The 72,089-nt window shown below is 40.9% G+C and overlaps 1 protein-coding gene and 1 long non-coding RNA gene across 3 annotated transcripts; both read right to left on the minus strand.

Annotated features, from left to right (window-relative positions):
• Positions 1-26,132: 26,132 nt before the first annotated feature.
• Positions 26,133-36,611, minus strand: LOC118498487. The gene is made up of 3 exons (XR_004900972.1): positions 35,793-36,611; positions 30,556-30,631; positions 26,133-28,662 (listed from the first exon to the last, which is right to left on the minus strand). It is a non-coding gene; the product is annotated as an uncharacterized LOC118498487 (long non-coding RNA).
• A 16,414-nt stretch (positions 36,612-53,025) lies between these two features.
• PBDC1 (polysaccharide biosynthesis domain containing 1) lies at positions 53,026-57,822 on the minus strand. Of its 2 annotated transcripts, XM_028522810.2 has the most exons (6): positions 57,716-57,821; positions 57,562-57,627; positions 56,261-56,320; positions 55,610-55,750; positions 54,108-54,219; positions 53,026-53,505 (listed from the first exon to the last, which is right to left on the minus strand). In XM_028522810.2, exons 1-6 carry the CDS (start codon positions 57,743-57,745, stop codon positions 53,309-53,311), a joined length of 606 nt encoding a protein of 201 aa, XP_028378611.1. In that variant the 5' UTR covers positions 57,746-57,821; the 3' UTR covers positions 53,026-53,308. The 2 variants fall into 2 exon arrangements, with proteins under 2 accessions (XP_028378611.1, XP_035872385.1); XM_036016492.1 differs by lacking the exon at positions 55,610-55,750 and having other exon boundaries at positions 57,716-57,822.
• Positions 57,823-72,089: the final 14,267 nt, after the last annotated feature.

Consider the following 72,089-nt stretch of genomic DNA (forward strand, 5'->3'; position numbering starts at 1 on the left):
CCAGCTCTATGCTCGTATATTAACAAGGTTACATATTAGCATAACATATCAAATTTACTGTGTGAAGAATAAAAAGGAAAGTAGAAAAAGTTTACAAAACACTTCTGTGTATTATTTGTGCATAAACACATATATAAGAAAATTATAAAACATGCATGGAATTGATAAATATCAAATTCTGGATAATGGTTACCATGAGGAAGAAGGACAAGAAGGGATTGAATAGCAGTATATGGTGAGGGGATTTGAACTGTATTCTGTCATTTTTTATATAAAAAAAAAAGATCTGAAGCAAGATTTGTTAAAGATTTGTTAAAAAAAAAAAGATCTGAAGCAAGAAAAGCAGTGCAGTGTAAGTGGATAAGAGAAAAACTGCCTACTAGGTATATGGTCCTAGATAAATTACATAACCTCTCGGAGACTGTTTTTACCTGAAAATTAGGTCTAATAATAACAGCCTATCTCATAGCATTGTTTTATGGATTAAATGGGTTGATCCATGCAAAGCATATAGAACAGTGCAGGTACAAAGGAAACACAAGGAATATTAGCTATTAATATTTTCCTCCATACATTTCTCTCTTTGATAAATTTCATTGAAAGAAATTAAAAGTACATATAATATAGAGGAGGGAGAGAGTAGGTAAGGCTAAGAGTTTAAGTGTTTAATTCACAAACCATACTCTAATCCCACTCATTACTGTCATCGACGGGATTCCTCCTGAAGCACTCACTAATACTCACTGGGCATTTTGTAATAAGGATTATATTTGTAATCCAATTGTATCCATCATCCTAGGGCAATTCATTGTTTGTGTAGACTTACGGTGTCACCCAGTACTGGCCCTTCAGTTCCTTCATCTTTGAAGCTTCATGGCCCCTCACTGCTACACATCCATCGCCCTCTGCATCCAGGGCCTCAGGAACACTCTGGAACAGATTCATCTTCTGAAAAGAATGCAAATAAATCACTGGTGTTCTTCCCAGGTGTCACATGCCCAACCTGAGTCTGACCACCTCTCTTATTCAGCTTCACTGCGACCATTACTGTCACCCTGGGTTTTACCACTTTCTCACAGTCAGTTATCACCCTACTGACCTCTCCTGTTTCTATACCATGCCTGGGTCCCATGACGAATCACCCAGACCCATGTCTCACCTGTACCTTTTACTCCTAGCCACTGTCACGCTCACCTTGTAAAACCTCTACCATGTACTGACACGATGTCATGCCTCTGCCACTCATAAACATACTTAGCTGCACACAAGTGGAGATGACCAAGCAATGATACAGATTGATCTCCAGTCTTAACAAGGCCCTCAGAACTGCTTGTGAGTACCCCTTCCTCCTCTTTCACCACGTTCTAAATATTTACAAGTCTTAAACTCCATACTCAGTGTTAAGCTGTTGATTTTGTTTCCTAGTTCATTATCAAGAAACGTGAGCTCATCCAATGTGTTATCTCTTAATTTCCTGCACATGATCCCATTATCTGCGTACATTTCCATTCCTACATCATTCTTCCAGTCTCAGAGGATAAAATATCCTGGTTCTTTCTCAAGGCCAGTGCCTCCTCTGTGCCTTCAATCTCATGCCCTTCAGCAGGACCACAGCTAGAATAAGAGAAGAGAGGTCCCCAGGACACAAGATATAAAGGGCATTCATTTTCATATGCAGACCCTGCACTTGAGCAACCTTAAAACTTAGTGCCTCCTTGAACTCTGTGTCCTACACCTTTCACTTGCCTCAATGTAGTCCAGTCCCTTCGTCCAGTACCTTAATTTATCATTCATCTCCACTTTCTTTATCTTCAGCCTCCCCCTTCTACATAGTCTTTCCACTCACCCTATACAATGTTCAAGTCATGCTGTTTCATGTTATAAATTTTACAAAAGGTTGCTCTGTTCCATGAGAACCATAAATGGTCTACAATCTTTGGTAACTAGGCAGGTTAATATGACTACTACTGGTGTTATTCAATAATAGGAAGTGAATTTGGTTCTCACACCTAAGCAACATTCTCCAATAACAACACTGTCATCAATAAAGATGATATTTTGACCTCTGTAGGTCCTACTGCTTTTGTCTTTTCCCCCCTGAATTTACTCAAAACTTAGTGAAAAGAATTACAATTTGTTGGGTGCTGTTCAAAGGCCCTGAATGGCTATATTCCCTCCCAAACATGCTATTCCTTCTGCTTGGCATCAGTCTATAGCCCAACCCAAACCAGTCCATTCCTACTCATCCTTCAATATCAGTTACTTTCTGAGGGAAGCCTTCCCCCAACCTAACCAGAATCTAGAGTAAATATGCCTATTATGAGCTCTCCTACTACTAGGCACTTCTACTTCGCATCAATTACCTTGATTGTAATTTTATATTTAAGTGACTATCTAGTTGTCTGTCTTTCCTAATGGAGTGTAAGTGCTAAGAGGGCAGGAATGATCCCCAGTCTGGCTCACCATATAACTCAAGTGCCTAAAACAATGCTTGGCACATACATAGTAGATCATTCAATGCACATTTGCTGAATGAATGAGTAAATAAATGACAAAGTTCAGATCTTACCTCATCTAATAAGCCTTCCCTAACAGGTCTAGGTTGAGAGTCCTGGGCCTCCATTTTCTTATTCAGTGATTCCCTTTCATTCCTCTGAACATAATGCACTAGAATTGTTTATGACTTTATGATTATATCCTGACCTTTTTGAAGGCAAGTATTTCATTATATTCACCTTTGAATCTTTAGCACATGGCACAGTCCCTTCCCAGGATAAGGGAGCAATAAATTTTTATTGAATAAATTAAATTATGTAGGCTTTGCTCCATAACAAAAAAAGACAGTCTTTAAAAATCAGATAGCAATAAGAATTGGTTAAAACAGGTCAGTAGGTCTGGGTGCATTGCTATAGCAAGTTTCCTTGGAAAAGACTGACATGTGTACAGTTAATGACAATGCAGATGAGATTATATGATGACTAAATCAAGTCTTTTACCTTCTTTAAATAACCAGTTTGTAGTGTGTTTTTCACCGTTGGAAGCTAATGCAACTTTAACACATCTATCAAGTGCCTAAGTAAACCTCAGATACCCAGAAAACTAAGCCACTGTCAAAAATAGTGCAAATGAAATGTAATTTATAAGAAGAAAATCAGAACTAAGTTAAAAAATTAGAATATATCAACGTGGCCACCATTCCTCATAAGATTTGCAACTGCCTTCATCAGAAGCATGGGCAAATATTTCTTTTCCAAAATTTGAAAATTTACAACCATATCCAAAGAAAAGCTAAACACTGGTATCAGAATGTTGAAAATTTATAGATGTATAACACTTTACAGAACTGTTGAATATACATCCTATCATTATGCTACAAAACACCTAGAGAGAATTCATTATTATTCCCATTTTATAACTAATAAAACTGAGGTATACAATGCTGAAATGATTTACAATAACACAGTTATTAAGTTTGAGATTCAAAACTTTTATATGATATCATGCTGTCTCCCCAGAAAGGGAGAGTAACTCAATACATCTTTATCTCTGTCCTGAAATTTGTAAGGCCACCCTGTAAACGCTAATAGCTAACACATCTTCATACTATAACCATATTACTATGATTCAATAGTTTGTATTAAATGGTTAGAAATGGCCTTCATGTGCTTGGTGACACTCTGGAAAAGTCTGTACAATGACTTACAGTGGGGATTTTGCTGAAGGATTTTTCTGGCCAAATACTTTTTTTGCAATCTTGGATGTCCATATTCTTGTCATTATCAGCTGCCCAAGAAACCCTATTTGTAATAACACTTTCCTTTTTCAACTCCAAATGTCAATTTTGTTTATTTTAAAAACCTGAAAAACTCTGATCTCTGATCCTTTTCTTTGAAAGGCTCCAGAATCAATAGATTATCCTTGACAAACAATCCTTCAAAATACCTGCTGGGATACTGTTTTATAGCATATCATTTTGCCTTTTAGATAAAATGACACGATGCTAACCACTCCTTTCTTCATAAGAATGGCTATTTGTTAGTGCTAAGAAAGGCTTTAAAATGGCTTACTTCAAAACATAAATATGCTCTATCCAGTCTAGTCATTTATGAGTTAAGGTAGATGGTAGAACAAGTAAGGAAAGAGAAAGTCTGTTCCCATTAGTAAATGAAATATGTAGCTGCCATGCCATCAGCTTATTTGAAAGGAAAAACATGCCTGCTCTAAATATTTTTCTGTCAGTTTGTTATGCTACTTTTTTATAGTTATATGCTTTTGTAAGTATATTATATATGTTTATACATATTCTAAAACTATATATAGCACATCAAAACTCTGATTTAATGAGTATTACTGCATAAAACAAAGTAAAGTAAGTGCAGATGTTAGTCATGACTTCATTCCAAGAATAATGTTAAGCAAACGATAATACAGGTGCTGCAACAGGTATGAGTAAAACCATGAAGATGGTAAACAAATGTTTGGCATTAGGGGAAAACCTGATTAAGAAATATTGCCCTGGGTGGTGTTGCTCAGTGGATTGAGTGCGGGCCTACAAAGCAAGGGGTCTCAGATTTTATTCCCAGTCAGGGCACATGCCTGGGTTGCAGGCCAGGTCCCCAGTGGGGGGCGCATGAGAGGCAAGCACACATTGATGTTTCTCTTCCTCTTTTCCTCCCTCCCTTTCCCCTCTATCTAAAAATAAATAAATAAAATATTTTTTTAAAAAACAGAAATATTGTCTTGTTGTGGTTGGTGTGGCTCAGTGGATTCAGTGCCAGCCCACAAACCTAAAGGTAGCTGATTCAACTCCCTGTCAGGGCACATGCCTGGGTTGCAGGCCAGGTCCCCAGCTGGGGGCGAGCAAGAGGCAACCATTGCACATAGATGTTTCTCTATGTCCCTCTCACACATAGATGTTTCTCTCCCTCTCTTTCTCCCTCCCTTAAAAAAAGGTAAATAAATAAAATCTTTTAAAAAAAAGAAATGATGGCTTGTAGTTTTCTGTTTTGTAGGCTAAGTAAGTTCTAAAAGGGTGAGGAGGTGATGAGTAGCATAAGCTTTGTGTCTCTTGTCAGTTCTGTCTAATCAAAACTGTAGAGGAACATGGCATAGGGCAGGAACTGCTGGACTAGAGGAAAAGAAAGGAAGGCCTGGAGCACAGGGTTTGGAATGCATGGTGAATGCACATGGGAGAAAAGAGTGGACCCTTCGAAGTGGTAGAAGCTCTAGATGACAGGGTTCTCCAGCCCCAGCAGGAAAGGATGAAGCTGAGTACAGTGTATTTTCTATCACTCAGATTGTCAACTTACCCAGGGTCCTTGAAACAATTGTGTACCTGAAATCTGCCTTGCATTAGGATGAATTCCTTCCAAGAAAACTTCATAGTCCCTCATGAAAAATGGATCCCTGGAGGTTCTGCCTGAGAGGCCCTCCAAATGCACTCAGATGTGTCTGAATCCTGGGCTAAACACAATGTACACTGACAAACAAAACAAAGTACCATATATGTGTACAAATAACACAACTTGACATAGCAAAAATGATGCATACTGTTCTAAGAAATGGAATTAATGAAGTGCCAAGGGCTTAAAGTGATATAGATGAAATAAAAACCACAGCGTACTGCCTCTTATTTATGTGTCAACTCTTTTAGGAATGTATCTTTGGAAGGCCTGTGGGGCTAAAACATTAGGGGTAAAAAATGATAAAATGACAATATAACAGTAAAAACAGACAGAGGTTATAAAAACTTGCATATACATTTGCAGGGGTATTTTAATGAGCAATAATTTTCCCTGAAATGGTGACAGAAACAAAAACAAAAATATTAAATCCCACTTGCCATACAGGTATCCTATAATGTTTGGATAAATTTCTTCAGTATTTTCAGTATTATACAGTGCAATACATTTTGACAGGTGATGGGAGTAATATCAGTAACTTAGCTTCTACCTGCAAATGTATTTGCATACAAAGCCATCTTTCCCTTTTGCTTTGTAAGTGCAATGCTTGTTCTGTGGTCCAAACCCTATCTGCTGTGACCTTCCCACAGACTCCTTTTTATTAATTACCCTTTGAGTATCAGTTGAACATATCTATTTTTACTGCTTTCTTCCTTTCAAAATGTAAACATGTTCAATTAAAAATAAACAGCATCAGCCCTGGCTGGTATGGCTCAGTGGATTGAGCATCCCTCTGCAAACCAAAGGGTTGCTGGTTCAATTCCCAGTTAGAGCACATGCCTGGGCTATGGGCTAGGTCCCCAGTAGGGGGCATGCGAGAGGCAACCACACATTGATGTCTCTTTCCCTCTCTTTCTTCCTCCCTTCCCCTCTCTAAAAATAAATAAATAAAATCTTTAAAAAACAGCACCAGTTGATTCTGTGTTGCCTTACATCTACTACTCTCTTAGTCCTCCCCTTCACAGAGAAAGTTATTTCGAGAGTTTGTCTACATATGTATTCTCCAATGTGAAAAACTTTCTAGGTTTCTAGAATTAACAAGTGGCCTTGTATCAGCAGGTGAGGCCCATTCATGCCTGCTGTCCTGTGTTCTAATTAATAGTGCCCTCTTTCACTCTCAAAAATAAAATGGTTTGGATGATAAAATTATATAGTTACCATATACCTGCAGTAACCTGTTCAAAATAATTTGGAAAAAAGAAATTATTGAATTTCCATAACAGAAAATACATACATACAGTACCTAGAATTAAGTAAAATTAACCATTTTTAAGAATAATTTTCAAAATTTTACCAAGAGACATAAAGGTAGCAAAAGCAATATAGTGACCAGGAAGTATGGTCTAAAGATAGCAAAAGGAAAAACATTTAGGTTGAATATAACTACAATTACAGTCCAAATGAGATTTTCAGGAAACTTTACAAAATGACACACATGTTTATATAGAAGTGAATATCAAATAAATGTTCAAAGAAAGAATAATCCCAAGGGAAACACTAGATACCAGAAAAAGGAAACATGATATAAAGCTAAAACAATAAAAGCCATGTGATAAGCAGTATATAACATGCAAAAAATTCATCCAAGATGGGATGCAAAATATTAGAAAGCATATTTCCACTTGATCTCAAGATATAAATGAATATTACTGTTAATGTGACTTGACAGTAGTACAAGTACATAATAAAAATAAATATACATACCTTGATGGTCCATGAACAAATATTTTGTATTGGTAGGCATGTGTGATGAAAAAAATTTGGAGAACTCTACTAGATAATTCAAAAAAAGATCTCATCATATGTAAAATGTAATATATGATGAAAACATCATAAAGCAATGGGGAAGGGATAAATGATGTTGGTATTATTTTTTAGCTATTGGGGAAATAATTTATGTAGTCATCTTATTTCATGCAGCAAAATAAATTCCAGCTGGGATGCAGAAATAAATGTGAAATTAATTATTCAATAAAATCCTAGGATAACATAGAGGAGAATATTTTTTCAAGTAAGGGCAGGGGGACTGCCTCAGTTTCAAAGCATAAGGAAATCAGAAAGTACTGTTGATATAAATGACTGGAATAAATCACAAAATTTCTGAATTTCAACATGTAACTAGGAAAATTAAAGGCAAACAATAGCCCTGGCTGGTGTGGCTCGGTGGATTGAATGCTAGCCTGTGAACCAAAGGGTCACCAGTTCGATTCCTGGTCAGGGTACATGTCTGGGTTGCAGGCTGAGTCCCCAGTAGGGGGTGTGCAAGAGGCAACCACACATTGATGTTTCTCTTCCTCCCTTCCCCTCTCTCTAAAAACAAATAAAATCTTTTTTTAAAGGCAAATTGAGAAATGCAATGAATATGGGAACTTGTTTTAAAAGCTCAATAAAATGTTTAAGAAGTTGTTAAAACCCTTTATGCAAAATTGAGCAACTGAGATAACACAAATAATTCACAAATGATGAAAAACAAATTGCTAATAACTTTGGGGGAAAAGCTTCATCATTAGTGGCTGTCAACGAAATAAAAACATAAGAAATAAAGTCATGTTTTCATCATCAAGCAATATATAGTTCTACTTCCTACCTACTAAAATATTCAGTTTTACTATGAAATAGATAATGACATCCCTTTCATTCAGTATGTGTATGAATCTGGCCTAAGAAAATAATGCTGAGAGTGGGAAAACCTTGACACAGGTAGATATTTTATTGTATCATATTATTGTATCAAAATTTACACAGCAAAAAATAGAACACAGCATTGATTGATTTCAACTATAAGACATCCTAGAAAAGGCAAAACTATGGAGACAAAAAAGATCACTGGTTGCTAGGGATTGTAGGAGAGGGATGAAGATGTGGTGCACGAAGGATGTTTAGGGCAGTGAATCTATTCTGTGTGATACTATAATGGTGGGTACATGTCATTATTCATTTGGCCCAACTCACAGAATGTACAACACCAAAACTGAACCTTAATGTCAACTATGGACTTTGGGTGATGACATGTCAGTGTAGAGTCATCACTTGTAACAAATGCACCACTCTGGTGGGAGATGAATAATGGGGGAGGCTCTGCCTGTGTGGGAACAGGGAGGATATGGGAAATCTCTCTACTTTTCTCTCAATTTTTCTGTGAACCTGAAAGTGCTCTTAAAAAATAAAGTCTTTTAAAAATAATTAAATGTACCCACAACTTTAAAAATAGGGGAATGGTATCTCATTTATTAGGCAGTGGTTAAAAAGAAGATTCAAAATTATTTTGTAGTCAGATGGAGAAATACTAATTTTATAGTGTTAAAGTAAAAGCAGTCAAGAGTATAAAATTATGTATTCTCTGTGATCTCAACTACACAATTTTCTATACAGGCACAACTCTGGTCTAAGGAAATATTAGGTTTTAAGTGTGTCATGCTGTACCAAAGAAACTCATATTTCTATCCTTACTACACACATAAGTAATTTGGATAATGTTTTTCTTGGCGTATTTGGCATCAAGAACATTGAATCTAAATCTCCTTTAGCAGAGTAAATCAGAAAATAGAGTGTGGTATGCAGATCATTATGGACAATATCCTCTGTTAAATTGATTTTGTTGGTAGCTTAAAACTGTACCTTTGATATTTGCCTCAAATTTTTATCTACTTGTTCCAGTTGGGCAGCAGATATTAGTTTGGGACAGGGCATAACATAATGCCTTTCACATAGTAAATGCTGAACATATATCTATTAATAAGGAGGTTGATTAAGACACTAGACCTGTAAGTAGTAAAAATTATAAACCAATCCAAATTTTGGGGATGCCACTTGGGAAAATGTCATACTTTGAAACAACTTTTAAATTATTCAGAATATTTTTGAAAATGAGAACATTGTTCTATAAAAGCAAAGAAAAAGGCAAATGGTAGTCAAATTTATGGGCCATTATAGGGGAAAGAATTAAGTGATGGAGAAATGACCCTCATGAAACCTGCCTAATTATTTATGTACTGCGGTGGACAGGGAACTGTAGCCAGAGAAGCAATAAATATGCAAAAAGCATTAGCTTATGTCTCTAAGTTTAATGTGGCAATAGTCATGTGCCCAAATGCCATTAACATTTGGCACAAAAGCCAGGTAAGCGAAAAGTCATCTGGAAGAGACAAAAATGACCAGATGCCTTGATGGAGAAAAATTTCCCTGTTTACTAGTATTTTAGCTAGAACATAACCATATGATCTCACCTTTAACAGGAATCTAATCAACAAAACAAGCAAACAAGCAAAATATAACCAAAGCCACTGAAATAGAGAACAGGCTGACAGTGACCAGAGGGGAGAGGGGGGGGAATTTCAGGGGAAAGGGGGAAGGGTTTACAGAAAGAAGTATAAAGGACACATGGACAAAAACTAGGTGGGTTGGAAATGGGAGGGAGGTGGGGAGGGCTGGGGGGTGGGCTGGGCTGGGAGTAAAAGACAGAAAACTGTACTTGAACAACAATTAAAATTTAAAAAACTTTAAAAAGGAATAAAATAAATAAATATGTAGGAGAGTGAGCGCTACAAACAAAATTATATCAGCAGTGTTTATGGAGCTGTGTTATAGGAGATAAGGACCTGGGATTCAGCGCTAGGATCACAGAGCACCACACTAGTAATAAACAGAGTTCTACAGAGAGCAGTGAGTGTGGCCTCTAAGTTATCAATCCCAAACTTCATTTCTAATTTCTTTTAAAATCTATTTTATTTACCTTCCTTTTTGCTTAACATCAAACCAATAACAATGAAGAATAGGAAAAGGGGACATCAGAGATGCTCCTTTTAAACTTGTAACAAAATACCATGTTTACAAATAAGGAAATTGAATCTCAGTAATTCACCCAAAGACTGCCAGTTAGCAAATAGCTAATAAGGATTCAAAAACATATGTTTTTAAAAAGATTTTGTTTATTTATTATTCATTTATTTTTAGGCAGAAGGGACTGGAGGGAGAAAGAGAGGGACAGAAACATCAGTGTGTGGTTGCCTCTCACGTACCCCCTACCAGGGACTTGGCCTGCAACCCAGGCACGTGCCCTGATTGGGAATGGAACCAGTGACCCTTTGGTTCACAGGCCCACACTCAGTCCACTGAGCCACACCAGCCAGGGCATCACAGATGTTTTAAATTCCATCCTCAGTTATTGTTTTTAAGTTTGCCTGTTTCTTAAATGATTTATTGGAACACAGCTATACTCATTTACTTATTATCTGTGGCTGTAACAGAATATGAGGTCTGTCCAGAAAAGAGTCCTGCCATTGTTAATACAGTGAGAATGGTTTACGCAGCATCGATGTAACCCGGCAGCCAAGGAGAGTGGACTAGAATGCACATGTGTGAACAATGACGACTTCACTGTACTAGTCAGTGGAAGACAGTAGATACCGCTGAGTGAGCATGTGTACTGTGTGGCCATTACATTCAAAGTGACTGAGTGTGCAGAGCAATGAATCTGCATCCAATTTTGCTTTAAGGTTGAACATTCCTCCACAGAAACTATTCAGATGATTCAGAAGGCTGCAGCTATGGGCAATACACCCACTCATGCATCACATCTCCTGTAGAGTTTTTTTGCAAAACATCAAATCACCCAGGTGACTCAGCATTGCTACATCCCAGATTTGGTGCCCTGCAACTTCTGGCTTTTCCCAAAATTAAAATCACCTTTGAAAGGGAAGAGATTTCAGACCATCAATGAGATCCAAGAAAATACACTGGGGCAGCTGATGGCAATTGGGAGAACTGTGTGAGGTCCCAAGGTGCCTACTTAGAAGGGGACTGAGGTGTCATTGTCCTATGTGCAATGTTTCTTGTATCTTGCATCTTCTTTAATAAATGTCTCTATATTTCATATTTACATGGCTGGATAACTTCTGGACAAACCTTGTATATATAGCCCACAAGGCCTAAAATATTTGCTATCTGGCCTTTTTACAGAAAAACTGTGCAGATTTGAACTAGATGAATATACAATTCTAATAATTATATGACAACCAGAAAAAATGTGAAATTATTCTCAGGCAAAAGGAAACACAGAAGCCACAAATACAGTAAGCCAGGTCTCTACTTCTTCTGATGGCTTCTAGTACACAAACCCAGGTGTGGTTTTCCAGGACCATTTAAAGGGGCAGGTGTCTCCCCACAAAATAGAACTTCCTTCTATTGGCTAGAATTTTTCATGAATTGCTAGTTTTCCATGGTTACTCTGTGGGAAATGTGATGATAGAAAGGACTTGCCAAAAGCTTCAGTATTGAAAATATCACAAATGCATGGCTGGGATCCCAGAATAAGGCAGTTCATGTTTTAAGATATCAAACCCAAATGTTAAAGTGACAAGACAGAATTCTATGGTTCACATTGGTATTTGCTTACTTTGCCTAAGTGTATTGGGTCTAAAGACGGCAGAGGCAAAGCAGAGTATTTGACATGTTTTGTGAAGAACCCACTGCATTATTTCTTAGCATTTTTTCCTTTTGGGGAACTAGAACAGTAAAAAAGGAATACAAGGACTTCAGGCCACATTCCTAAAGATATCCATCACAGGATCGGTATTGTGATTCTGTAACTGCTTGACACACCCAAGCTTTGAAAAACTCTCACCTTTTCTTTGTAATTAAATGCTTTCTATTTTGAAAACAGATATTTAACTGGACCACTGAAAATATTGCTTTTTCTCTACAGATCTAAAAGAATTCAAAATGTATAAAGACTGTTTTTAAACTACACTTTTTAAAAAGTACATTTAAATTATTTGTGGCTTTAATATCTACACCATAAAAATAATACCCCAATATTATGGAGAAAAGAATGGACACATTTTCCTTTGACTAACCAAAGAAATTAAGCAGAAGGGTTGGAGTCACTTGTCCTAGGATTCAGTTCTATAGTGACTTTTGGTAAATATTACGATGGTCCTACACAAGTCATTTTGTAGTCCTCACTTCTTCCATCCTAAGAATTGGAAGTATCATTTTGTTCCGCCTACACTTCTCACTGGGCCTGTGATAAATACGCTGTTTCCTAGACAAAATCAAAAGATTAGAACCTAGTCTAATTAATGTCTATTGTAAAATGCTTTGGGATGTGTTTTTCTCATGAAGAATCATTGCTGAATTTTTCCATGACCTACCCACTGCAAATGATAAAGCTTGTCTCTATGGCTTAGGTATACTCTTGTACACTCTTCTTTCACAGCCTTTAAGTTTCATAGGACATTATGATATAATTATAAACTTTTTAATATATATTTTATTGATTATGCTATTACAGTTGTCCCATTTCCCCCCTTCACTCCCCTCCACCCTGTACACCCTCTCCCACCCATATCACCCCCTTTAGTCATGTCCATGTGTCATACTTATAAGTTCTTTAGCTTCTACATTTCCCATACTTTTCTTACCCTCCCCCTATCTATTTTCAACCTACATTCTATGCTACTTATTCTCTGTACCTTTTCCCTCTCTCTCCTCCTCCCACCCCCCTGTTGCTAACCCTCCATGTGATCTCCATTTCTGTGGTTCTGTTCCTGTTCTGGTTGTTTGCTTAGTTTCTTTTGGTTTTGCTTTAGGTGTGGTTGTTCATAATTGTGAGTTTGCTGTCATTTTACTATACATGTTTTTTTCTTTATCTTCTTTTCTTAGATAAGTCCCTTTAACATTTCATAAAATAAGGGCTTGGTGATGATGAACTCCTTTGACTTGACCTTATCTGAGAAGCACTTTATCTGCCCTTCCATTCTAAATGAGAGCTTTGCTGGATAGAGCAATCTGGGATGTAGGTCCTTGTTTTTCATGACTTGGATTATTTCTTTCCAGCCCCTTCTTGCCTGTAAGGTCTCTTTGGAGAAATCAGCTGACAGCCTGATGGGAACTCCTTTGTAGGTGACTGTCCCCTTATCTCTTGCTGCTTCTAGGATTCTCTCCTTCATTTTTACCTTGGCTAATGTAATTATGGTGTGCCTTGGTGTGTTTCTTCTTGGGTCCAACTTCTTTGGGGCTCTCAGAGCTTCCTGGACTTCCTGGAAGTCTATTTCCTTTGCCAGCGTGGGGAAGTTCTCCTTTACTATTTGTTCAAATACATGCTCAATCTGTTGCTTTTCCTCTTCCCCTTCTGGTACCCCTATAATTCAGATGTTGGAACGTTTCAATATGTCCTGGAGGTTCCTAAGCTTCTCCTCGTTTTTTTGAATTCTTATTTCTTCATTCTTTGCTGCTTGGTTGTTTTTTTTTCTTCCTTCTGGTCCACTCTATTGTTTTGAGTCCCAGTTTCCTTCCCTTCACTGTTGGCTCTCCATGCATCTTCCTTCATCTCTTTTATGGTAACCTGCATTTTTTCATGTAATTTGAGTCCAAAATCAACCAATTCCATGAGCTTCCTCATCACCAGTGTTTTGAACTGTGCATCTGATAGATTGACTATTTCTCGGTCACTCAAAAGGATGAGTCCTGGGGGACTGATCTGTTCTTCTGTTGGAGACATAACTCTCTCTCTTTCCTTTTTTTTTTTTTTTCCAGTCTGGTCGCTCCTGTTACAATCAGGGGCGGAGCCTTAGGTGTTCACCAGGGCTGGGCACTCCAGTCGCTAGATTATGACGTTGTATGTGGGGGCAGGGGCGGGAGCAGGAGGGAACAATGGCGGTAGCTCCGTTCTGCTTCGATCTCAGTCCCTTCCCTGGGATCCTGGGTTGCACACTCTGCCCTGGTCCACAATGCCACCTCATTGGGTCCGCCAGCCACCGCTTGCGTACTCAGAGTCCACCGCTGTGTCCTGGAAGGCTTATGTGCTCCTGGTTGCCTTATGCACCCACTGCTCTCTGCTTTCCACGCTGCGACCTGTGCTGCAACCCACGCCTGGCTGCTCCTCTCTGCCCCTCCTACCAGTCTGGATGAACGGGTCTACTTCAACTTCTTGGCTGTCCAACTTCCATTCAGATAAATTCTCTCTCAGTTCTGGGTGTTATTCTGGCTCTAAACTGTTGTTGTTCTAATCTTGGTTGTACGTAGAAGTACGGTGCGTCCACCTATGCCTCCATCTTGCCAGAAGTCCAACTTTTCATATAAAAGACAACATATTCCCTGACCTTCCTAACCCCAATTTATCAGCGGGGTATGGATTCTTACTGAATTTTTTAAAAATTCACATACTGATGAACTCTTTAGACCTTATAAATTATTATGATTTTACATTTGAAAATATTAAAGGTGGTAATTTTGCTTGTTTATATATTAAATATTTTTCACAAATTTGGAATCTATGCTCCCTAATAAATATGATTTAACTAATATTTCCTTGATTTGGGCTTTATAAAAAAAAAAAAAAAACAAGACAATTTCTGCAAACAGACCTATTGCCTTGGGCTTTTAGAGACTTAAACAAATTTTTCAACTTTTGTTACTATAACTTTGCCTTAAAATTACTACTGGCCAATTTTATGATGATCTTTATTTATATTACTGGTTATTTAGCAGTGAAAGAATTAGAAGCTGCAGAAATAGAGGGTTAGGAAGAGAAAACAATCAGGACAAGAAAAGGAATCAGACAAGAAATTGTAAGAAACAAAATTAGAAACCTTAATGGTGTGGGGAAATGGGGATAACTGTACTTGAACAACAATAAAAATAAATAAATAAATAAATAAATAATTTCTCAAAAAAATAGCAAGCTTAAAGCAAGATCACAGAATCAAGACAACAATGACAATGGGTAACAACTGCCTATTAAAAGAAAAATGGGAACGGAGTGAGGTAACCCAAAAATCTACCTAAAACAAAATTAAGCCAAAGGATTACATTAGAGAACCATGAAGAAATACTAGATGCAATACTATAAGCAAAAGAGAACACTCTCAGTTGCTGTTTCAGAGTCTTTCAAGGGGAAAATCCTTGATGAGTAACTAATCATTTGTTAACCTTGCAAGAAAAAATAAAAATAAACCACATCTGGCAGATGCTTTCATTACACATCTATAATAGGCCAATTACATTGATAACAAAAATAATTAATAATTAATACAGTACGAATATAAAATATGAATGATATATTAAGTTAAAACACATTGTAATTTACATGTATTATGATGCTATTAAAATCCATATTTATATATTTCTAAGAAGTTGGGTTGCAGGTAATTTAAATTTCCTTTTGTGTTTTTGCATGTTTTTAAAATTGTTACTAAAACCACATAATTGCTTTGAAAACAGTAACATAATTAGTATACAGCAAAAAAAAAAAATTCTTTGACTTTTTTTACTTGCCCTGTAAGCCTACTCATACATCCCTGCTTTTGCTCTCACTGTTCACTGGCTCCCCAAATACTCTCCTCCTTTTTCTCTATCTATTCAAGTTGTACCTTCAAGACATCTATGAGAACTTTCTCTCTTCTAGTTGTGGAGAAAAGGGAACCCTAGTGCCCTGTTAGTGGGAATGCAGACTGGTGCAGCCACTGTGGAACGCAGTACGGAATTTCCTCAGAAAACTACAAATGGAACTGCCTTTTGACCCAGCAATTCCACTCCTGGGACTATATCCTAAGAACCCTGAAACACTAATTCAAAAGAACCTATGCACCCCAATGTTCATTGCAGCACAATTTACAATAGCCAAAAGCTGGAAGCAACCTAAGTGCCCATCAATAAATGAATGGATCAAAAAACTGTGGTACATTTACACAATGGAATTCTATGCAGCAGAAAGAAAGAAGAAGCTCCTACCTTTTGTGACAGCATGGATGGAACTGGAAAGCATTATGCTAAGTGAAATATGCCAGGCAGTGAAAGACAAATACCACATAATATCACCTTTAACAGGAACCTAATCAACAAAACAAACAAGTGAGCAAAATAGAACTAGAGACATTGAAATACAGAACAAACTGACAGTAACCAGAGGGGAGGTGGGAGGGGATAACAGGGGAAAAGGGGAAGGGTCATCAAGGAAGATGTATAAAGGACACATGGACAAAACCAAAAGGGGGGAAGGATGGAGGGTGGGTGGCACAGGGAAAAGTGGTGGTGGGAAAATGGAGATATCTGTATTTAAACAACAATAAAAAAAGATTAAAAAAGAACAATAATATACTCAAAAATTGAAATTAATATTAAAAACCAAACCTTTCTCTCTCGTATAGCAGATCTATATTCTGGCTCACAGATATTCATCCCCAGCAGTGGAGCACAGGTGGTAAAGGCTTAAAATTGGTGGCATCCCACAGACCAAGGTTTGAACATTGGCTTTTACCAATTGTGTGATCTCAGAAAAAGCAACTAACAACTTCATGTTGCTTTTCCTGAATCTATTAAAAAAATAATAATAGTAACTATTTCACACAATTGCTACATGAGGATTAAAAATCAACACATATAGCCCTGGCTGGTGTGGCTCAGTGGATTGAGTGCTGGCCTGCAAACCAAAGGGTCACCAGTTCAATTCCCAGTCAGGGCACATGCCTGGGTTGCAGGCCAGGTCCGCAGTAGGGGGCGTGCAAGAGGCAAGCACACATTGATGTTTCTCTCTTTCTCCCTCCCTTCCCCTCTCTAAAAATAAATAAAATCTTTAAAAAAAAGTGGACATGTAAATTTACCACAGAATTTGACACATAATAAGTGCTCAATATTACTGCATTTTGCTCGAGCAAATTTTGTATTCTTTTATCACTTTTATGTCCAGCAAAATACACCATAAAGCACTTTATCCTTGTTGATAAACTTATCTAATGAGAACAAGAGTCAATATACAGAAATCTCTGAAATATTTGACCTCACACCTCATGTAAAAGACTATGAATTCTACATGAACTGGCAACCTATCATGTTTCCCTGCATTTTGGAGCATGTCAAAGTAACATCTATGGAGTTATCAACCAAATTACTTGGTCATTTGGAAGTTTCTCCAATAGTTTCCTTTATCAGCAATACTTTATTTGCAAGTCATTACCTACATTCGCATACAGTTTAAAAGACTTGGAAATCAAGAAAGAGTCTTGAAAGTTTCTTGAGGCTCACGTATTTGCTTATCACTGAAACTGAATGGATGGAGGTTCCAAATTCCTTTTGTAGTTTTATATTTCATGCCAATTTAGGAAGAATACAAATAATACCAGTTATGTTTAAGAAGTACCTATCAGCCATGGCTGGTTTGGCTCAGTGGACTGAGTGCAGGCCTGTGAACCAAAGGGTCAACCAGTTTGATTCCCAGTCAGGGCACACGCCTGGGGTGTGGGCCAGGTCCCTGGGGGGACATGTGCAAGAGGCAACCACATGTTGATGTTTCTCTCCTCTCCCTCCCTTCCCCTCTCTCTAAAAATAAATAAATAAATATGTTTAAAAAAATGCCAATCAGGCTGTACAACTTTTAAACAATTAGCCTAGGCACCTTGATATTTTCTAAGAAAATATGTACTTTTAATAACCTGAGTTTTAAACAACCTGTGGTAACATTAGGCCCTATGAAGAAATTGATTTTTCCCTGAAATATGTTCAATTTAAATGAATATTTACTGTATATCTAATGTTTCTTGCATGACTCATACTATGTAAGAGTGATTTTTTAAAAAATCAAACCATAAAAATAAGTCATTATCAAGTTGCCAATGGTAATACTTTTAAAGTTTAAAGGCAATGGAAGAAATTACAAATGAAAATACGGACGTTTTATTATGTAAAAAACTAAAATGTGAGCATAATAAAAACAATACTAAAATGCTAATCATCACCTTTTCCTCTTTATGTATATTCTATATATGTGTGTATACATGTCACATGCATATGTGTGTAATATATACAGTTATATATACACACATATATGGATGAATGAAAGTACAGAAATTGTGAGACACATTTCCATCCTTTGACCTAGAAAAAACATAAACAATAATATTCAGTTTAGAGAGCTGGATAACTATATTGTAGTGGGGATGTTAAATAGCATAAACTTTCTAAAAAATAGCTTATGAAGATGTATCATATACCATAAAAACAAAGATATATGCTATACATTGATTTAAGTCATTAAAATTATGTTTACAAAGGACATTTTATGAAAAGAGGAAATGTTTATATATATTCCTATACATTCCGCAATTGTTTACTAATCACCTACTATGAGTAACAATGGTAAATACAGTAAATCCTCACTTAACATTGTCAAAAGGTTCTTGAAAACTCCAACTTGGGGCAAAATGACATATGATAAAACCAGTTTTACCAAAGTTTAGTTGGTATAAACAAGAGTTAAGTTCCTACAGCATATTTCTGATCACAAAACATCACTAAACTTCTAAATAAAGACACAAAACACTTCTAATATTAAGCACTGAAATGAATGTGAGCTACATATCCATTTAAAAGAAATCAATAAAAACAAGTCAGATCATTATTTTCCATCCCAGTTATTCCAATTCAGGGTCATGGGTGTGGCTGGAGCCTCTCCCTGGAGCTCAGGGTGCAAGGAGTGACTCACCCTGAAGAGGATACCTTTCCATAGGAGGGACACACACACACACACACACACACACACACACACACATACACACACTCAGATCGGGACAATTCAGAGACACCAGGTTCACCTCACATGCACATCCTTGGCACGCGGTATGTTAAAGATTTTATTTATTTATTTTTAGAGAGAGGGGAAAGGAAGAAGAAAGAGAGGGAGCAAAACATCAGTGTATGAGAGATACATGAATGGTTGGTTGCCTCTCACGCACTCCCCACTGGGGAGGCCGACTGGAATTGAACCAGCGACCTTTTGGTTCACAGGCCAGCACTCAATCCACTGAGCCATACCAGCCAGGGATAACATGATTGACTTTAAAACATTTTGTTAGTAGTTTGTGATTTCTATATATTAAGAGATAGTGTCCTACCCCAAGCACCTTACCTTCTAACAGTTTAATAGTTTTCCTAGTGGTATTTAAATGTTTAAATTACCTGGAATTGGTCTTTGTTTCTGATTGGTTTTCCAAATGAATATTTAGAAATTAGGTTCCCAAATTTCACAACAAAATGTGTGGGTTTTGACTGGAATTTTATTGTCTTTACAAATCAACTTAGGGATGATTTATGACTTCATAACAGCCTTCTAATCCATGAATGTGGTATTTGTCTCCATTTATTTAGATTTCTTTAATGCCTTCCAGTGAAATTATACAATTTTCTCCTCAAAGGTCTTACATATTTTTGGGTGAGATTTATTCCTGTGTAATTTACAATTATTGATGTTTTTATAACTGGTATCATTTTTATTGCATTTTCTAACTCCATATAGCTGGAGGATAGAAATACATTTTATGTATTGATCAAGCATACCAACACTTTACAAAATCATTTTATTGATTCTAATAATTTATCTGTATAAATTTTAGATTTTCACATAAATGGTTATCATATGCCAATGATGAATAACATTGTTCTAATCCTTATATCTTTTTCTTCTTGCCTTACTGCACTGACTCAGATATTAAGCACAGTGTTGAACAAAAGTAGTGGTGGTGGGAAATGTTTTGTCATTCCAGATTTTAAATGGTAAGTTTTCATTCCTTCACCATTAAATGCAATACCTTTTATGAATCTCTTATAGGTACCTTTTATCCGGCTAATAAAGATTTCTTTTATTCTTGCTTTGTTAAATTTTCTTTTTTCTTTTTTAGTAAAGAGTAGATGCTGCCCTGGCTGGTGTGGCTCAGTGGATTGAGCACTGGCCTGCGAACCAGAGGATTGCTGGTTCAGTTTCCAGTCAGGGCACATGCCTGGGTTGTGAGCCAGGTCCCCAGTGGGGGTGTGTGTGAGAAGCAACCACACATTGATGTTTCTCTCCCTCTCTTTCTCCCTCCCTTCCCCTCTCTAAAAATAAATAAATAAAAAATCTTTTAAAAAACCACAGTAGATGTTGCCCTGGCTGGTGTGGCTCAGTGGATTAAGCACAGGCCTGCAAATCACAGGGTTGCTGGTTCGATTCCCAGTCAGGGCACATGCCTGGGTTGTAGGTCAGGTCCCCGGTGAGGGGGGGGGGGCAGGACACACAAGACACAACCACACATTGATGCTTCTCTCCCTCTCTTTCTCCCTCACTTCCCCTCTCTCTGAAAATAAATAAAGAAATAATATTTTAAGAAGAGGAGTAGATGTTGAATTTTATAAATTTTTTTCCTGCACATGTGGAGATGGTCATATTATTTTTACCTTTAGTAAGTAAGCATAGTAAATCTATTGATTTGTGAGTATAAGACCAATGTCAAGGATCAAGGCAGGCTGCTCCCAAATATCCCACAATGGCATACTGATGACTTTGAATTAAAGTGACTTGACAGTTGGTACAAGAAGGGGATGTCGACCCTCCCTTGCCTTCTTGAACATAGGAAGTAAAATCTCTCCTGGGAAAGGTGCCTTCCTTGACCCAGAGGAGCTAAGAGAAACACCCTTATCACTAGAGTTAAGGAATCCAGGGCTGAAAGGCTTAGATAAGCAAACTTTATTAACTCCTTTACTAATTTACTACGCAAGCCCAAACTCTGTTTAGATTCCTCACTAATTGAGTACCAAAACCTAAGTATCTTTGTCTTATCAATTCTTCACAAATGTATGGTTTCTTTGTATAAAAAAGATAAAAAAACTGGCTGGAGAGGGGAGGGAATTTCAGGGTAGAATGGGAAGGGTTTGCAGGAACAATTATAAAGGACACATGGACAAAAACTGGGGGGGTGGAAATGGGAGGGAGGTGGGAAGGGCTGGGGGGGTGGGCTGGGATGGGAGTAAAAGGCAGAAATCTGTACTTGAACAGTCAAAATTTTAAAATGTAAAAAAAATTAAATTTAATTTAAAAAACAAAAAGATGGTTGGTTTATCATTTGTATGAGCATCATTTATGATCTCCCATGCACACATAATGTTGTTTTTTCTCCTGTTTATATGGTCTTAAATCAATTTTATTATTAGTCCAGCCAAAAAAACCCAAGATGAATAGAGGGAGGAAATTCTCCCCCTCCTTAACACCATCTTTACATTCCAAAGGTACTTAACATTGTCTTTTCGAAATATTGCTGAATCTGTTTTGCTCCTATTTCACTAATGATCATAGCACCTATGTTCATGAAAATATTGTCCTGTAAGTTTCCTTATTATACTGTCCTTGCTTGCTTTTGGTTTTAAACTTTTGCTAGTTCCATTACATGAGATGACGATTTTGTTCCATAACAACAGATTTTGTGTAAGATTGGAATTCAGTCCTTGTATCTGTGAAAGAAGTATTGATAAAACTAATGCTGGTCCACATGGGCAAGAGGTTCTCTCTGACATTTTCCTAGGAGAGCCACTGAAGTTTAAATGTAGTGATTATGTTTCATTCCCAGGAGTTCTACGGATCCTTTTTTCAGTATGTTTGATCCATCTTTAATAATATCTCATTTTTTCTCATATTTTAGATTGATATTTTTATTTTTTAAGCATATCCATTTCATGGCCTTCTTTGTGAATATTTTATTGTCAGAAATTCTTGGAAACATAATTCTCCTTTTTCTCATGTCAGTTGACTGACTTTCATGTTGGATTGTTTCTTTGTGGCTTTGTACATTTGAATTGCAGTTTCCTCCTCAGCTTTACGCTTGTCAGTTGTGATATTTGCGAGTTGATAGCATGTCCCTCCAAAGAGATCTTACCTTTTCTTCTACACATGTAAGATGGTAACACTTTTTATATTAATTTCTCACCTTGAGAGTTTCTGTGCTTTGCAGATAGACTCAGTTTAACCTGAAAAACCACAGAGGGTAAGCCTATAGTTACACATAGTTAGAAAAACTCCCTCCCCCAACAAAGCCCAGTAGACCGACAAACTCCTTTTCATCTCTGTGTGTTTTTGCTGTTCCTCTCTCTCATCTATACAGAGGCTAAAATTCCATGTCAAGGACTCATGGTGGATCACATGAGACTATTAAAAGGCAAGCCTCTTGTTTAAGGAAACTAGCCATGACCCCGTCTTGCTTTTGGCATCTAGGGATGTCCCTACTTTTTTTCCGAGTTCAACTGTAACTTTAAAAGGATGTTTTCTGTTTAGTGTGTGTGTGTGTTTCAGAAGAATTAACAGATCCCCTAATGCATATCTTTAGGAGGAAACCAGACCTTCCTCAAAATTATCCCTCAAGAATGACAAATTCAGTAAGATATATTCATGTCATATATTAGGAAAAAACATAAAAAAGAATAATATACTACAGAGCAGAAAGAAAGAAGAAGCTCCTACCTTTTGTGACAGCATGGATGGAACTGGAGAGCATTATGCTGCATGAAATAAGCCAGGCAGCGAAAGCTAAATACCATGTGATCTCATGTAACCTTTAAGTGGAACCTAATCAACAAAACAAACAAGTGAGCAAAATAGAACCAGAGACATTGAAATTAAGAACAAACTGACAGTGACCAGAGAAGAGGGTGGGGAGGGATAATGGGGGAAAGAAGGGGCAGGGTTGGCAAGGAACATGTATAAAGGACACATGGACAAAGCCAAAGGGGGGTAGGATTGAGGGTGGAAGGTGGGGGTGGGTTGGGGTGCGGGGCAATGGTGTGGGGATAATGGGGCCAACTGTACTTGAACAACAGTAAAAAACAGAATAAAGGACACTCCTAATGTTTTTTACCTTATACTCTCCTTCACAGAAAATGAAAAAGGCTCTATTATCTTTGTTAAAAATTTAAGATGATAAGACTGAGTGATATCTAAAATTTCCAAAGGGTAACTGTGACATATAGCTATAGATACAGAAACAAAGAAAGTACTGATTCTACCTTATTTTTAGTTCTTTCAGGATAAGTTCATACCTTCCAAAAAGTCCTCTGTTTTGTATATATGCATCATTCATGCATATATATGTGTGTATATATATGTGTGTGTGTGTGTATATATGATAAACTATATTTAGCCATGTGTAATATGCACTTTTTTGGCCAAGTTTTTGAGGGAAATATAAGGATGCCTGAAATGCTTGTATCTGTTCTTGTGTTTTGTAACTATTTGTTATATAAAATTTCTTGTACCATAATATGCTCAAAAACAAATGCTAAAATTTCTTTATAATACAAAAAACAAGTATCTAAATATAAATAAACAAATAATTGAATTTAAAAAATAAAATGAACAATCATTTTTCCTGAAACTTTGGACCAAAAATGTGGGTGCACATTACACCTGGCAAAATACACTATATATAAAAACATATATATCATATATAAAACATACATACATATATATATATATATATATATATATATATATGTCACCTGTGGGATGGTTCTGGGGAATCACAATATGAGACAGCGAAGAGGATAACCTAAGGTAGATATGTTTTTAAATCTAGGATCTAACCTATAACAAAAAGTACACCAAATATTTCTAACAAATCCTGCGTTGCTTTTAAAAGATCAGTGCATACTACTTGTCTTATAATAATGTTCCTGAATTATTTATTTTAGTTGTTCACTCAATAGAGTTTCACTGCTTATTTTCTCATTCTAAAAGTAATCCATTTTTGTGGCAAAGCCACACATAGTTATTTTTCAGATACCTAGTAAACATGCTAGGTACCACAAATTCACGCTTGGAATCCATTCTGGGGGAATATTTCCTCAGATATGGTGGTAGGGGGTGGGGAGCAGCTGTGTTTTATTTTCCACTGGCATATACTTGAAATTTAAAATATTTCACAAACAATGGCCCCTTGAACATTTTTTTACTGCTTTTTGGCAAAAGTTAGTTCCCCATAACTGTCACTGAGTCCATTCATACTGCATCTTTTTAAAATTGTGTTCAATATCCCTATTGTGAAAGAGTTGGGATATGCAAAGGAAGACAGAAGAGGAAATGAAGGGCATGCTGGGAGTAAGAGGAAGATTTATGAACTGTATACATGGTCAGGGAGTGTGCTTTGTGCTTTCACATATGTTTTATCTTTTGATTTCTAGAGCAATCTTGTGAACCAAAATTTACTTTCATTTTGCAGACGATGAAAACAAGGCCAAAATAATGTGTGTCATGCCTCAGTTCACATGTTTAATAGGTATCATGTCCCTCCATGTGACTCAGAAAACAGTATTTTATTGCATGACACCATAGCTGCCCCCCATTATACCAAAGACTGGACTCAGGGCACACACACAGTACTTTGTGTCAAGTATATGTGGTTCAGCAAGCAACTCATTAAGTGAGAGGGGGTGGAGGATGACTGGTAATACTTACAGCACAGTCTGCACATTTGAAGCCAGAGCCCAGGCCTAGCCCTCATATAAAGCAACAAGATCCATTAAATTAGGTATCCCAGGACATCCCTTATCCACAGAACAATGTATAGTAGTTAAAAATAAGGAAATGTCTTAACAGTTTCCTAGGATTGTTGTATCAGATTATCAAAATTGGATGACTTACATAAAGTTATTGTTTCACAATTCTACAAGCTAGAAATGTCCAATTAAAATGCAGGCAGGGGCTGGCTGGTGCAGCTCAGTGGAATTGAGCACAGGTTTATGAACCTAAGTGTTCCTGGTTCGATTCCCAGTCACGGCAGATGCCTGGGTTGTGGACCAGGTCTCCAGTAGGGGAGCACAAGAGGCAACCACACATTGATGCTTCTCTCCCTCTCTCCTTCCATTCCCCTCTCTAAAAATAAATAAAATATTTTAAAAATAAAATAAAATGCAGGCAGGGTCATGCACACTCTGAATGTTCTAGGGCAGAATCCTTCCTGGACTCTTCCTAGTTTTTGGTGGTTCCCAGCAATCCTTGGAATTTCTTGGCTTGGAGCTCTATCACTCCAGTCTCTGCCTCCACCTGTACATGGCCTTCTTCCCTGTGTCTCTGTGTCCAAATCTCCCTCTCTTATAAAGATGCCAGACTTTGAATGTAGGGCCTACCCTAAATCCAGGATTATTTCACTTGAAGATCCTTAAATCAAGATCCACTGTTTTCAAATCAGGTCACATTCTGAGGTTCTGGGTGGACATGAATTTTTGTGAGGGGATGCCATTCAACCCGCTATACCTATCAATATTAGTACGATAATATTAACCATGATAGGTTCAACAGGCTTTTTTCACTATTAATGCTACCTCTAATAAATCAGTTCTCAATTGCATGTATGTGTATTTTTATTTCACAGCACACAAAAATGTTTATGCACATTATCTCACCTAATTCTCATAACAACCCTATGGCTACGTAGGGTAAGTATTATTACTATGCATCATATAGATGAAGATCCTGAAATGTAGAGAAGTAAAGAGACTTGCTAAAATTTGAACATGTGGTAAATTCAGGGAAAGAGACTTTAATCCAAGCCAAACAGGAGAAAAAAAGGTTAATATGAGCAGAAATGTAATGGATAAGAGAGGGCTGTGAGAGTTCAGTGTTGAAAGTGATGTTAAAACAGTCAGCAAGGCATGGCCAGAGGTATCATAAGCCCAAGGCCTGTATATGTGAAGGCAGAGGGGAATTTAAAGATCACCTGAGACCATCCTACCCTTCTCTGGACTAACCATTTGAGTAAGTGGACAGACACTAACAAATGTATTTTTCTTTCACTCCAACTCTTCTAGTACTACTCATTTGACATTTAGCATGTGAAGAGAAGGGAAAAATATTCAATCCCATTCCAAAATTTTTTTCCAGATTTATTTTTTTTCTATATCTTATCTCCCCTCTTAGATTTTAAATTGATTGAGGTCATGGGCATAATCTTAAAATCTATATCTTCCACAATATTAACCTACTTATTTATTCATTAAGCATATACTTACTGGGCTTTGCCATTAATTAACAGTGTACATGCTTATTGATTAATTCTATAAATATCTGTAAACTTCATCTGTGTATATCACAGAGTACGGTTTGCATTATTCATTAATTCATTCGATTTATGTATATTGCTGGGAAGGAATGGTATTTAATAACTTTAATTTCTCTTTGCAAGTTTTCTCCTCACTTAATGATCATTAAAATGGTTTCCTATAGGAACTCTCTCTGAAAATGAAAAATGATTCTATAGCTAATGGACAGAAGCTACAATATGGAACTAAAATGATAATATGCAAACGAAAACATCTCACAGCCTACAGGAGATTTTGACTGCTTATTTATGAAACCCTGAAACACGGGGACTATAATGAAATTGCTGCTAGACCCTTAGCTGTAACATCAATCACGGAGGGTGATGGTACGAGACTAAGTGATAAATTGTTAAGGTCAAGCTACACTCAATATGCAAACGCTCAATACAGAAGTGTGTGACTTATGCACACCAACCGCAATAGATTAAAATATTATGGATTCAATGTCTTTTTATTCCCAGTGAAGACCATCTTTAAAATAAATGGTATAAATAACTTTATATTAAGGTCACACCAGATTTTATTTCGCCTCGAAGGTAGTATAAGCAAATTACTTTGTTTTTAAGGAAAAAAAAAAACCTGATTTTCTTTGTCTCAGTCATTATGCAAACCTTAATCAAGCATGTAGGAAAGTCTGATAACCCAGAATTATACACACCTAATAAATTATGCTTTTTGTATACTTTTTATATTTCTCCTGTGAATTATTTCTCCACCGAATGCACCCATTTAGATTGTCATCAATTCTTTTCACAGTAGCATTCTAAGTTGTCTTCTCTATGTTTAATCACTCTTGATTCATATTGCACTCCTTCCTCTCATTGTACGCATCACTGCACATAAAAGCCGGCCAGTTTAATGGTAGAGGTTGGCTGACGTGTTTTGTCAGGTAATACATTAGTCAGGTTCAGAGTTTTCCAGAGATGCAGAACCAATAGGATACACACACACACACACACACACACACAGATACACTTGTATACATATATACTGGGTTTAATGACAATTCTTTTAACCAACATGTCACTAGTCTGTTTGGGAGTGAGGTGGAGCCTCTAAGCATCTTATCTGTGGTGCTCATGGTATGGGATGCAGAATCTTAGTAAGCATGTGTGTACATTGCTTAGTTAAGTATTTAGTTAAACCTAGAAACAATGCTGTAACTATCCCTCATCCAGTTTTTTTAAGATTTTAATTATTTATTTTTAGAGAGAGGGGGAGGGAGGAAGAAAGAGAGGGAGAGAAACATCAATGTGTGGTTACCTCTCATGTGCCCCCACTGGAAAGCTGGCCTGCAACCCAGGCATATGCCCTGACTGGGAATCGAACCAGTGACCTTTTGGTTCGCTGGTCAGCACTCAGTCCACTGAGCCACACCAGCCAGGACCTGTCCCTTATCTTTTTATGCCAATTCACAATTCACAAAACTATTCTATCATTGGTTGGCCCACTTTGTTCTCATGAGAAATAAGTTGGATCATCACAATCAATGAATGCTATCTATAAATTCTGAAACAAAAAAAATTTTTAAATCTCCTTGCTTTTGGGTTTCCACCCCATTTACCATCTTGCCACCCCAACCATTCCTTTTACTCCAGGTTGTTTCAACTACATTCTGAGAAGAGCACTGGGCAAATATGCTTTAGGACTGAGGTGCCACTGGTCAAGGAATGCCCTAGTAGCTACACGAAATCCAAACTCACTAGAAATAATTTGGTTGAAAGTGGCACCATCGAATAAAAATGTATGTAGAGCCACGTATGTGATTTTAAATTTACTACTAGCCACATTTTAAAAAATACAAACAAAAAACAGGTTGAAATAATTTTAGCAACCCATTTTATTTACTTGGATACTTCCAAAATATTATAATTTCCATGGGTAATCAAGATAAAAACCATATCAATAAAATATTTTCCTTTGGTTTTTTTTCACACAAAATGATTAAAATCTGGTGTGTATTTTACACTTATGGCACACCTTCATTTGGACTGGCCACATTTCAAGAGTTGGTAGACACCTGTGGCTAGTAGCTACCAGACTGAACCACACAGTGGCACTATAGTGGCAATTAAGCTTAACTAATGGGTTGCGTTGTTCAGAGTACTCATAAACAGACAGGTAGGTATATGTGCAAGTTCTCAAGCACTAAACTTATCAACACCTTTATTTTGTCAGATGTGGAGCTGCACAGTGAAATGATGTCATTACTTCCATTTCCAAGTTGTCGTCAGTTTATAGCAGTATTTTCATGTGTGTTGGCTGGTTTAATCCTCTTGACAGATCACTGAAGCAGAAGTAATAATAATATCACCTGTCATGAGTTTTATTATGCAGATTAAATGAGTAGAACCACATAAAAGCTCTCAGTGCAGTGCTGGAAATGTCAGTGAGAGCTCAGTAAGTGTTAATAATTGTCACTATCATAATTGTCATTACCAGGCATAAGACTAGGAATTACCCCTTTTTACAGATTGGGAAGCTCGAGACTTAAAAGACTAATTTGTTTAATGTGGCAGGAGCCAAGCTTACCTTCATTTAAAAAATCTGTGTAAAATTTTAATTCAAAGACTCTACTTGCTTATTCTAATATTTGAAACAGTACACAACTATGTACAGAAAAACATTCTTAGTCAGTCAATATACCCAGCCTCAACCATTACCAAAAACCCCATACTTACTGGTCCGCACTGTTTCCTTGCTGATATAACAACCCGCTAATTCATATACGTACACATGTGAGGCTTTTTTCCATTTCTGCCTTGTTTTGTCTTGTGCAAGTATGACGTCATTCTATAAGAACATGTTTCTGCAACTTGTGTTCCTTCCTTAACAAAAGATAGGCCCTGGCCAGTGTGGCTCAGTGGTTGAGCACTGGCCTGTGAACCAAAGGGTCATTGCTTCAATTCCCAGTCAGGGCACATGTCTGGGTTGTGGGCCAGATCCCCAATAGGGGTCATGTGAGAAGCAACCACACATTGATGTTTCTCTCCCTTCTTTCCCCTCTGTCTAAAAATAAATAAATTAAATCTTTAAAAAAAATTTTAAAAGCTAGTATATGTCCCTCTCTGGATCAATGGGATTTTATTGTTCATATTTTTATATGGTTCATGTTTTATACTTTACCTCTTTATCACATGTGGAATTTATTTGGGTAAATTCTGGGAAGATAAAATTTTTAACTTTAATTTTTTTTTTGCTAATATAAAATTGGGTCTTGTAACATTTGAGTTTTCAATTTTGCTATATTGACACTTCAGTCACTTCTTGAACCAAATATTTAATTGTTTTAGTTATGACAGCTATACACTGCCATTTGGCAAAAAATATGTATTGGCACCAATTACATGCCACCGCTAAACAAAAGAACCAAGAATACTTGTCTTCACAGAACCTGCATTCTAGGTGGGAGGAGCAGGCACTGACATAAGTAAATTTATATACCATTGGAACCTGATAAAGACACAGGTCAAGGGGGCAAATACACTTCCAGGTGAAAGGGAATCTGGAGTTCCCGTGTGGGGACCAGTTGCAAAATTAAATAAAGTGATCAGGGAAGTTCTTGAAGGGCAGCAGAATCTGCCACTTCACAATATGTCACTTTGGTATTTTGGTTCCATTCAGCTGGAGGCTTTTGAAAAATAACAAAGTTAGGGAGAGGCTTTCTCTGAACTGCCCTTATCTGTCTCCAAAAGAAACTCAATTGTCATAAATCCCTTCCCAGGGAGTTTGATCAATCACAGAAGATTGATTCTTATCACAGAGGAAGAGACTAGAAGGCAACACTACACCCAGACAAACTTTGTCACCAAAATTCATACTTCCCATCCATTCTTCTACAGATCCATTGATCTCCCTTAAAGGCCATTTGCTATCCCCTAAGAGACCTATATCTCCCACCCCCTTCCCTATTAGGATGGTATTCTAAGTATCTCAGGGAGTTACTCTCCCTGGGTCTCTGCCATGTATACAGGATGCATACATGTTAATATACTTCTGTTTATTTTATCTTGTTAATCTGTGTTTTATTACAGAGGTCTGAACCAAACACTCACAAGGAGAGAGAGAAAACGATGTGTCCGCCCTTATAGTCTCAATGTGAAGGTGATTTTTGAGCAAACGCTTGTAACATATGAAGGATGCGGCAGAGGGATCACGTGAGCTAGGCTATATAGGAGTGAGCCTAAGGAATATCCTACGCAAATACCTTGAGGAGAGTAGCTGGTCAGTTCTGGGAACATCAGAGAGGCCAGTGTGGCTGCAGTCAGAGGTCCGAGGAGAGCCTGTAGGGATGAAGTTGAGCAAAATAAAGGGAGGCTAGTAAATAGATGGCCTTATAAGCCATTGCAGTTGCAGTGACTGGCTTTTAATCTGAGTCCCATAGGGGATGCACGGCGGGTTTTGCACTGCAAAGTAGTGCCATTAGTTGACTTACCAGTTAAATTATATGTAAAACAGTACCTATAGATGTTATGAATGATTAGGATGTCCATTAACTGAGATGGGAAGTCTCCAGTTCAAGGAGACTGAGGCTGGTTAGGGATCAGTTCAATTTAATATAACTGTTACACAAGCCAATAAATATCCTGAGTAGGCAATTGTGTCCTTTGGAGTTCAGGAGGAAAGTGTAAGCTGGAAATATGAAACGTGGTGTTATTAGCATACAGACGGTACTTAAAGCCATGAGACTGGAAATGTGCATTCAAGGTGTGAGTGCGGATAGAAACAAAAGGAGTGGGTCCCACAGCTGAACCCAAAGGCATGCCAACATTAAGACAACAGGGAAGAGAGAATCCATCAAAAGAGACTGAGAAGAAACAGACAGTGACTTAGGCAAAAACTAGGAAAAAACAGAGCCTTAGAGACCAGGGGACTAAACTGTGACCAGAAGAGGAATTGACTCATTGTATCAAAATGCTGCTAGTAAATCTGTGTGACTCTGCCTTAACCAAAGATTTCTCACCTATACCTAAAGCACAAGCAACCAGAGAAAAAATATCTAATTTAGACTTCATTAACGAGAAATATTTTGTGCTTCAAAGGACACTGTTAAAGAAGTGAAAAGACAACCCACAGAATGGGACAAAATGCTGGCAAATCATATACTTATTTGAGAAGAACTCATTATTCAGAATATATCCATAATTTGTGCAGCCTAATAAAAAGGCAATCCAAGTCTTTTAATTGGAAAAAGGATCTGGATAGTTATTCTTCCAGAAAAGATAAACAAATGGCTAATAACTACAGAAAAAGATGCTCAATATCATTAGTCAGTAAAGGGATGGAAACCCAAATCACAATGAGATATCACCTGACATCCTATAAAACGGTTAAAGTTTAAAATAAAAAACAATAACAATTCTTTGCAAGGTTGTTGAGAAAACATTGCTGGTGGGAATATAAATATTAAAGATGTTTTGGAACAAAGTCTGGCAGTTCCTCACAGTATTAGACATAGTTACCATGTGGCACAGCAATTGCACCTAGCTGTGGACCAAAGAGAAGTTAAAACACGAACATACGAAACCTTGTGCACAACTACTGATAGAGCCATTATGTATAAAAGCCAAAAAGTGGAAATAACTGGCATGACCATGAAGAGACGACTGGACACACACATTGCAGCATATCCATACAATAGAGTAGAATTTAGTGATAAAAATGAATGAAGTGCACATACATGCTACATCAATGAACCTTGAAAAGACTATGCAGCTAAAAGAATACAGATACAAAGGGCCATATACTGTATGATTACCTTTACATGAAACACCTATTATAAGCAAATTTATAGAGATACCTGGTAGCATAGTGGTTGCCAGGTGCTGGGGGACGGGACGCCCAGTGGCTGCTAATGGTATGAAGTTTCTTTTGAGGGGATGATATCTCAGTCACAGATAGACTAGGGAGTTGCTCAAGGAATAGGATGATCTGGGACCGATTCATACTTACAACATAAACGGTAGAAACAGACATCAACACCAACGCTTACAGTGTGCCAAGGATTACTTGAAGTTGTTCACACATGTATTTATCAAGTTCTTACAAGAATCCTATACGTAGGAGCCAGAATATTCACTCCTTCCTAGTAATGACAAAGAGAAGGAAAACAAGTTTTGGTTTTTTAATTTTTTTTTAAGATTTATTTATTTATTTTTAGAGAGGGAGGGGAGAGAGAAAGAGAGAAAGAGAGAAACATGAATGTGCAGTTGCTGGGGGCCATGGCCTGCAACCCAGGCATGTGCCCTGACTGGGAATCGAACCTGCGACACTTTGGTTCGCCGCCCACGCTGAATCCACTGAGCTACGCCAGCCAGGCCTTGGAAAACAAGTTTTAATATCTCTCTTGGCATCTCACAGCCTGCAAGCTGCCAAGCTGTGACTTGAATTCAGACCATTCCCTGCCCAGTGTCCCTGCTTTGCCACCTCCCCACTGCACTTCAGGTCCTGTCATTCCTAAACCTGCACCAGTGTATGCCAAATATTTGAACCGAGCACTGAAGGCGTTCAATTCCTCATGTAGAGTTTGGCCCATCTCACATGGCCAAGGGCCCCTGAAGGGGGCAAGGCAGGGGCACAGTCCTTTCATCCTTGGCTGCTTTCCTGGTCTGGGCTGGCCTGGGTTAAGTAACAGAGAAGGAAATGACATTTCTGTCCTCTCCATACTTGCACTCTTAACCAATCTCCACCTCCATTTCTAGGGTTCTAGGGCTCTGGTCCCTGAATTTCTGTAATGTGAACTGTAGGTAGTCGTGGGGCACAGAGAGAAGCAGTGGGAGAGTTCTTTGTCTTTGTGAAAAAGAAAGCCATTTTCTAAGTTCCATTCCTAACCACTTGAGCACCTACAGGATAGAGAAGGTGAAGATACTTCCTAACAGAAGAAAAGAAAACAGGAAGTAGGTTGTTTTCTCCAGGGCCTTATAATTACCCAGGTAAATATAGCAGATCGCCACCACTGAGGGAGGGATGCACATTAAGGGCAGTGGGTTGACACTGTCTGTGGTTATGGAAAAATGCTGGGTACAGTCCTCATGATGTGGTGGGGAGGAAGATAAAAGCTACATGTGAGAGTGGGAGACTCGGCAGGTCCTCTTCCATGACTCCCGCTCTTTAGTACCCTGCCCAGAAAGGTGCTGATAACTTAGATTATGTGTAATTGGTACCTCTCCGAGTAGAGTAATGCTCAGCAAAAGCAATGTTTGTGGTGGCCTTTGGACCAGTGATGAGGGTGGAGCTGCAGGTGCCCGTGAGCTGCCTTCCCTGAACCTAGGAGGGCTGTGGCAGCCACCTGGACCTCAGGCATCCTCAAGATGGTAAGGTTCTAACTAAGGCCAGTGGACAATAGGAGTTAATTCCAGCTGATAGGACACAGTTCTCAGAATAGCTGGAGTTTAACCCCTAGTACAAAATAAGGTGAGAAATCTCATTTTGGGTTCTCCTGGAAAGATAGGCAGCCTTCTTTTATAGAGATCTGGAAAGGATAAGATAAATTGATGTGCAAAAATGTTGTGTGTTTGGGCTTTGGTTTGAATGTGTTCTCATCTGTTATTCTCATTGTCTTTGCTGATTGATTATTAATTGTGGCAAGTAATGTTCTAATTTTTATATATTTCATCTTTGCTCCACCACCTCATCTTTCAACTTCTACAATCTGGCCATGGAGTTTTTCTGAAGCACTAACCTTTAGAGGAACTTGGAATGAAGAAAAGGACAATTTCAGCTTCTATCAAGAATTCCTGAAATAACTTATTATGGGAGAAAATATTTGCAGTTCTCATATGTGATAACAGAGTTGTATGCATACAATATGAACAACTGTTATAACTCAGTAACAATAAGACAAACTAATTAAAATGTGGGGGCTATGGATATTTAACCAAATATAAACTAAGAGTCAATAAGCATATAAAATGATCAGCATTATTACTTATTAGGGAAATGTAAATTAAAAACACAGTGACATACCACTTTATAGTCACTAGGGTATAATAAAAAACAAAAGAGAGAGCCCTGGCTGGTGTAGCTCAGTGAATTGAGCATGGGCCTGTGAAGCAAAAGGTCGCCGGTTCCATTCCCAGTCAGGGCACATGCCTGGGTTGCAGGCCAGGTCCCCAGTAAGGGGTGCATGAGAGGCAACCACACACTGATGTTTCTCTCCCTTTCTTTCTCCCTCCCTTCCCTTCTCTCTAAAACTAAATAAATAAAATCTCTAAAAAGAGAGAAAGAGAGAGACTCTAAGTGTTGGTGATGATGGGGAGAAACCAGAACAATTATATGTTGCTGTTAGGATTGTAAAATGGTTCAGCCATTTTGGAAAACAGCTTAGCTATTTCTCAAAATGTTAAACATAGAATTTCCTTATGACCCAGCACTTCCACACCTAGTTATGTACACAAAGGAAATAAAAATAGGTCCAGACTAAAGTGTGTACATGAATGTCCATAGTAGCATTATTCAAATTCACATAATTGCCAAAAATGAAAGCAATCCAAATATCCATCAACTGATGAATAAACAAAAGCGGTATCCATACAATAGAATATTATTCAGCTGTAAAAAAGGAACAAAGTACTGCTACATGCTATTATATCTGTGTACCTAGAAATATCTGATAACTGAAAAAAACAGGTATAAAATACCTTGCATGGCATGATTCCATTTTTCATGAAATGTCCAGAAATGTCCAGAAGTGTCCAGAAATTCAAATCTAAAGCAGAGAATATAGATTGGTAGTTGAATAGGACAAGGAGTAGAACAGGGGGCCAAGTACAAAATAACAGGTTTCGTTTTGAGTGGGCATTCTTGTAAATTTGATTGTAGTAATGGCTGCATACCTCTAAATTTACCAAAACTCACTGAATTGCACAACACAATACCAGTACATTTTATGATATGAAAATTATACCTCTAATTCTGTTAGAGAGGAAGAGAAAACAGGGATGCTATATTCACTACACTACCTGCACAACTGTACCCAGGAAGATGGCCTTGCACAGATTATAATAGAAATTGCACTTTTGAGTAATGCTCCACAAGGCTACAGTTGTGGTAGTCTCGGGAACAGGGAAGATATCAAGCACAGCGCTCCTTTCCCTTGAGTCTCTGGTACAAAAATTAATACAAACAAGTGGAAAAATATATAGGGGTGCAATCTTTTTTCCTTTGCCTCAGGCTACAATATGACTCCACAGAGGACTGACTGGTCCCAATTTTTATAATAATTTTACGATTGTATATGTGTTTCCCTCTATATGAAACTATATTGACATTTCTCCTGAGAAACAATCCTGAATGCATAAAAAAGATACATGATATGAATTGGATTCTTATAGACCCTCAGTGAATGGATAATCTTGCAAATTGATTCTTGTTAAAACATTATATGAGAAAGTAAAGCATAAAGCACGTGGTAATATTTTAGAAAATGAAAAGTTCTATATCCACTATTTAGAAAAATGTCTGGGAAAACTGTGGCACATCCCCTTCCTCAGTCAAGGCCATGGACAGGAAATATTTTCTTTCCCTTGGTCCCAACAAAACTAAGTTCTCGTCCTCGCGAGAGACACCACAAACCAGACACCGACCTCTGCTAGCAGACCACACATGCGTACCACAGAGGCCAGAACAGGCAGTTTCATGCACCCCCTGCTGACCCAGGGAGTACAGGCTAGGAAGCCCAAACCTAGTTGTTTAAAGCTGGCTGTGCCCTTTTTGGTGAATCCGTGAAATTCAGTACTCAGATTATTCAAGGCCATGACTTGGGAATTTGAAACTGAAATGGAGTCCATTGCTTTGTGCCAAAATGGGAATTTATAGAAATAATATGAAGTTAAGTTCAAAGTCAATATACAAAATTCAGTTGATTCTATATTACCAGTAACAAATATTGAAACATGAAAAAAATACCATTTATAATAAACCTAAAAAGAAAAAATTCTTACATGTAAATCCAACAAAATATTTACAGATCTCTGTGGGAAAAAGATGAAACACTCTTGAAAGCCATGAAAAAATATATCAATTGAGTTATATTCCTTGTTTATGATCAAAGGACATTATTATTAATCTGTCAATTCCTGGTAAATTGATGGAAAGAGCAAGTACAATCTCAATAAAAATCTCGGCAAGCTACTTTGTAGATATTGACATTGATTTCATACTTTTAAGTAATCTAGACAATACTAATGAAGACCAAGTTATTGAACTGATACTTCCCAATTCAAGATTTACTTCAAAGCTACAATAATCAAGGAAGCATCATATTTTACAGAATAGAGAGTCCACAAATAGGCCTATGCAGATACAGACAACTGTACTTTGGTCATAGTCTTTCAGACTTTAGTCCTTTAGTCTTTATTTTTTTAAATATTTTATTTATTTATTTTTAGAGAGAGGAGAAGGGAGGGAGAAAGAGAGAGAGAAACAATGTGTGGTTGCCTCTCACGTGGCCCCCACTAGGGACCTGGCCCATAACCCAGGCATGTGTTCTGACTGGGAATCAAACCAGTGACTCTCTGGTTCACAGCCCGCACTCAATCCACTGAGCTACACCAGCCAGGGCTGTCTTTTAGTCTTTAGTTAACAATAAATGGTGATGGTACAAATGGATGACCAAATGGAAATAAACAAGCAAAGGCACAAACTGCACCTTACATGTAAATTCACTCAAAACTGTTCATCAATTTAAATATGTAAATAATCCTGAAATTGTCAAAATTAAATGAAATGATCAGAAACATAAACTAAACTCACCTGTCTATGAATGACAGAAAACAGACACTGGAACAGTCTATAAATGATAGGTGAGTAAGCACTTAGTAAATGATTAGAGTAATCAATATTCTTACTGCTTTTCTTAATAAAACTCAATAATTATAATAATACATTTAGAAAAGGAAGATAATAGTGACTATATAAATACATTTGCCAGGTCCCCAGAAACAGAATGGTGTAAATTGTTTTCTACTTTTGCAGCCTTATTGAGGTATAATTGACAATAAAATTGTAAGATATTTAAAGTGTACATCATGATGATTTGGTAGATGTATACATTGTGAAAGGATTCCTCCCATCTAACTAATTAACACATTCGCCACCATGCTGCACCTATAGCTGTACGTCTATCTGTATCTACACACCTACCTATCTATATTACATAGTATATAGTTCAGTGAAACCACTTAAGTTCTACTTTTTATCTATTCTTTGTTTTTATTAGTATTTCCTATCTTCTTTTTCTGTTTTTTTAATTATTTTTAATTGGTTTTGCTATTAGAGTTGTCCAGATTTTCCCCCTTTGCCCTCCTCCCCACCCAGCACCCCCTACTCCCTCAGGCAATCCCCACATCATTGTTCACGCCCATGGGTCATGTGTGTTAAGTTCTTTGGCTACTACTCCCTTTCCTGTACAGTATTTTACATCCCTGTGGCTATTCTGTAACTGCTTATTTATGCTTCTTAATCACCTTATCTCTTCACCCATTCCCCCACACCCCCCTCCCATCTGGCAACCAACAAAATGCTCTGAGTATCCATGAGTCTGTCTCTGGTCTTCTTGTTTGCTTAGTTTGGTTTTTAGATTCAATTGTTGATAGATATGTACCATACTTTGCTGCGTATAATTTACACATTTTTGCCCAAGGATTTTAGCAAAATTAACATTTCACCAATCCACACTTTTTAAGAAAGTTTGGCAGTTTTTCTTGGATAAACCCTTAGATTGTTGCAAGTGTTTCGTTAATTTCCAGAGTTGGGAAAAAGCTGACTTTGACAACTTTGCCAGCATTTTCATGGGTTTCACTAAGGAGCAGATTACACAGGTTCTCCCTCTACCATTCAGGAAGCCTTCACTTATTGCAGTGTACTTAAAATGGAGTGTTTACATTGCCAGCCATCTTTGTGGATTTGTGTACTTATCCTTTCACTTCTATCACTTTTTGCTTCATGTATTGATCCATTTATTAATGTAAAATATTTTCCATATCTCTGGTAATAGTTGTTGTTCCAGTGTCTGTTTTCTGTGATATTAACATAACTTCTACAGCTTTACTTTGACTAGAATTTGTATGGTGTATATTTTTCATACTTTGGTTTTTATTCTATCTGTGTCTTTATATTTAAAGAGGGTCTCTTGCATATAGCATATAATTGGGTCTTGCTTTATTACCCAGTATGACAAATTGACTTTTAATTGTGGTGTTGACATCATTTAAGTTTAGTGTAACTGTTCATAGATTTGGGTTTAAACCTACTATGTTGCTGTTTACTTTGTATTTGTTCCACTTGCTCTTTGTTTCATTTTTCTTCTTTTCTTGCAAAAGCAAGAAACCCTTGGACAATTTTTTATAATTCCATTTTCTCTCCATTTTTGGCTTACAAGTGCCTCCTCTCCATTTAAAAAAAAAATGGGGGGGGTAGGATTGCTTTAAATTTAGAACACAAAATTTTTAACTTATTATTTTCTGCCTTTAAATAATAGCATGTTACTTCATACACTGTGAAAGACCTAACAATAGTTTATTTCCATTTTCTACCTTCCTCTTTTATGGCATTATTTTTATCATAAATTTCATTTTAAAACCCATAATATGTTATTATCATTTTTGCTTTAAACAGTCAATTACACTCTGGCTGGTGTGGCTCAGTGGACTGAGCACCAGACTGCAAACCAAAGAGTCGCTAGTTTGATTCCCAGTCAGGGCACATGCCTGAGTTATGGGCCAGGTCCCCAGTAGGGGGCACATGAGAAGCAACCACACATTGATGTTTCCCTCTCTTCCTCCTTTCCCTCACTAAAGGTAAATAAATAAGATCTTTTCAAAAACAGTCAATTACATTTTAATATGACTTTATTTTAATTACATTTTATTGATTGTGCTAGTACAGTTGTCCCAATTTCCGCCCCCCTTTGCCTCCTCCACCCACCACCCCCCATCCCTCATGCAATCTTGGCTATAGGTCACTGCTTTTCATGAATTTGAATTTTTCTTGCTAATCCCTTCTAGTCTGCAAAGTTTCTTTTGAGAAATCAGCTGCCAGTCTTATGGGAACTCCAGAGCAGGGCAAACAGTGTGAGTCAGGTTGATAGAGTCTCAGATATGGCACCTGTCTGCCAACTCTGTGGTTGTGTTGGGGAAGGGCTCAGAAAGGGACTATGGCCTCTGCCCACCTTTCTGTCCAAGAAAAATGGCCCCCCAGCTCTCACCTTGATGCCAGACACTTCAGTTCCTCCCTGCATGCCACTGGTGCCTTTCAAGCTGCCACCCCAGTGCTGGAGCTCAGAGGGAGTGATTCTGAGTAAGTCTGTGTGCAGGTTCCTTAAAAATAACTGCTTGGTGGATTGAGCACGGGCTGCGAACCAAAGCATCGCAGGTTCGATTCCCAGTCAGGGCACATGCCTGGGGTGCGGGCCAGATCCCCAGTGGGGGCCACATGAGAGGCAAGCACACACTGATGTTTCTCTCTCTCTTTCTCCCTCCCTCCCCCTCTCTAAAAATAAATAAAATCTTTTTAAAAAGATACTGAAGAACAAAAATATACATAACTTAAAAAAAAAAAAAGAACTGCTTGGGAATCCAGTAGTTTCTTCTATCAACTCAATCCCTGCTGGGGGTTTTTTGCAACCAGAAGTTATGGGGACTTACCTTTCTGGCACTGGAACCCTAGGCTGGGGGGCCTGGTCTGGAGCAGGGACTCCTTGCTCCCAAGATATCCCTCCCAAAATTTTATCCATCACACATGGATGTGGGACCAGCCCATTCCTTGTCTTTGCCCTTCCTACCAGTGTGGATGGATGTGGTTTCTTTTTAATTCCATAGTCATCAGACTTCCACTTCACTAGATTTCTGGCAGTTGTGAGTGATGGTTGCTCTATATTTTAGTTGTAATTTTGATGTGGTTGTGTGGGGAGGCAAGCCACACTTACCTATGCCCCCATCTTGATCAGAAGTCAGTTCTGCTTTGTTAGCAAATTTCCATTTTACATACAGAGTTAACAACTATAGTCACTATGTCATACATTAGATCCTCAGAACTTGTTCATCTTAGAGTGAAAACTTAGTACCCTTTTGCTGTCCTCTCCCTATTTCTTCCACTCTCCACCTCCTAATGTTTTCTTCTTTTAAAAGATTTTATTTATTTATTTTTAGAGAGAGGAGAAGGGAGGGAGAAAAAGAGGGAGAGAAAGATTGATGTGACAGAGAAACATCGATTGGCTGCCTCCGGCACGTACCTTGACCAGGACCAAACCCGCAACCTGGCTACATGCCCTGACTGGGAATCGAACCTGGGACATTTCACTTTGCAGGATGATGCCCAACCAACTGAGCCACACCAGTCAGAGTTCCTGATGTTTTCTTAAAAATTCTCATGAGAAGAAAAAAATTATAACTATGATGCTGATGGGCATTAACTAAACTTAGTATGGTAATCGTTTTATGATATAAACATTTATCATTATGTTATACAGCTTAAACTTATACAATGTTATATATCAATTATGTCTCAATAAAAATAGCATCTTTATCTACATGTAGAAGTAACTGTAGCCAGATACTTTAAAAGATATCTTCTTCATTAATAGTGAGCCAAAATCAATTATATTACATTTCATAGGAATAAGTTTGAAATTCTCCATGTAAGTTCATAAACTAATATAGACATATAAAATAGAGAAACCTGTCTTAAGAGTTATAAAAAAAAGGTGGGGATATGAAACAGCTGAGCATAGGGTAGAGAATTAAAAGGTGTAGAAAATTTCTGCTTGCCTCTAAGTCATTTTATACTTTTATAAATTAATTAATCAATTTAATTAATTTTACTTTTACTAATTTACATTTCCCACATAATTTTTTCTTTTCTTTTTTAAGATTTTATTTATTTTATTTTTAGAGAGAGGGGAAGGGCGAGAGAAAGAAAAGGAGAGAAACATCAGTGTGTGGTTGCCTCTCACACACGCCCCCTACTGGGCACCTGGCCTGAGACCCAGGCATGTGCCCTGACTGGGAATCAAACCAGCCACCCTCTGGGTTGCAGGCTGGCACTCAGTCCACTGAGCCACACCAGCCAGGGCTAAAATGAGTTCTTGATCATCTGTCTGTGTGTGTTCTGTATTTCGGAAAGGCCTCTCAGGAGGGAGAAAGGCTTCAAAGAACTGGTGGTCCAAAAACCCAGCCAAGTCAGGCACACCTTTAAATAAACTCAGAACAAAGACATAGAGAGAAAGAAAAAAGAAATTACACACCAAGTCCACCAAACACAGCAACACAGCCACAAGTGCTCCAGAAGAATGAGGGCTGCACTGTCACCTGGGCCAAGCACGTAAGCCACCACCCTCAACCTGCCTGAGCAGCTCCTTGAAATCAGGCTCTGTCTCTGGCTCCATCTCTGGCTCCAGGAACTGAAGGCCATGAGGGAGCCACAGTCTTGAAGAACAAATGCTGTCACATCCTGGGGACACAACTCAGACCCCTTTGAGTACAGTTCAGACACGCAATGTCAATGTGCACACAGGATACCACTGCTAACCTCCTAATATTGCTTGGTCATCCTGGGCTGAACCAAACTTTCTTCCCTATGGGAGACCACACCATCCATTCATCCTTCCTTTTATCTTTTTTCTTCCTTACCCTTTTCTTCTTTTTTCTCCTTCCTTTCTTCCATCCATCCTCCTTTCTTTGTGTCCATCCGCTGATGGTACACACTGGGAGATACAGGCACCTGGCCTCCACTAGTGTTGGGAACTACCCTGCCTGGTATCAGAAGCTGTAACCCCCACCTAGGCTAAGGCTGAGGAAGTGACCTTGGACCCTGAGCCAGCAAGGAGACAAAAGCTTATCTCCCTGGCAGGAGCGCTGCTGCTTCATTCATAACTGAACCCCAAAGCTTGGTTGGTTAGCCAATGATGGGTAAGATTCCCCAAGGGGGGAACGACCTAAGACAGGCACAATCACGTGGGAGGCCCCCAAGAAAGGATTTTGGGGGCTACAGCAAAAGGGGGTGATGGACCCTCACTCCTTGGCTGTGATATAGCCTGAGTCCTCATCGTCTGGGAGAAAATCTCCACGTCCCTTGGCTGCCTTAGTTCCCTTGCTCCACCTAAGCCTGAAACAATGACAGGGTGGTGCAGCTCTGTGCTGAAAAGGGCAGGTTCCCTGGGTGATCAGGCCTAAGAAAGAATATGTAAAATCCTGTGAAACCTTCTTTGTTTAGAATGCTCTCAGTTGAATGATAAGGGTCCAAGGAAGAAGTAAGTTTGTTCTTTCAAGTTTTATAGCTCTTTGATCCTGACTCAAAATAGGCCCTCAGACTTCCTTGTTATCTATTGTTTGATCCTTACTTCCTAGCAATGAGTAATGAGCTTTTACCTGAATTCTTATGCAAATGAAACCAATAAAAAGCCTCTCGGACAGGGGACAGGGAACGGGCGCGCTCTCCCCACCACGGAGGGTGGCCATGGCACCCTCCAGGAGAGAGGGTGGCCAAGGCGCTCCCCACATGAGGAGTGGCCCTGCTGTTCCTATTCCCCCACAGGACATGGTTGTCTCTGTGTATGTTTTTAGCATGTTTTGACGAGTATCCGCAGCCGAGATGGATACTGCAGGCTGGTATCCTCCACACACTAGAGCACTGGACACAGCCTATGCCAGAGGGCGTTCCACTCCTCTGGAATTTGTTTCCACGCCAACCCTGTGCAACCATGGAGGTCACCGTGAAGCCAACTGTGCTCGTTTTCCAGCACAATCGAAGAGCCAGCATTGAAGACTGGAAACTAGGCTCTTATGAAGGCCAGAGGAGTGAGAGACCAAGACAGAAAAACAAAGAATGTGGGGGGCCCGCCATCTTTCTCTCCCCACACAATGCAGATCACAGATATCTGTGTTGCTCCTTCTGCCATGGGTACAGCAATAGCAACAGCTGCCAGCTACACTGCCATTCTCGCCACTGCTGCAGCCACAGTGGAGGCAGCGGTATGCAGAGAGAGGCTGATAATGGCAGTTAACAGGAAATGTTTAGGTATTAAATCACAGGGTAGAGAGATACAGGTTTAGGCTTTAACTAAATGTTTCAATTGATTTGGTTGTCCTGTAGCTTATAGTCAAAAAGTAAGAAAATGCTAGTTATTTCTAGGAGGCCTGCCTGCAAAGCAAGTTCCCAAAATAAATATTTAAAAGTACATCTTGCTGCTCTGGCTGGGTGGCTCAGTTGGCTGGAGCATCGTCTTATACACCAAAAGTTTGGGGGTTTGATTCCCAGTCAGGGCACATGTCTAGGTTGTGGGTTCGATCCCCAGTCAGGGCGCATATGGGAGGTAACCAATCAATGTTTCTCTCTCACACTGATGTTTTTTTTTCTCTCTCTCTAAAATCAATAAAAATAATAGAGAAATGCAGCTAAGTAAGCATAAAATAATGACAGCTTAAACAATAAGGTCACAAAATGTTTAGTTTCTGCACTTCACTTTAAACATAACGTTACTGATGCACAATCATGAGGTGTTTTGCAGAATCTTAATTCTTCACCTCAGTCAGATCACTGAAACTGTCACAAAGGCTCCAAAGAAGATGATGTCAGTAACTAAATGAGACTTAGGGAAATCAGTAAAGCTTGCACAAGAACGAACTAGTCAGCTTTGCTCGTGACCTCTAACAATTAACCCTCAATCATTGCCTTTAAAAACCCTTGATTAAAAAGGAACTGAACCTTAACTGGTATGGCTCAGTGGCTTGGGTGCCGGCCTGCAAACCAAAGGGTTACTGGTTCAATTCCTAGTCAGGGCACATGCTCAGGTTGTGGGCCAGGTCCCTGATAGGAGGTATGTGAGAAGCAACCACACGCTGATGTTTCTCTCCCTCTCTTTCTACCTCCCTCCCCCTCTCTTTAAAAATAAATAAAAGCTCAGGGGAAAAAAGCCACCTAAGAATTGAAGTTTTAAGCTCTATTTTCCTTGCTGCACACCCAGCAAATAAACAGCCCTAATTTTGCAACTACAAACTTGGTGTTCAGCGTTTGCCTCTGCTGCACTTTGGATGGGAGGCCCCTTTTTGCTTTGGGTAATAAGATGGATACACTGGGCACCTCTATGGCCCAAACCAGATTGTGGAGGCTGGGCATGGAGTCAGATAGGAAAGGGGAAAATGAAGATACAGTGGTACCTTGGTACTTGTCATTGATTTGTTCTGAAACTCATAAGGAATGCCGCCACCAATGAGTACCAAGCAAGCTGTAAGTGCTAAGACTTTTTTTTTTATTAAAATGTGATTAATACAGGGTTTGATGAGTTCTGAAGCTGACAAGAACCAAGGTGTGACTGTATGTGGTTACCTCTGGAGATGATGGTTGTATCAACCCTAAATCCATTGACCCTTAGACAGGTACGTCTCCCAAACCCACACAGAGGAGGGTCATGCCCTGGAGACATAGCCCAGGTGTCTTTGACTCTCCCATTACCTTCCCAAAATCTTTTTTTTAAATGTCCTTTTATGTCCCCCTTTCCACAATGTCCACTCCATAGCCCCCACTCTCTGCAACTTAATGCCTGCTATCAAAACAATTACTTTTCTCAGGTACCCGGGCCAGTTGTAGAGGTTGCTACCTCACAGGTCAGGTGTACCAGTTGCCAAATACCCTCCTTTCGGAATAAGACAGAATAATCCTTCTCAGAAGTGTTCCAGAAGCATGGGCTTTTGTTTTTTCCAGAAATTGTTTCACTGACCTATCCTCACCCCCTGTGGCAGGAACGGTCAGCCTCACTTGAACAGAGCAGACAAGGTGTATGAAACCCTTCTGCATATGCCTGGCATTTGTGCACGTACAAAGAACTTAAGGCAGAGGAGTCAAACTCATTTTCACCGGGGGCCACATCAGCCTCGAGGTTGCCTTCAAGGGCTAAATGTCACTTCAACTCCTTAACAGATAAGGAGCAGTTGCATTGATACAGTCGTAAAATTATTTAGGCCCTTCAAAGGCAACCTCAAGGCTGATGTGGCCCCTGGTGAAAATGAGTTTGACATCCCTGAGTTAAGGGGAAAGCTTGGTTTGAAATCCTGCTGGCCACCTAGTATCCTGATCCACTTCTCATTTCCTACTGATGTATTTATTACAAAACAAATGCCCTGGAGAGCAGGAAATTATGACTTGGACCTCAAGGCTGAGGTCCCAAGAAAATGGATGGAATTCATCCCAGTAGGATTTACCTGCATGGTGGTGGGTCCTTGCTCCCAAGGTGCCCTGCGTACATCAAGTGGCAAAGTCTTTCACAGTTTTCTGTCTTGACAAGGATTTTTTCCTCATCCTGGAGAGAAAAGTTCAAGCCATGATGTTAGGACATGTTTGTTAAAAAAATAATAATAATAAATGAGACTGGGTGGAACCAGCTGGAAGAGATCTGAGATCTCTCCCATAGGCCTCATTTGGCAAACAGGGCCCAGTTGGAACTGCCTGGTTTTGTTGGGGATTCTGTCATGTACTCTGGTGTGTCATTGACTGTGACTGGGGCCATGGTGTTTTATGGCGAGAAGCAGGGCTTTCTAGAGAGAACACATGAGACAAACACTATGGTAAGAACTGAGTTAATCTGGAGGTTGGTCTGAGTTGGTTTCAGGGACAGGTGCTGTGACTGCGGGTCTCAAGGCAGAAGGTCAGAAGCACTTGGAGTTTAATTGCCTGGAGCCTGGACTCTCAGAGCAGCTGTGTCTGAGTTCCTTCTTAGGCATGCGCCACAGGTATACCCTTGGCTCAGTGAAGGGAATTCTCTCCGTGAGACCATTGTTACCTGCAGGGTGGTGATGAACATAAAAAGTCCAGCTGGTTTTTTTAATAATAAGCCAGAAGAAACCTTTCAGGGGTCACAGTCAAGAATTTCATATGCAAAAATCACAACAGGCAATATGATGATTGCCAACCCGAGGCCTGAGGAACTCACAGACAGGGTAAGAAAAATAAACACTAGAGAGAGACAGAGAGGGCGCTCTCCGAGGAGTAACCCTTGGCTACAAAGATACCCTCCCCTGGAATGACTTCCCAGTAGAACGAGTGAGAGCCAGAAGAGGAAGCACTGTTAGGCCAAGACAGAAAGCTCAATTACAAACAGACCAGTGGTGAATTTGCCATAAAGTCTACAGTGGACTTGATCATACCATTCCAAGGTGGTTTGGCTCTTCTTGACCATAACATGATGGTGAGGTGTTTAGCATGGGTGGAAACAGGAGGTGTGTGTGTGTGCGCGTGTGTGTGTGAATTAGAGTTATGAGCACCTTCTCTGACCTCTTTGGGCCCCTTTCCACAAAACCTAAAATGAGTTCCTGATCACGTGTTTCTATGAATTTGTGTTTTGGAAAACCTTTCAGAATAGAGAGAGGATTCTTACAACTCACAGTTTGAAGTCCTGTCCAAATCAGATGCACCTTTAAAAAAAACCCAGAAACAAAAACATTAAATGAAAAGAGAATAACACTGAGGACATCCCCAAACACAGGAATACATCTAGAAGGTCCTGGAAAAATTTGATTCATGCATTAACGCCAAGGCTGGACAGCAGGCCATGTTCTTCCATGGACAGCTCCTTGGGATCAAGCTCTGTCACTGTTTGCAAGTGCCGAAGCCCATGAAAGAGCAATACCACATTGAAGAACACAGTGGGCACACCCTCTAGGTCACAGGTGGCAAACACAAGGCCTGCAGGCTGAATCCAGCCCTCCATCTTGTTGTATCCAGCCCAGCACCTTGTTTCTACCCGGTGGCAGCACCGAATTTCTTGCCCCTAGTTAAGGAGTAGTTCCATTTATACAGTCCTGAAGTTACCTTCAGCCCTTTGAAGGCAACCATGAGGCTGCTGTGGCCCCTGGTGAAAATGAGTTTGATACCCCTGCTCTAGGTCATAAGTCAGTCCCCTTTTGGGACAGTCTTAAGCACACCATAAATGCCATCCTCAGGATGAGATGCTACCACTAAGCTGTCAATCTTTCCTATTCAGCCTGGGAAGGCCCATTTCCTTCACTTCTGTGAGCCTGAGACATCCAGCTAACAATTTTTTCTTTCCTTCATTTCTCCCCTCATTCTTATTCCTTTCTTTTTACCTTCCTCTGTTTCCAATCAATTCTTCTTTCTGTTCGTTTATGGACTCAATCCAAGGGAAGGTATAGGTGACCAAGCTGCACTGGAGAATTAGACCCAACCTGTGCCTGCGTCTGCTCACCGCCAGAGGGCGACCCTGCTCTTCCAGAGTTTAGCACATAACCGCTTAGCAACCGAGGCCGGACTTGTGAAGTCTGCTGTGCTGGTTTTCCACATATGCGTCATTTGAGGGCCAACTGGGCTCCCTGAGGAAAAAAATGAGTGAAGGATAAAGGAGATAGAGAGAGTGCGCCCAAATCTCTCTTCTTACATTTTCCAGATCATAGATTCCTGGACCTCTGCCATAGCCACTGCAGCAGCAACAGCCACAGCCAACGCAGCTGCAGCCACGGTTACAGATGGAGTTGGTGGCACAGGGTGGACATGTTGAGTACTTGTGTGGCCTAAACATGATTGGGGTGTGTGGGAGTGAGTCATATAGAGGAGGGGATGAAGATTCCTGAATCCCACTTGAAGTGATGGTCATGTAAACCAAAAATCCATTCCCTGAGACAGGTACCTTGTCTAAACACAGGCCAAACAGGGCCATACGCTGACATAACCCAGGAAACCCAGCCTCTCTATTTGACTCCCAGGAAGGTTTTTTTTCTTTTTTTTTCAAGATTTTATTTATTTTTATAGACAGAGGGGAAGGGAAGGAGAAAGAGAAGGAGAGAAACATGGATGTGTGGTTGCCTCTTGTGCAACCCCAGGCACGTGCCCTAACTGGGAATCAAACCAGCAACCCTTTGGTTCACAGGCCCATGCTCAATCCACTGAGCTACACTAGCCAGGCCAGGAAGGTTTTGAAGGCAATTCTCCTTTTAGGTCCTCCCCCGCAGTTATGCCCCAGCAGCCTCACTACCCCAGGTCACTTTTCCTTAGGACCTGGGACAAGCTGTGTAAGTCAGTATTTTCCATGTCAGGCACACCAGTTGCCAGGTACCTCCGTCCTGGGATAGGGGCACTGATGCTTCTTGGACACCTTCCCCAGGAGCTTTGTCGTCTTTTTCAGTTGTTTTACTGATTCACTGTCTTTTTAAAAATTAAACATTTTACTTTGAGATAATGGCAGATTTACTCACAGATGCAGGAAGTAATTCAGAGACATCCCATGTTACCCTTAACCAGTTTCCCCTCAATGGTTTCTTTTATTTAATGACTTTCTTTATTTTCAGAGAAAGGGGTAGTGGGGGAGAGAGATGCGGAGAGAAACATCAGTGTGTAGTTGTCTCTTGCACGTCCCCTACCAGAGACCCACAACCCAAGCATGTACCCTGACCGGGAACCGAACCCATAATCCTTTGGTTCACAGGCTGGCACCCAATCCACTGAGCCATACCTATAGTACAATAAACATCACAAGGAGGAAATTAACACTGATGTGATCCACTCATGTGATTCAGATTTCCCCAGTTGTACACCTGTGTGCACGCCCATGTGTATATTTATAGTTCTATGAAATTTTATTACCTGTGTATGCTTGTGTATCCACCACCACAGAACAGTTCCAGCACCATAAGGAGCCTTCCTCCTGACCTTTTATAACCACGCCCACCTTCCTCTCTGGCCCACCGCCTCCTGTCACACCCTCACTCAACCCCTAACCTCTGACAACCTGGCAACTTTTGGCAATCTGTTCCAATTCTTCATACTTTTGTCACCTCAAAATGTTATATAAATAGAATCATATCATATCGTATCATATCATATTATATATGATACCTTTTGGGATGGACTTTCTAAAATCAGCATAATCCCCCTGAAATGCATCCAGCTTCCTGCATATATCAATAATTTATCTTTCTTTATGACTGAGTTGCATCCCATGGTGTGGATGTGCCAGTTTTTTTAACCATTCGCTCATTGGTGTATATATGGGTTGCTTCTAGGGCAGGGGTGTCAAACTCATTTTCACCGGAGGCCACATCAGACTTGTGGTTGTCTTCAAAGGGCAGAATGTAGAGCTCCTTGCTCCTAGTTAAGGAGTAGCTGCATGTATACAGTCCTTAAATTATTTCAGCCCTTTGAGGGCAACCGCAAGGCTGATGTGGCCCCCGGTGAAAATGAGTTTGACACACCTGTTCTAGTGGTTAGCAATTAACAATAAAGCGGCTATGAACAGTCCCATACAGGTTTTTGTGTAACTTTCCGTTTCCATTTCTCTGGAAGAAATGCCCAATGGCACAATTAATTACTGGACTGTATGGCATTTGACCCATTCTTGACCCTAGTTTCAGGTACAGCCAGACTTCCTATCACAATGCTGGCAAGCCATATGGTGCTCCTGTTGGTTGGGCTGGTATCTGTGGACTTTAAAAGAGGGATGAGGAGAACTTGGTCTCCCATAATGTCGGCCAGCAAATATCCAGGTGCCTTTCCTGTTTTCAGTCACGCATCTTCCCCAGGACAATGCTCTAAAAAAACAGGAAATCACAGCCTGTGTCTAACACCCGAAGTGCAGAGAAACCTATCTGCTTTGTGTACAAAATTGTTGCTAACTGTGTGCCTTTGTAGTCTAGCTCTTGCCTAGGGGACAATTCATCCATTAAGTGTAACTTTTACTTTTCTCCTGTATCCAATGGGGGGGGGGGAAAGCCTCATTCCCCAGCCCCCGTCCTTCATTAAATCCTTTCTTGCATGTTATGCACTTCCAGCGGCTTCTTCCTAAAAATGGCCTGTCTTGGCTCATGCTGCAGACTTTCCTAAAATCTCTCAAAGGGTCACAAAAAAACAAACAAGCAGCATCCAGCCTCGGTGTACCCCATACCTCCTGCTAAGCAGCCCTAAGGCTGGCACCAGCAGCAGCCGGCCGCGGCTGACAGCTTCGCCCTTCCCAGGCATCTGCAAACCCCGCACAAGTGGCAGCCATCTGCAGATCGCTTTCTAGCTCAGGCCAGATGACACCAGGCAGGGCATACACAATGGCTGACTTGGCCTGCACCAGAGCCCCTCACAAGAGGCCTCCTTTGGCAACACACTGGTGGCCAGCTGCACACCACACCACAGCGCTACCCGAATACCTCCACAAATGACACACCCAAAGGGTGGACTCGGCAGGCACCAGAACCCTGATAAAGCGACTCCTGCTCCCTAGGGTCAGCCCCTGCACAACAGCTGCTCCACTGTAGTCACAGCCAGTCCTGGCGACCAATCAGCCTGAGGTTTAGTCCTTCCCACCAACATAGCAACAGCATTCCAGGTTCAACTATGACAGGAGGGCACACACAACTCACACCAGGGACACACCTGGAGCACCTGGCTCACGTGACCAGGGAGGCTGCACCACTGGGCCCCAGAGGGCATCCACTGCCCAAGACCACTCTACCAAGACCCAGAGATGTAGCAGTGCTACATAGGAACACAGGGAAGAGGCCAAAATGAGGAGACAAACAAACTCCAGAAAAAGAACTAAACAAAACGGAAACAAGCAATCTACCAGATGCAGGGTTCAGGACACTGGTTACAAGGACGCTCAAGGAACTTAGGGGAAGAGTAGATGATCTTGGTGAGAACTTCAGTGAAGAGACAGGAAACATAAAAATGGAGATAGAAAACATAAAAAAAAAACACCAGTCAGAAATGAAAAATACACTGGAGGGGAAACAACAGTAGATTAGATAAAGCACAGGACTGAATCAGCAGTTTGGACGACAAAGTAGCAGATAACACCCAATCAGAACAGCAAAAAGAAAAACTAATCTTAAAAAAACAAGGATAGTTTAAGGAGCTTCTGGGATAATATCAAATATACCACAATTTGTTTCATAGGAGTATCAGAGAGAAAAGAGAGAGCAAGAAATTAAAAACCTATTTGAAGAAATAATGAAGGATAACTTCCTCAATAACCTGGTGAAGGAAATAAACATTCAAGTCCAAGAAGCACAGAATCCCAAACAAGATGAACCCAAAGAGGTCCACGCCAAAACACGTCATATTTAAAATGCCAAAGGTTAAAGACAGAGAGAGAATCTTAAAAACAGCAAGAGGAAAGCAGTCGGTTACCTACAAGGGAACCCCCATATGACTGTCAGCTAATTTCTCAACAGAAACTTTGCAGGCCAGAAGGGACTGGCACAAAATGTTTAAAATGCTGTCAAGGAAGGCCCTAAAACCAAGATTACTCTACCAGTAGAGCCAGTATTCTGAATCAAAGGAGTTCCCAGACAAGAAAAAGCTGAAGGGGCTACTTCATCACCACCACACCAGTATTAGAACAATTACTAAAGGGTCTTCTTTAAGGAGAGAAACAGGATAAAAATGTGTGAATACTAAAACAGCAATAATCACACACCTATCAACAATTACTTTAAATTTAAAAGGATTAAATACTTCCATCAAAAGACATAAGATGCTGCATGGATAAAAAACAAGACCCTTACATATGCTGCCTACAGGAGACCCACTTCAGATTGAAAGACACACACAGACTGAAAGTAGAGAGATAAAGGAAGATATTTTATGTGAATAGAAACAGAAAGCTCGGGCAGCAATACTTACATCAGACAAAACACACTGTAAAACAAAGGCTATAACAACAAAGAAGGACCCAGCTATTCCATGTCTGGGTATCTATCTGAAGAAACCCAACACTAAATTGAAAAGACATACATATCTATATTTTCGCAGTAACATTATTTGCAATAGCAAAGATATGAAAGCAACCAAAGTGTTCATTAATACGTAAATGAATAAACAAGAAGTGACACATACAGACAATGCATTATTACTCAGCATTAAAAAAGAAAGAGCCCTGACTGGCATGGTTCAATTGGTTGAGCATCGTCACACAAAGCAAAAGGTCGCCAGTTCGATTCCCAGTCAGGGCACATGCCTGGGTTGCTGGCCAGGTCCCCAGTTGGGGCATGTGAGAGAGACAACTGATCGATGTTTCACACACTGATGTTTCTCTCCCTCTCTTTCTCCCTCCCTTCCCCTCTCTCTAAAAATAAGTAAGTAAAGTCTTAAAAAAAACCCAACTACTAAATCTTGCCATTAGCAACAACATGTATGGACCTAGAAGGTACTGTGTTGACTAAAATAAGTCAGGCAGAGAAAGACAAATACCATATGATTTCACATATATGTGGGACCTAAAGAACAAAATAACTAAACAAACAGAACACAAACAAACTCAGATACACAGAATATTTTGATGGCTGCTAGACAGCAGTGGGGTTGGGGAGATGGGCGAAAAAGTGGAAGGGATTAGGAAGTACCAATTCACAGTTACAAAAATCATGGGGATGTGGGCTATAGCACAGGGAATATAGTTAATCGTGTTGTATGGGGTATGTGTGGTGTCAGACCCGTGCTGGACTTGCCTTAGTGATCACTTTGTAAGTTATATGGATGACTGATCACTGTGTTGTACACCTGAAACTGATACAGTATGGTATGTTGACTGTAATTAGAACACATAGCAAATGTTTAAAGAAACTAGCATTAATCATTTTATGTAAGACATGGCATAGAGATTATACACCTGAAAAAAAAACTGAAGTGCTAAATAATTTCAAATACCTTTTAAAAGTTAATCAGAGATGCAGACAGTCATAAGAACGAGAAGAAATTTATTTACAAAATTTCTTACTTAACCAGTGAAGAGAAGCAAGAAGAAAATACACTAAGAAACAATCAACTATGACCCCACTCATAGTTTTTTAAGCCAGTTCATACAAAAGAACAACCAGAGAAGCTCCTGACTACTAGGCTATAAAAAAATGTCCTTCTGCATGTCCTTCCACTGAACAGGGACACACATTTAACTGCAGGGATCTGCAAGGAGCATCGTGGTACGTGTAGACTCAGGTGAGTCACAGTTTCTAGGGCGCTACTCCCTCTCTACCTTACATAGGCGTTTCACCACTTTTGTTGATGCCTTCTTGGGCCTCTTTCTCTTGTTCTCCTCCGTTGTCGCTTTTCTCTGGTTCCCCTCCGCTGGCTCCTTCGTCCTCTTCTTTGTCCTGAACACTGGCGTAAACTGCTTTGTTATGGCCTTCCCGGTTCCGAGCAATTTCAATGGCCAAAAATTGTATCCTGGGGGCTGCAAGGTAAATAGAATTATTTATTGTCCTAGTGACAATTTCTCTAAACCACAGGTGACGAACACAAGGCCTGCTGGCCGAATCCGGCCCTCCGCTTTGTTTCTACCCGGTGGCAGCACCAAGCCCCCTGCCCCTAGTTAAGGAGTAGTTACATTTATACAGTCCTAAAATTGCATTCGGCCCTTTGAAGGCAACCACGAGGCTGATGTGGCCCCCTGTGAAAATGAGTTGGACACCCCTGCTCTACACCTACTAGAAATCTAATGACTCTATGACTAAAAAGTATAGTCATAAGTTTCAGAGATGTGAAATGCTAATCCTATAAGGTGAATATGCTTAACTATCTCATTTCACAGTTACTCAAGAATTAGTAACATGATCTTTAAAGATATAACAAATAAGATGATCCCCAAACTATCCATGTAAACCATTCATCAGTTAAACCAGATCCCTCCATTTCACCAATTCAAACATTTCTGGCCTTGGTACTCACTGGCTATTGCCCTCTAGTTTCTCATTCAGTCAACAAACATTTATTAAAGTGCCTACCACGAGCCTTACTCGCCTTACACTGAAACAATTCCTGGGGCAAGAAACTCACCAAAGATGGTGTTTTCCTCAGTGTAGCCTTGTGAACAATCCAGTCGCAGCAAAGTACCATAGTTAAAGTCTTCTATAACCCCATCAAACTTCAAACAGAATGGCCTCCACTTCTATGAAGGCAAAAAAGGTGCATATGTGACTAATGCAGGAGGCCAGTGAAGTCGGGCCCACAGAGGGGCTTCCGCTCCCTCAGTAAGGGAAATGACCCCAGGGAGAGAGACTAGGTTTGAGCTGACTGCTCGTTTCATTCGCAACACACTTCTGCACTACCCACTGTGTCTCTGGACTAGTATTTCCCAACATGAACAATATTTTTAGCTGACAAAATACTTAAATCCTTGACTGCGGAATCAAAATTTGATTTATTAAATGGAGTCTTTGTTTTGTGTTTAGTAATTGGCTAGCTCAGCCCCAAATGATCATTCATCCCCACTGAAGCACAAATGAGACAAAGAAAGCAGGGATTTGGCCCAAAATCACAAAGTTAAATTTTAAGAAAGAAGTCCATTCAGTAGCGACAATTTTCTAAAGATCACTTGACATCCTGCTAAGAGTTAAAAGTTTACATTCTTTATAAGTCAAGAGCCTACTCTCAGGAAAATATTTTCCCAATTATAAAAGTTGTAGCCCTGGCCAGGTAACTCAGTTGGTTAGAGAGACATCCCCATATGCCAAGGTTATGAGTTTGATCCCCAGTCAGGGTACATACAAGAAGCAACAAATGAATGCATAAATATGAGGAATAACAAATCCACATTTCTTTTCCTTTTTCTTTCTTTATCTCTCTCTCCCCTCCCTCTCTTTCTCTAAAAATCAATAAATTAAAAAATTGAAGAGTTTTAGTGCCCTGTAAAAATACAAGCTAACCAAATAAACAATGCAAAACATAAATATTTCAATGATCTTTGGCATGGTGTGTGATAATGCCAACTTAAATCCAGAGAATCCAAACACCTCCCTGTACCCTACTTATCAATCTTCCATCAAAGTGTTCTGGTTCAACTATACACATAAACAAATTTATTCTTCCTCCCTTGAAAGTGCTGGGTCATTAGGAACAAAATGTCCAGTCAAGAAGATGGAAAAAAAAAACAGATTCAATGACCATTTAAAAAATCCAGCCTTGGCTGGTTTGGCTCGGTGGCTTAAGCGCTGGCCTGTGACCCAAACGGTCGCTAATTCTATTCCCAGGTGGGGCATATGTCTGGGTTGTAAGCGAGGTCCCCAGTGGGAGGCATGAGAGGCAACCACACACTCTTTCTCTCCTTCTTTCTCCCTCCTTTACCCTCTCTCTAAAAATAAAATAAAGCATTTTAAAAATCCATAAATAAGAAAAAGTCACTTCATAACTTACTTATTAGTCAATGACAACTACATAAGTGCACTGGTTTATATAACTTCCTTAAGACAACCCCCCCAATTTTAAATGTATAAAAGTGTATTCACCATTAATAACTGTTGGTCAGAAGCTAGGCAATATCTAAGAGAGACAATTTTTACCTCTTTAGCTGATACTGATTTGAGTTCTTCTGGGTCCAATACATCTACCCTGAGTTTCTCAAAATTTTGCCGAAATTCAGAATAAATTTGGTCATCCACTTTGGTGAGTTTCAGGAACTGCGGGTCAACTGATGAAATCAGCTGCCAGACAATAAAACAACATACATACGGTAGTCTCTAATTTACTGCACTTCTGTTCCCTCTTCCCCAGAAAATCCTTATAGTTCTCAGGGCAGAAGACTTCATTAGGAAGTACAGACAGCTTAGGTTCTGGATGAAATCATGACCTAGTTTTAATGCGTCATAATATCCTATGGTCCATTTCACCAATTCAAACACTTTTTGGCCTTGGTACTGACTGGCTATTGCCCTCTGTAGATTTTTCATTCAGTCCACAAACATTTATTAAAGTGCCTACTATGGGCCAGGCACCATTTTGACAGTTAGCAACAGACTCTGGGCAAAGAAGATCGACTCCTATTCACTGTCAAAACAAAATCCACTCACACACCCCTGTTCTCTGAGGGTAAGATTTACAGTAATAAAATTTATTTCCAAAACACAATTATTTAAATTGCTTAGAACAGTGGTTAGCCAAGAATCATACAGTACATGGTTAATCCTGTTTAATAATGAAGACAGACAACTCACTTTGTAATAGACTTCAGCGTGCTGCATTGCTCTCATGGCCCATGCCATCTCAATATCAGGCTGTAAAGGAGTTAAGAATGCCAGGTCAGAAATCTCCCAACCTGCTACTACAGAACAAATTAAGAAAGTCCTTGGTTATCAATTTAATGCTCAAGAGAGCTACCAAACTTAGTTTTACTGTCAAAGGATAAAAACTGGACTAATGTGTGTGGACAATAAAAATTTCTCTGTCCTTACAACAAACAACAAAAAGCTATCCACACAGTCTAACAAATAGAATGAATCACCGACTTTCTTTTCCTGGACGCTAGTGAAAGTGTGAGAAACTAAACAAAACAGTAGATAAGTAACACTCTCAAGACTGAGTTAAATCATTGTATAACTGAAATAAACTCACATACACAATTGAATTATAGAAACAACAAAGTAAGATAATGGAAGTAAAATTACTCTCCACTTTTAAGAGAGTAGCATGTCATAATCATCATTTGTGTTTGTCCAATAGCCAGTTCCCCACCCTATAACATTTAAAGACGAAACAGTACCGTGAAGCAGGCTAGTTTATCAATATGCCTTACCAAGCACCCACCCCCTGTTCCAGTAGAACCTCTCACTCAAACTGGAGGAATCTATTTCACTGACTCCAGAACAAGCCATTTGCATTTTAACTCCAGGCCCTTTGTCTGACTGACAATTCTTGTCTGTTGCCCACCTACACTTAGCGGATCCAGTTCCAGATCCACTATCTCAGTGAAGTCTTCCTCTACTGTCTCGGTCATAGGTGTTTATTCTTCAGCTGAACTGCTTTGTACCATATGTCCTGATCCACTCATCTAGCATACATCACATTATTTGAGTGTTACTACTGTTCTCATATCCCTGTGTCTTCCATGTCAAATACACCATGTGCTTTCTCCTTAAGAATCTAAACGAGACATAGCATAAGCCAGTGCAACTTTACTGCACACTGGAATCACAGGAGACCTTTACAAACACGGATGCCGGTCTCTCGGCCTCAGATACTCGGATTTAACTGATACGCATTGCTCTCTGGACATCGGGATATTCAAAGGCTTCACCGTGGATTTTAAAGTGCAGCAAAGTTTGAGAACTACTTCCACTGGCATTAGTTCTGCGTTTGTGAACCAAAAGGATTAGAATGAACTGAAAGGCGTGGTTTCTGGAGGACATGGACGGGGTCTACACAGCATATCACGGCAGGCGGTTACAATTTCGCGGCAGGCCCCGCAGACATCCCAGACTAGCTAGGTGAATAGGAGCTGCGGGTGAGTCATACTCACATCGTTGCCATAAGACTCAGCTGGGAGAGAAAGAGCATGTGCCACTGACACCACTTCCCCGGACACCTGAATGGGAAAAGGAGGGGAGAGGGAGAGTTCAAGGCTAGACTAAGCTCGATTTCCCGATTCACCCGACCCCAGACCTGCGTCTCACCGGCTCCTCATTTTCACTAGTCGCCTCCATGTTTCGGCGGCTAACACAGCGTGGCGCCACTTCCCGGAAGTGACTTTACGTGAGCTCTTTACGCAGTTGATCGGAAAGGGAAGGCCTGGCCAGAGTGGCTTTCATCGGCCTGAGCTCGCGCGCGCCCTCTCTCTCCTGGAGGAGGTAGTGCCTGGCCCCGTCTCACCCGCCCTGCGCAGACTCAGAAGTGCTGCGTTGTTAAGCTGGGCTGCTAACTGCATCTGAGATGCTGAAATGCTCAGTAATGACAGGGATGATCATGGGAAAAATCTGGGTTAAAATAACACGGCCTTCGCGTCCCACTGCATCAAGTACAGGCAGAGAATCGAATTCACACTCTCGGTTTGTGAATGCGGGCTCACACACACACTAGCGCACAGCTGGATAAAGAGTGTAGTAATTTATGATTTGGGGGGAGTTAGACGGACTTTGTGTAGTGAATATTAAAGTGTTAAGACTTTACCCTGAAAGCGGAGGTAAGCTACTGGAGACCTTTAAGTAGACAAATTCACAATCAAAGTTAAGTTTTAAGAATATCACTAAAACACAATGTGCAGGACAAAACTGAGGAAGGCAAAACTGGAAGCAGAAAGACACTTGAAGGCACTGGATAATAAAACCTAAGCCAACGCCCTGGCAGTTGAGATGGATTTTGAGAATTAACAAGGGAAAGGGAATCAATACGACTTTTTGACTCATTGGATACAGGGTATAATGAAGAGTTAGGATTCCAGTATCACTCCCAGGTTGCAGAATAGGATTCAGGGATGAATGCCATAGAGGTAGAAAACTAAAAAGGAGGTAAGTTTGAAGAGTCGGTGGGACATTTAGATAGAGTTGACTAGTTAGAGGGAGATCTAATCAGAAATATCAATCTCACAGCTGATTCTTTGGGTTTAATTGAGCTGTCCCAAGGAAACTGCAGAACTCTAAAGACACAAAGAGCCAGAGGCCAAGAAGAGAATTATTTATGAAGAATAAAAGACAACAAAAAATAGTTGTCGGTGATACATCAGCAAGGAACCAAGGGAGAGTCTCACAGAAGCCAGAAGATGAGAGAACCTCTAGGAAGCAGTGGTGAACAGTGTCGAATAGCCGTGGGTTGAGCACACTAAACCCAGAAATACTGACAGGTTACTGACAACTTTAGCAAGAGCAGTTTTGGTGGAACGATGAGGGCACAGTGGGCTGAGAAGGAAGTGAGAGTTAAAAGACAGATGACAATGACCATAGAATGTTCTTAGCAAATAGAGACATAAAATCCAGATACTTTTAGAAAGTGTGGTAAAATACATATAACATAAAAATTTACCATCTTAACCATTTTAAGTGTTGTAGGTTAAGTGGAAGCAGTCCGGCTTCCTCACCCAGGTGTCTGGGTAGCTAAGGGAAGCGGTGTCCCCATAGCCTTGGAGGGGCTTGATAACCAGTGTTCTTGTAGCCTTGAGACTGGGTCCGATAAACTGTTCCCATAACATGAAGTGAACTCACATATGCAGAATTATGTTATGTTACATAATGTGTTGGCAGTTTTCCAGCTTTGTTCCCCTCCAGTACTTAAACAGGTAGGGGACTCCCTGCTGGGGGGGATGATGATGAGAGACACACAAGGGGACAGGTACCACAATGGGTGCCATACTGGGGAGCAAGGGCCACAACATGAGACATGCAGACAGATGCGCAGCTTGCAGCATGCATGGCTTGTCCTCTCATGAATGAAAGTATGCCAGACATCCCAATGGCTCCGTGAATATTTTTCCATCTGCACGAACACCATGAACCTGCCTGGCCTTGAAGGATGGCAACGTAATTGGCATAGCTGTCAGGATTCGTCACAGAACACCATGGAGCTGGCACCCCCAGAGGGGAGCTTGGAGTGGCTGATCATGTGCAGGTAGTATTTGGTGGCCAGGCTCCTGGCAGCTTGGCCTCCCACCGCATGACTGGCCCTCTGTCAGTGGCACACCCAACACAGTGGAGAAAGCCCTATGGGTGGTGGGGAAAACCCTAGAGAAGCCCAGTGCCCTGCAGCCATGGGGGCCGTGGGCTGGGCACTTCTTTCAGCTTTGCGAGCTCAGATGGAGACTACGCTTTCAGACAAAGTGGAGTTCCAAGAGGCCCTAGAGGAAGCAGGAAGCGGAAGCCCTGAAGGCTGAAGAAAAGGAGACTGCACTTCCGGACGCTGCGACGTTACTTGAACACCAAGGCAGGGAGAAAAAAAAACAGCCTTGAAGGCTTGAGTCTGCACCTTGGTAAAATGCCTCTGAGTGGCTGAGCTGCTGCAGTCCCCCTACCCTCTCATAGTGTGAGATTCAGGGGAAAAGGGGGGGGCGACTGAATTCCTTGAGGGCAGCAGCCTATGGCTCCTGGGGGAAGTTTGGGTCTGGGAATGCCCTTCCCTCCCCTGCCCCACACAGACGTGGAACACAGTTGCTAAGACTGACCGGCCAGGGCTGGGTGCTTTGGCAGCAGCACCACCAGCACCCGGAAAGCTCTGCTCCCAGCATGCAGATCAGAAGAGGCGGGGGCCCCCACAGGCAAGCAGCGTGGGCTGCTAAGCCTGTGGGTCAAGGCCGAGTGCTAGGAGCTGAGCTTTGCAGCAGTGTTCCAGGAGGAGGGGTGGCCCTGGGAGCTGTTAGAGCTGGCGGTGTGACCCAGGAGGCTGTGAGAAAGCAGGCTGGACCTGGCACGAAATAGGGAAGCAAGTGCTGGCACCCAGAAAGCTCACTGATGGGGAGCAGGCCAGAGAGCCCTGGTGGTGGCAGACAAGCTCGGCACCTGTCAGAGGCCCTGGAAGACCACTGTGGCGCTGGGAGCCACAGAGACAGCAGTCACCAGATTTGCAGAAACAGTGGCCCAGTGACCTGAGGGATGCAGTGGTGGCACCAGCAACTGGCACCCACCCGGGCAGCATGTGGTGCTGCACAAGTGCAGCTCCTGGTGCCCACACACCGGCGTCCAGTACAGGTCTAAATTATCTGTCCAAACCCTGGGGGTGTGACCCAAAGAGGCCCATCCTGTGTGTCTAAAGGGCCATTTGGTTGTGCCAGTCTCCCAAGAAGAGGGAGGAAATATCCTGTTAGACCCTGTGAGCTGAATGTACATGTGACACAAGAAGGCTTTGAATGGGTTTTGTGGCAGCAATTGGAATGGCTTGGGTCTCTGGTCCCAACTCTGGACGGGAGCAGAGGTACAGTACTCCTTAATATAAAAGCAGTTGGCTGCTGTACATGCTGTCTTGTTGGCCACAGAGGCCATAACAGGAACTTATCCATGACAGTTAGGACCACCATCCCATTGCAGGGTGGGTCCAGGACTGGATGACCAAGCCTCATCATGGGACTGCTCAGATTCCCACATTAGCTAAGCGGGGGGCTTATCTGCAATAAAGGAGTACTCTGTCTACTAGCCCTTTAAGAGTTGAGCTACAGGAAGTGGTAAGTCCAGTTATTTATGTAAATGAGAAATCTACTGCTCCTGTCCCTATAGAGGAGGTAGAAACTAGCCCCTTCCATGAGGGGCAGCCACCCATTCCCTCAGATGCATGGCACACTGATGGGCCCAGCAGAGATCAGCCTGCTGTGTGGACCACTGTAGCAGTTCAACCAGAGACAGAGACGGTCTGGTTTGACACAGGTATGGGGCAGAGAAGCCAATGGGCTGAACTCCGCACCATTTTGATCGTGGCGCTCAGTGAAGCCCCGCCCCTGACTATTTGCACAGAATAGGGCGCAGACCGGGGGCTGACATTATGGATGTCTACATGGCATACAAACAAAAGGATGGTCATGCAGAGACCAGTGTGGGGACAGGCTTTGTGGCAAGACTTATGGGAGTTAGGCCACCAGAAAGAAAGCACTGTATATCATGTTTCTGGACATGCCCCTCTTGCCTTCCCTGGGAATGATGAGGCTGATATTCTAACCACGGTGTGATGGCTAGAAATGGTACCTGCCAGTCCCTCAGGAAGGGAAGTAGTCCAGTGACTACACTGTTGCCTCTTACACTCTGGGCAAAAGACCATGTGGTCCACCATCAAAACTTTGGGGTTACCTGCTACATTGGCAGAGGCACAAGAAGCTTGTGAGACCTGTGTTGTCTGCTCTCAAGAGCATCCCGGAAGGCCTATAGGGAACTTCTTGACAGGTAGTAAGGGGACGGGTACTGCTGACTCAGTGGCAGGTGGATGTAATTGGGCCCCTACCTAGTTCAAAAGGATGTAAGCATGCTATTACAGGTGTGGACATGGCCACAGGACTTTTAGCTGCTTATCCCACTCGGCACCCGGATCAGAGAGCAGTGATAGCTGCGCTTGAGTGGTTATGTGCTGCTTATGGGCGACCCCTAATCATTGAGGTGATCAGGGGATGCATTTTACTGGGGCCTTGATAACAACGGGGGGCTCAAGACTTGCAGAGTGGCTGGAAATTTCCTGTGGCCTATCATCCCCAAGCTGCTGGAATGACTGAAAGGTACAATGGTCTCTTAAAGCAGGGCCTGCAAGCTGCAGCTGCCACCCCTACACTGAGGGGTTGGATGAAACACTTATGGACTGTCCTCCGGACTCTAAATGAGAGGAGTCAGAGGGGGTGCCCAGCTCCGGTGGAAGCACTGCTCCACCAGGCTGCTGCTCCTATCCAGCTGCAAGTACAGATTGAGGATGCCCTGCTGAAACCAGGCATGGGAAAACAGGGGAATGTTCTCCTGCCTGCTCCAGAGGGCCTGGAGGGAGGGCAAACAGCCTCTTGGACGTGGCCTTGGGATATCAAAACCCCCACATGCATTGGGTGGCCCTTGTTGTCCCTTGGAGCTAAGGAGGGGAGAGAAATTTACAAATAGTGCCCTGTGTGATTGGGACATGGCCCCCAGTCTTAAAGGTGACATATCCAGGGCCAGCAGACCATGAAATGCTTCTTTGTGGCACCTTTGTGATTTCCTTATGGCCCATTATGCGTTCTCCCTTTATTGCAAATAGATGCTGAACCCCCAGTTGAGGCACGGAAGGTCTGGTATTCATGCCCAGGAAGACCCCTTCTGCCAGCCATTGTCTTTTCAGCTGACCAGAAGCTGGCTTGTATATTGCCTGTGGGTTGTGTCTTGCCTTTGCTGGTGCCTATAACTGCTTTGTCTTTTCTCCCTTAGAGTGCAAGGTAATACCTTAGTGGGCTGAGTTCATACCTATGCCTTAGTGGCTGACCAATCAGCATGCTGGATCTGCACTGAACTCCCCCTGAGCAGGTTGGCCGGCCTCCCATGGCACATCTCTCCTGCTTCTGTCTCATATTGGACTTGGCTTCAGAACCAGTGGAACAGTGAACATCCCTGTGGAATGCTACCTGGACTGACATCTATGCTGGGGCAAAGCAGCAGTATGACCAGCCCAGGGCATTAAGTGGCTACTCTGTATGGGATGGCTTGGGGTGACTCACAGCTGAGGCTGTGGAGCTGGCTGGATCAGCTCCCCTTTGCACTAAGAACCCCAAAGGACAAGACCAGGTGGGCTTGACTCTGACAGGTCTGTATCAGACCCATATTCCTCAACATTGCTGGGTGGTGAGGAATAGTATGCGGGCTGCACTTCTCACTGGGACCCTCTGGGTGGATGGCCCACATGGCTGGCCTTACTTGTATGGAAACTGGACTGGCCATTGTACCTAGGGGTGGCCTGATTACCTGTGTTTTGTCTGCATGTTGTTGAAGCTCGTACTGCTGCTGCGGCAGCACTTGTGTTTTGCTTGCTTGTTGCTGCAGTGAGTATAGCCTGTACTGCTGTTGTGGATTATGGAGGCAGGGCTCTGCCCTCCTCACCAAGGGACCTTTGCAGAAGACATGCTCGCATAGATTGTAAGGTGAGAAACCCAGAAGGAATGGATTGTAGGGTAAGTGGAGGCAGTCTGGCTTCCTCACCCAGATGTCTGGGTAGCTGAGGGAAGCAGTGTTCCCACGGCCTTGGAGGAGCCTAATAACCAATCTTCCCATAGCCTTGGAGGGGCCTGATAACCAGTGTTCTCACAGCCTTGACACTGGGTCTGATAAACTGTTCCCATAACAAAGTGAGCTCGCATGCGCAGAATTATGTTATGTTACTTAATGTGTTGGCAGTTTTCCAGCTTTGTTCCCCTCTAGTACTTAAACAGGTAGGGGCTCCCTGCTGGGGGTGGTGATGATGAGAGACATGCATCATCAAGGGGACAGGTGCCACAATGAGTGCCACGCTTAAGTTGCTGGGGAGCAAGGACCATGACATGAGACGTGCAGATAGACATACAGCTTGCAGCGTGTGTGGCTTGCCCACCCATGAATAAAGGCATGGCAGACATCCCAAGGACTATTTTTCTGTCCTTGAATCCATGAATATTTTTCTGTCTGGATGAATGCCATGAATCTGCCTGGCCTTGAAGGGTTGCAACACAAATATACAGTTCAATGGTGTTAAGTTCCTCCACATTGCTGTGCAACAGACCTCCAGAACTTTTTTGTCTTGAAAACTGAAGTTCTATACCCATTAAACAACTCCACATTTTTCCCTTCCCTTTGCCCCTGGCAACCTCCATACTAATTTCTTTTCCTATGAATGTGATTACCTTGGATACCTCATATAAGTGGTATTTGTCTTTTTGCAACTGGCTTATTTCACTTACTATAAGGTCCTCAAGGTTCATCCATGGTGTTGTCATATGACGGTGTTTCCTTTCTTTTTTCTTTTAAGATTTTATGTATTTATTTTTACAGAGAGGTGAGATCAGTTTCTTCTCACACACCCTCAACTGGGGACCTGGCCCACAACACAGGCATGGGCCCTGACTGGGAACTGAACCAGCAGCGTTTTGGTTGTCAGTCCGGTGCTCAGTCCACTGAGCCACACCAGCTAGAGCTTCCTTTCTTTTTGTATGGATATACCACATTTTGCTTATCCATTCATTTGTCAGTGAATATTTGGGTTGCTTCCACCTTTTGGCAGTTTTGAACATGGGTATGTAAGTATCACTTCGAGACCCTGCTTTCAATTCTTTTGGATTTATATCCAAAACTGGGATTGCTGAATCACATGGTAATTAAGTTTTTTTTTTTTAATTTTTGAAGAAACTCAGGGACTTTTTAAATTCCTATTTTAAGTTTAGAGCAACTTAAGTGTCCTGGGGAGTTGACCTTATACAAAAGATTGCCCTGGGGGCAAGAAAGGTGTATATCCCGAAAAATTGATTGAAGAGAGGCAGAAAAAACAAACACACAAAAAAACAAAATGGGAAATTGAGGTATTCCCTCCAGACGCTTTCCGTTTTCTCTATGAAGCACAAGAGGGCAGCTAAGAGTAAGGGGATGTGTGAGTTTTGTCTCAACAAGTGTTGTATAGCAGCTGGGAGAAGAGGGTGAACCAAGGAGAGAAAGGGATGTTTTCAGGGAACAGCTAAAAGTACAGGACATGATTGTTCAAGGGTGGCATATGTAACTCAGAAGTCTGAATGTAAGGAGGATTATGCACATAGATGTTGACTGTTAGTGAATGTGAAGGCCTGACCAGGGGTCAACAGGCAACTACAACATTGAGCCTATACTCAATGTAATGGCCAGATTAGCGCATGACAAGTGAATATGAATAGAATTCCAAGAAACCCAACTGACCTTTACTCAAGGAAGTGCTTAAGTAATTTGCTCTATCTAATATTTTGAGCAGATTCATCACCTTTAACTTTTTTAAAAAACTATTAAGATATATAGAATATGCGTGGTTTGTTTGTTAAGGCTATTTAAATTGCCTTAAACAAATAAGGTAACTTGTTGCTACTGAAATACTCACAGCTGTAGATACTTGCAGAGACCAAAAATTGGGTCTTCACAAGACTGAAAAAGCCAAGGGCTTCTGCACCACAAAATAGCTGGAGATAAAACTGTCATCCACAGCCTTTCTCTGAACCAGCCCAGGCAGAGGTATTACAATGAGTATTGGCCTTCACAGCCACACCTACTGTTTCAGATGCACTCCAAGTAGCTGGCTATGAGAATAATGCGTGGAGGAGTGGGACAGGAACAAAAGGCAATACATAAAGGATGTGAATTAGCTGGTAGACTTTAAGAACTATATCAAAGAAAGACTCTTGGGTCTGGGGTAAGAAAACTGAGGATGGAAGTCCACTGGGATTATTCTGTGTTTTTCTGGAAGGGCACCACTGAGTTGACCTTCAGCTTCCCTCTAAAACAGGTACTGTGGACATACCATGGTGGGGCCAAAGGCATCTTCAGTCTTGACAAAGGTGATAAGGTGTCTGTAATGCCAGGGATAATGGGGGTGTGGAGAAGATAAAAGGTATAATTGCTGGAGCTAGGGTGTCACTGAGTGGAGAAAGTCATCTTGCATGGAAGGAATTCACCTTACATTATTGAATGTAAGTTTGTCCATGGCAAGGCAGTTGGGTGAGCGCTGCTATTTTGCAGGTGGGGAAGCCATGTAGATACACCCTAAAAATGTGGATCATAGGGTCTTGGTGGCTGTCAGACTATATGATGAAGGCAAACTTGAAGGACCTTGAAACTGCTCTTTAAAAGCTGGGAGGAAAAATAGGCCTATTGTCAGAAACCTGGGAAATGGTCTACCATGAAGATATAAAATCTGGATAATAAAAGTGTTGGCTGTGATGTATGTGGGTCATCACACCTACAGGGGTTGACTTGTGTCACCTCATAAGGCTGTTTCACATAAAGACAGGATATTAGAGATGATCTCAAGTGATGGTGTCTACAGGTGTGTTCTGTGGTCAGGAGGGAGAAAAACAGTGACATTCAAATGCCTTCCGAGATTGAAGCTTGTCCCAGAAACCTCATAATAACATAGCTTTAAAATACATGATGTTAAAATGGAAAGGATTGCCAGCAGAAATGGGCAAATCTATGAGAATGGCGAGATATTTCAACATGTCTCTCAGCATTTACAGCTCAAACAGCCAGCAACATAATACAAATTTAGAAGTTTTAAACAACATGTGAAAGTGACGTAATAGATAAATCTTGAACTCTGGACCCACATATTACATAATACACATTATTGTCAGGCATCCATGCAACATGTATAATAAATATAACCTGTGCCAACATAATCTTGAAAAAAAACAGTCCAACTCATGCAGATGAGCTAGAGGCCATATTAGCATGAAGCAAGATGTCTTGGGGCAATGAGGTCACTGAGATATTAAACATGAATTGAGTTGCAAAATAAGCAGATAGTGTTCAGGGATGTGATTTTTAGCAACTGTTTGGCTATTGGATGATAGATAGGAAGGCACACTTGGTTGGCCTTGAAACATGCGACCAAAATTTGAGAGAAGAAAATAAAGTTGGTGCTGTAGTCAGCACGCATGTGAGAGAGTATTCCATGAAAGCAAAATACCTGATTTACAAAATGTAACAGGTAAAAAGAGGTGACTTGTGTCATCTCGCTGGAGCTGTTGGTGAGCACATACCGGGACTTGTTGTAGACAAGTGATCTTGTCTACAGGGTGTGTCCGTGGTCAGGAAGAAGCACAACAGTCCCTTAGGACACCATCCTGGCCAGCCTCACACAGCTGTTATAGGACCTGACAATGTACTGCGTTGTTTTTGACACAGGGACTTACAAATACTCGAAAATCTTGCTCTGTCTTGTGGTGCAGTGGCCAGCAGGGGGTGACATTATGAAACTGATGCCACCAATACGTCTCCCTTACTGGAAGGAATAGCCATTTACTACTGTCCATAGCTTCCTCTCAGCCTTGTGCCTTGTGCGTGATGCCACCTCCATCCAGATTTTGTGTCCCCAGGTTGCTGTGTTAACAATGATCTTACCTGCCAGGCGGGTCATGCACTCTAGCTACAGCTTTTTTTGTAGCTGATGAACAAATTTGCTTCTCAGGTAGGAAAACTCAAGAGACACCATTTAATATCCATACTAGAAAATAGTGATAAACTTACACCTTGAATTCAAGTCTTAATTCCTTCTTCTTTGTACAGGCGTGCTCGCTCTCTCTCTCCCTCTCCTCCCCTTTTCTTCCTTCTTTCTTATAACCACAGAGCAATTTTTATAGAAACATAAAACATCTTTTAATGCTATTAACACCTAATAATTCAAGCCCCATCTCTACATTTTCTCAGCTAGAAATGTGGAAAAGTGCCAGAGTTGTGCTTTTTTTCTAACTGATCAAATAATGTGTTCAGGTGGACAGGGTAGGGGAGAGTAATGGGAAAAGGAGGACACCTGTAAACTAACAGCAATAAAAAAGTTTTAAAAAACTTAATAAGAAATAGAAATTTAGAAAATGTATAAGAAACAGTGGTAATTTTCAATTTGTTTCTTATCCAGTTGTCTGTAGAAACCAGAATGACCACATGACAAAACACAGGGTTGCACTTCTACTGTCTTCCTTCTGTCTTTTTTATTTATGTAAGATTTTATTTATTTTTTTTAGAGAGAAAGGAAGGGAAGGAGAAAGAGAGGGAGAGAAACATCAATGTGTGGTTGCCTCTCACCCCCCAGTGGGGACCTGGCCCACAACCCAGGCATGTGTCCTCACTGGGAATCGAACTGGCAACCCTTTGCCTCACAGGCTGGTGGTGAATCCACTGAGCTACACTAGCCAGGGCTCTGTCTTTTTTTATTGTGGTATCTTGTGGTTGAGAATTGTTTTAAACAGATAAGAGTTCAAATGTATACTGCATTTTAGTAAAACAGGGAAAAACAAAAAAAAAAATTGTTCATTGAGGACTTGGATCAATTCTTCACTCAGAACCCTCTGAAGCCTTGCCCACAGCCATATTTTAGTTCCCCTTTGCCATTCCATTGCATTCCATTCCATTCTTGGGTGGAGATATGACATCATATATTAGAATGTGCCTTCAAGCCTGTACCCTTACTAAGCCTGGTGATAACCTTGGTGACCACTGCATGCTGCTTGGAGCTGCTGAGTGCGTTGATGCAGAGCTCACCAGGAGTTCTGAAGCAGCCAGAGAAGAGGCAGGGATGAGACTGGCAACGACTCTGTTCTGCTGGCCTGGTGCTCACCCCTGGTTTGATTCTGGCACTTATACAAAAGATTTCAGGGCTCTGGACCCAGCTATCACTAGTAGAGTTCTCTGGGAGTGGCTCCTGTGGTTTTCAGTGACAGCGGGCATCCTATGTTCTGACCACAGCTACCTGTTGCACCGAGTGACTGCCATGAGAGGGAGCTGTTTGCGCTGTGCTGGATGGCTTGCACAGCGTCAACACTTTCAGGGAAACAACTCTTCCAGTTTTTACCCTCAGCCCCTCAGTGAATTTACCATATTTCACAATGTATAATGCACACTTTTTTTTGCCCCAATTTTTGAGGGAAAAATAAGGATGTGCATTATACATGGGTAGTACCTGAAATACCTTGTACCTGTTCTTGTGGTTTGTAGTTATTTGTTACATAAAATTTCCTGTACCATAATATGTTCAAAAAGAAACGGGAAAATTCCTTTATAATACAAACAATAGGCATCTAAATATAAATAAATAAATAATTGAATTTAAAAAATAAAATGAAAGATTTTTTTTCTTGAAAGTTTGGGCCAAAAACACGGGTGTGCATTATACATGGCAAAATATGGGTCTATTCTGTCAAATGGGAGCTAGGCCGGGAGGTAAGCCCAAATATGGGATGTAGTTCTATCCTCAGAATCACCACTTCCTGCCCACAGCTGCAGTACTGTTCGTGGGCCAAGATGGGCTTCCTGGCTCGCTCTTCCATAGGATGTCATTTCCTGGTATCCATTTCAGTCCCTCAGTTAAACAGTCCTCGGAGACAAAAGAAATACTATCTCACTGTGGCTAAAAATTTTCATTGCCTAGTTTTGAGGTTAAGCATATTATCCATGAGGGGTGGGGCTTGTGGAAGGGGTCAGGAGGATGCCCACATTCGGCAGGTCACCATCCATGCCAGAAACGTCTGGAATGCAATGAGGGATACCATTTCATCTCATGGCAGGAGGATACCTGTGAAGTTACTTTCATAGAAAAGAGACTACTGGGAAGTACATTCAGTACTGAGAGTGATGATGCCCTGGTTGTGGAACTATGGGTGAATTTTTAAATTCATTCTGGTAACTTTCCCCTACTTCCAAATATTCTTCAGCAAGTATGTGAAGTCCATGTAGTTCGTTAAATACAAGAACAAGATCTGAAATGTAAAAAGCAGGCACTGCTGGTCAGAGAAGACGAAGTGAACTGGCTCCAGAGAGGCTGCCTGAGGCCATTCCCTGAGGTAATAAGAAGCAATAGAGAGAAACCTCCTCGGTCTTCATCCTGAAGCATCAGGTAATAATTCAAGACCCTCAAACTGTTTGTGCCCCATGGGCTTCCTTGTTCACCTTCAAACAGGAAATCCTGTACCATGAGAATCAGGGGCCTGGATTTCCAAGGATTCACTCATTACAGTGTTTTGACCTGACTAGGGCATTTTTCCAGCTGGTTCTGGAGATTAGTCCTCTAGGTAGGATCCTTCTAGGTGGGGAAAACTAGGAGATGCCAGAGTGTTGCTGAAAGTCTATCCTCTCTTTATTTCATATTCTACTTCCTCATTCTGGATTAGGAGTGCAGGCTGTAACAGATGATCCAACTAGGAAGGGAAGAGGCATACCGGATAGGCTGGAGGAGGGAGCCTTGGAATTTTGGTGAATTCATGTAGACAGAGAAAGCCAGAGGTGGATGCTCACAAGAATGATGACTGTTCTTTTCTAGAAAGGTCCCAGTAAACAGGCTCATGACTTCTTTTGCTGGCAGACAACATGGATGTGCTAGGATGGAAGGTAGTTGTCTTCACCAACCTAATGGTCTCAGTGGTGTCTGGTGATTGTATTTCTTTGCGGAAGGTGAGCAGTAGAACAAGAATTTAGCATTGACCCCATGGGTACACCAGTGATGCTATTGGTGTTTGTTCAAATGTTGGCATGCACAAGGTGATGCTGATGCTGTTGTTCTGGGGAGGACACTCCCAGAAAAAACTGGACTAGAGACAAAGCTGGGCTGAAACCATGATTCAATTAGTTTCCTCATACACAGAAATTGGAGTAGAGTACTGGTGTTCTGTGTTACTGTCAAGACTGAGTGAGGAAATATGGAGAAGGCCCTTGACATGGGGCCTGACACATGGGAAACCCCAAATGGAGGCAGGTGGTCATTATTATTACTATCACTGATCAAACATACCATGGCTGACACTTCCTCCACCTCTAACCTCCCTTTCCCCCGTCTCTACAGGGAATTCTATACCCCAAATAATGTAGCTAAATTATATGCAGAGTGTGGATAATCCTAAATCTCACTATTCGGAAAACAGAGAATGAATCCTGTCACAGCCTATATTGGGAGAATAGGCAAGTGCTGATCATAGAAAGTGTTACAGAACAACAAGGGGGGGCCTGGGACAATATACTGTTACCCGAAAGGAACCCCCCAGGTTCGTTGTGTCCGCCGCCAGAGGAAAGACGTCTCTCAATGCCAGAGATTCGTGAAAAGGAAAGGAAATGTTTATTTAATGCTATACAGACTTAAAGTAGTGACCTAATGTCTTCATCAAAATCCCAAAGTCCCTTAAAAGACCCACAAACACACACAGTCCTTCCTTCCCCTCTTTGCCCAGTCTGCGGTACCATATCTCAGGGAAAGAAATAGAAGTCCGTGGCTCAGCCAGCCCCCAGTTCTTCCCAGTAATCCGTCTCAGCTGGTAGGCCTCCCTTGGTTCCTGGCACCCTCAGCTGTGTTGCCAGGATCTCTGCTAAAGCTGGGTGGTGGTTCCCCCTTCTAAAGCTGCAGGGGTCCCCACTCTGGAAAAGCCACGTGGTTCTCCCAGCAATGGCTGCCACAGCTCAGTTTTAAATCCCTGCACCAATCTTCCTCTGCAGCCCCATTTCCGACTCCTCCCACAATTGGCTACACCTGCCAGCACTCATCTCCTTCCAGCTGTACTGGGCTGCCATTGTGAGTCTGGGCAGGCATGGCCCCGTGTCATGGAGCCAATCTTCTCCAAGCTCCCACACAGGCACTGTAACTCGGGGGACCTGTCCCCCAGTTATGTCTTGGTGGGAAGTTACTTCCATCCCCCTGGCTCAGAGCATGGCCACAGCTATTTAACATATCTATGCAACCAGTTAAAGGTCATAGATATGTTAAATGACCACACCAGAGGTTAGGGGCAAAGCTGTTGCTATGCAAAACAGCTCTCAGTGGCCCTGCTCCATGTGTCCCTTCCCCCAGCTCACACCTGTGGAGGAAGGGGTGAGGACATCCTAATATTTCCTGCACACCCTGAGTTCTGGGCCCCATTCCAAATCCCTGTTTGGGCCCCCCTTCTTGGCT

Source organism: Phyllostomus discolor, chromosome X (assembly GCF_004126475.2).
Source record: "Phyllostomus discolor isolate MPI-MPIP mPhyDis1 chromosome X, mPhyDis1.pri.v3, whole genome shotgun sequence".
In the NCBI taxonomy this organism is placed as follows: Eukaryota; Metazoa; Chordata; class Mammalia; order Chiroptera; family Phyllostomidae; genus Phyllostomus; species Phyllostomus discolor.

What these genes read in the sequence shown, in the direction of transcription:
- PBDC1 (XM_028522810.2), bottom strand. Translation starts at nt 57,745, where the DNA reads ATGGAGGCGACTAGTGAAAATGAGGAGCCG. An exon ending in CTAGTGAAAATGAGGAGCCG is followed by an intron (nt 57,628 to 57,715) that starts GTGAGACGCAGG and finishes TTTCCCATTCAG; the next exon opens with GTGTCCGGGGAAGTGGTGTC. An exon ending in CTGAGTCTTATGGCAACGAT is followed by an intron (nt 56,321 to 57,561) that starts GTGAGTATGACT and finishes ACTCCTTTACAG; the next exon opens with CCTGATATTGAGATGGCATG.